This window comes from Salmo trutta, chromosome 40, assembly GCF_901001165.1.
Source record: "Salmo trutta chromosome 40, fSalTru1.1, whole genome shotgun sequence".
Lineage (NCBI taxonomy): Eukaryota > Metazoa > Chordata > Actinopteri > Salmoniformes > Salmonidae > Salmo > Salmo trutta.
This window is the reverse complement of record NC_042996.1, coordinates 10,287,618-10,356,297: the sequence shown is the minus strand read 5'-3', so window position 1 is coordinate 10,356,297 and position 68,680 is coordinate 10,287,618. Positions and strand designations below refer to the sequence as shown.

Genomic DNA, 68,680 nt, shown 5'->3' with positions numbered 1-68,680 from the left:
TGCCCTTTCCGCCACTGCTATTCTGCTGTTCCAAATGTAGAAAACAAATAATCTCAAGGATGACGTGCAACGTTGTGTAGCTGTGATATTTCAATAGAAAAACATTCAGCTCCATTCACAAAGACACCCACACCGTGAATAAACTTTATTTCAGATGCGATTTAATGCTTTGTACAAAGTTTCTTGTCATAGTCTCAGGAACCCTGTCTAAAGAGATGTATCCACTCCCAAGGCTGACAAATTAATTGCTACCCACTGGGCACACACTGGTTGAATCAACCTTGTATCCACTTCATTTCAATGATATTACGTTGAACCAACATGGAATAGACATTGAATTGACGCCTGTGCCCTGTGTGTACTATCTGCAACAGTTGCTGGGTGATTCTCATAAAACCAGCTTTAACTATGTTAGTAGCAAATTGAGTTAGAAAACTACGATGCATCTGCAACAATGAACTACAGTACACTACATGACCAAAAGTATATCGACACATACCTGTCAAACATCTCATTCCAATATCATGGGCATTAATATGGAGTTGGTCCACCTTTGATGCTATAACAGCCTCAACTATTCTGGGAAGTTTTTCCAGTAGATGTTGGAACATTGCTGGTTGGACTTACTTCCATTCAGCTACAAGAACGTTAGTGAGGTCGGGCACTGATGTTGGCTGATTACGCCTGGCTCGCTGTCACCGTTCCAAGTCATCCCAAAGGTGTTCGATGGTGTTGAGGCCAGTGCTCTGTGCACGTCAAGTTCTTCCACAACAATCTCGACAGACCATTTCTGCATGGACCTCGCTTTGTGCACAGGGGCATTTATTTTACATGTTTTTATTTCACCTTTATATAACTAGGCACGTCAGTTAAGAACAAATTCTTATTTACAATGACGACCTACACCGGCCAAACCCAGATGATGCTGGGCCAATTGTGCGCTGCCCTATGGGACTACAAATCACGGCCGGTTGTGATACAGCTTGGATTCAAACCAGGGTGTCTGTAGTGTCACCTAAAACCCTCACAAATTTTTACAGATGCACAATTGAAAGCGTCCTGTTGGGCTGTATCACCGCCTGGTACGGCAACTGCACTGCCCGCAACCGCAAGGCTCTCCAGAGGATGGGAAGGTTTGCCCAACGCATTACCGGGGGCAAACTACCCGCCCTCCAGGACACTTACAGCACCCGATGTCACAGGAAGGCCAAAAAGATCATCAAGGACATCAACCACCTGAGCCACTACCTGTTCAGCCCGCTATCATCCAGAAGGTGAGGTCAGTATAGGTGCATCAAAGCTGGGACCGAGAGACTGAAAAACACTTTTCATCTCAAGGCCATCAGATCGTTAAATAGCCATCACCACTAGCACATTAGAGGCTGCTGCCTATAGGCATAGACTAGGAATTACTGGCCACTTTAGGGAATGGAACGCTAGTCACTTTAATAATGTTTACATATCTGGCATTACTCATCTCATATGTATATACTGTTTTTCTATACTATTCTACTTTATCTTTTCTATACTATTCTACTTAGATTTGTGTGTATTGGGTATTGTCACAACTTCTGCCGAAGTCGATGCCTCTCCTTGTTCGGGCAGTGCTCGGCGGTCGACGTCACCTGTCTTCTAGCCATCATTGATCCATTTTTCATTTTCCATTGGTTTTGTCTTGTCTTCCTACACACCTGGTTCCAATCCCATTCATTACATGTTGTGTATTTAACGCTCTGTTTCCCCTCATGTCCTTGTCAGAGATTGTTTGTTGTTATGCTCGTGATATTCGATTGGTGCGCAACGAGTTTTTGTACCCACGTTTATTTTATTATGTACTTTGGTTTTGGAGGTTTTGTTTTACGTTATTAAACTACTCCATTTATACCAAGTTTGAGTCTCCTGCGCCTGTCTTCCCTGCCACCTACACACATGGCATGACAGGTATATGTTGTGTAATTTGTTAGATATTACTTGTTAGATATTACTGCACCGTCGGAGCTAGAAGCACCAGCATTTCACTACATCTGCTAATCAAGTGTATGTGACCAATACAATTTGATTTGATTTAGTGACACCTCAAGCACTGAGATGCAGTGCCTTAGACTGCTGCGCCACTCGGGGCATGCTGAAACAGGAAAGGGTCTTCCCCAAACTGTTGCTACAAAGTTGGAAGCACAGAATCGTCTAGAATGTCATTGTATGCTGTAGTATTAAGTTCCTTTCACTGGAACTAAGGGGCCTGAACCATGAAAAACAGCTCCAGACCATTATTCCTCCTCCATCAAATTTTACAGTTGGCACTATGCATTCGGGCAGGTAGCATTCTCCTGGCATCAGCCAAACCAAGATTCGTCCTTCGGACTGCTAGATGGTGAAGTGTGATTCATCACTCCAGAGAACGTGTTTCCACTGCTCCAGAGTCCAATGGTGGTGAGCTTTACACCACTCCAGCCATCGCTTTGCATTGCACATGGTGATCTTAGGCTTGTGTGTGGCAGCTTGACCATGAAAACCCATTTCATGAAGACAATCAATTTTTACACTCTACGCGCTTCAGCACTCAGCGGTCCCATTCTGGGAGCTTGTGTGGCCTACCACTTCGTGGCTGAGCCGTTGTTGCTCCTAGATGTTTCTAATTCACGATAGCAACACACTAGTTAAAGATTACATTAAACTCTAATATTTATTACGTAAAAACAGTGTGTCGACATGTTTCTTATTAACGCAAAACTTAAATAAACTTTTATTCACCCATAATGCTTCATCTAGAGAAGTAGTCGTTAGATGAGCACAAGTTAAGTTCTTCAGAATGTGCCGTTAGAATGGGGATCTTATTCTCAAACACCCCCTTTACCTACCACACTTCACCTCATTACCGAAATGACTAGAAAGCTCAAATTGGGAAAATGTCCGAGAACCAACATGGAGGCATGAATGGAATTAGTGATGTGGTCAATGGTGAAGGTGCATAAAGATGTCGGAATGCAGATATGACGTCATTGTTTTACCACTATCCACTGAGTTTTTAAACTACGGCGTGCAACATGGTTCAACGCACCAATATACAATATACTTTCTTTTCATATTGCCGCCGTCCTGGAGCTAGAATTGGGATCATGTATCCTGCGCTAATGACACAAATAAGAGTAAAGTAGAGCAATGTACAATACAGTGAACTTAGCAAACAGGGAATTTGTGGTAAGTGCATGGGGGCCGCCATCTTTATGAACCTTCGCTATTGTTTGCTGACTTATAATGGCTGTCTCCTATTACTTGCATATTAAACTAAGGGCCTCTCATTACCGAAATACAAATTTCTCATTAACACATAATTTTTAGGTCAGTTTTGATAATGAGAACCTTAATTTAGGTAATGATAATAATTTAATTCTAAAGTATAGTCAATGGGTGTGCTGGTAACTTTATTTTACTACAGTAGGACCAGTGCTTACACCTATTGATTAGATTTTTTGTAAAACATCAGTTATTTGACTAAGTAGGGTTTGTCAAGAAATATGGGGTGTATAAACCCCATTTAATTGACTTAAACCCACAATCTGGAGTTTGTGTTTCAGCAAAGACAAACCCTGATTTGGTCAGTGCTTATATTTGTCCTATTTCATAAATTTTAAATGAATTCTTAATGGTTTTTTTTGCATATCCCAACTCTCCCTGAGACACCCTCAGAGAGTGGGGTCACTGTCACAGTTGTCGTAGGAATGAGCGGACCAAAGTGCAGGGTGTGTGTCGTTCCACATTTTATTTATACTGTGAAACTATGCAATACATAAATAAACTGAATGACAAAAAACAACAAACCGTGACGCAGAGGTGAAACACACTACTCAAAATGAATCTCCCACAAACACAGGTGGGACAAACACCAACTTAAATATGACCTCCAATTAGAGACAACGATGACCAGCTGCCTCTAATTGGAGATAATCTCAAACAAAGCCCAACATAGAAACACAAAAACTAGAACAACCCAACATAGAAATACAAATCTAGAACATAACAACATAGAAAAACTAAACTAGAAACCCCCTGTCACGCCCTGACCTACTCTACCATAGAAAATAACAACTTACTATGGTCAGGACGTGACAGTCACAGCTAGGATCAGCTCTGGGATTCAAATTAGCAACCTTTTGGTTACTGGCCCAAAGCTCTAACCGCTAGGCTACCTGCCGCCCATTTGATATCCCCCATTTTAAAATGTGTACCTGTTTTAGCACTTACCTTTACAGTTGTTTCATATCCCAAGACAGTTTTTGGTCCATATCCCACATATTTAGATACTTTATAGGCATATCCTGTTATACCATTTGCCAATAGGATCCCATTCAATCCAGAAATACATCTAAAATATCTTACAACCCCACATATCCACCTCCTAATACACCAATATTACCTGTAAGGACCTTGGAGAAATTACTTTTTCTTTAAAAAAAAATATTCCTACCCTTAAGTCCACTTTTGACTTGCATGCATGTAAAGTCTGAAAGACAAGCACATAATTACAGTAATTCTTATACATAAGGGGTATTTTGGTCAATTGCATTAAGATCAGTGATTTTAGTATTATGCAAGTCATTTGGGATAAACAAATGACACAGTTTAATTATGTATTGGGTTACTGAATCTCTAATAGAGCTCAGTACAGTTTTTCAATGGATTGCCAAACTACAACACTCACTACCGAAACATTCATTGTTATCTCCAAAAGCTGCTTATCATTAAAGTAATGGACCAATATTTAGAAAATATTAGGAAAAATACAATTAAATTCTTTAGCAATTATGGCTTAATCTGATGCCTTTTGTTCTTTATCCAAATATGTGTAGATAAAAATGACATGTATACACAAATAATTATGACAAAACAAGATTCAGAAAAGGTTATGTGTTGCGGTAATGAGAGAAATTACTAAATACATTTTAACAATTTTATTAGAAATATATTTGTTTTCAGTGTTATGTTTAACTCAGGTTTTTCAGTAGGGGAGCAATGCTTGTGTATAATTTTTTGGGACATTGAAAACTGTTGTGGTAATGAGAATTTTTGCATTGGTCGTTGTGGAAATTATGGTAATATCTGATCAATAAACATATCAATAATTATGAAATAGATAAATATAGCTTCTAATCTTAGTAATTTTTATGATGTATTTCTTTTTTGTCAAATGTTTTTTTTCAAGTGCCAGTTTCATGAGAATCACCCTCCTGCATGAGGTTGCGCAATCAAAGCCACCATTTCATGCCTCAAGGCGCTCCCTGACATTAAACATGAAGGACAGTGGAGGAATTGAACTCAACGAACTGGAATCACACATGGTGGCACTGGCAGAGCACAGACACATACTGTGTACACAGTGTACACACACACACACGCATACACACATGCACAACATAACACAAATCCAGTTGCCAATACATCTTATTCTTCTCAACGGAAACACCTAATTACTTCCGCTCAATGTCTTCGACAAAGCGAGCCCAGATGGAATCAATGAAAGTGTTGTTGTTCGTTCCAGGCTTTATTTAGAGGGCCCGTCAGTACCACAACATCCACATTCTTGATCTCGGAGCCGGGGGTTGGGTTCGAAAATGCTCTGCAAGACATGCTCTCTCTCCTTGGGCGCTAGATAGCAGGTACTAGCCTACCTGCAGCTGCTCACAAAGCGGCGGAAGGAGATTAACGCCACGGCACGCTCTAATTAAGCAATAAGGCATGAGGGGGTTTGTGGTATGTTGGCAATATACCACAAACCACGAGGTGCCTTATTGATATTATAAACTGGTTACCAACGCAAATCAAACAGTAAAAATAAATGTTTTGTCATACCCGTGGTATAGGGTCTGATATACCACAGCTTTCAGACAATCAGCATTCAGGGCTCAAACCACCCAGTTTATAATTTTTGTTTAATTATAGTCCTGGAGCACCTGGAAGGAGTTCCATCAGTCAAGCCTGATATTGACCACTGGGGTAACCATGGTGACAGCTCAATGAATTGTGAGTGTCTGCACTAGAGGCACACTGGGGGGCGGGGGGGGGTGGACATACACACGCACATGGACAGAGACAAACGCATGAGCGCACACACATGCCTGCACACACAGAACAAGATGCACACACTAATATAGACAGCAGAAGTTCTCATTGATTATAAGCAAATAAACTGACTAATTCAATTCAATCATGTTGACAGACTATCCATTGTCCGTCCATTGTCAGAAATGCAGTAATTTTATGTTTGAGCGTAATATTTGTTTGAACACCAGCGGTGATACAGATGTAGGATCTTCATTTTTGTTGTCAGAGCAAAATTATCCTACTGCAACAGGATTTGAACATTTAGTCCATAATGTTGCTGATTTGTAGTTACGCTATTAGCTGGACAAAAGTAGACTATGTGAAAAGTGCACTGATGTTAATAACTATGTGTTAGTGTGGGTTTTCAGTGAATTTATGTAAATCACAAAGCTCATCTGCATTTCCTGCGGCGCAGTGATCAAATTAAGATACTACATCTGTAGTATTACAACACCCAAGGCTGAAATAGCTGGAAACAGCATTGTTAGAACACACCATATAATACAGCATCCATTCTATAAAGCTGTGACCAAATGACATAAATTACAGTAAGAGCTTTCTCAGTTGTCTGGCCCTGTCCCTGTGGGTGTGATCGGATGAGCAGCCAGGACACGGCAATTGATTGGAAGGCCTCAAGCAGAATACATTACTGCAGCAGAAACCTTTTTGTCTGGCTGAGCACTGGCTAGGGGAAGGGAAGGCAGTCTGCATCAGGGCAGAGTGTGCTGTAATAGGCCAATTCAGATTTCAACCTTTAAAGCCTTGTAATCTGACATTATTGCCACAGTGGAGGTGTTCACATGAAGAGCTCCCATAAAGAGCCCTAACAAACAGCTAGGCCTGCATATAGCTATTTACAGTATAATTACACATGAATATCTCTAAATATGGGTCTGGGCCTGAAGATCAAAGCCCAATAAACCACATAGTAGACATATTCCTCTCACGTGAACTCATGACCCTCGCTCTTCATGTCAAAAAGGTGCCATGAGGCTAGATCAATCATTGGATGATTGACAGCAAAGGCTCTCATGCAGTATGTACTGTATCACCTATCATATCTTGCTTTACCTACCCACAGGGCCATATAAATGATAATGATTCACTTTGTCCAGCTTGCTTACAGTGATCAAAATGAAAGTTACACAGTCAGGGAGCATCGCAAATTCCAGAAGCGATGAATAGAAGACAATTCACAGCAAATTTTGGCAGCACTTAAAATATATACATTTTAAGTGTGGCCCTCCATACCTCGGTGAAGACCTAATGCGGCCCGCGGGGTCAATTTGTTGGACACCCCTGCTTTAAGCTATTCATACTTGTTGAACTACAATATTAAAATTAATATTGTTGAACAACAATATTAAAATTAACATTTACATTTACATTTAAGTCATTTAGCAGACGCTCTTATCCAGAGCGACTTACAAATTGATGCATTCACCTTATGATATCCAGTGGAACAACCACTTTACAATAGTGCATCTAAATCTTTTAAGGGGGGGGGGGGGTTAGAAGGATTACTTTATCCTATCCTAGGTATTCCTTAAAGAGGTGGGGTTTCAGGTGTCTCCGGAAGGTGGTGATTGACTCCGCTGTCCTGGCGTCGTGAGGGAGCTTGTTCCACCAATACATTTCAATTGCCATAGACTTGAATGTTTTTTGTTGTTGTCTTTTTTACAAATTCCGGACACTACTCCTCTTGAAACGTTTGAGCTATCAACACCAAACCAATGTTGAAATGTGCAGACTGGCTCAACTTTTATTGATTTTATTAAGATTTGTTATACAATTGATACTTTTTGAACTAAACTCAGCAAAAAAAAATACGTCCTCTCACTGTCAACTGCGTTTATTTTCAGCAAACTTAACATGTGTAAGTATTTGTATGAACATAGCAAGATTCAACAACTGAGACATAAACTGAACAAGTTCCACAGACATGTGACTAACAGAAATTGAATAATGTGTCCCTGAACAAAGGGGGGGGGGGTCAAAATCAAAAGTAACAGTCAGTATCTGGTGTGGCCACCAGCTGCATTAAGTACAGCAGTGCATCTCCTCCTCATGGACTGCACCAGATTTGCCAGTTCTTGCTGTGAGATGTTACCCCACTCTTCCACCAAGGCACCTGCAAGTTCCCGGACATTTCTGGGGGGAATGGCCCTAGCCCTCACCCTCCGATCCAACAGGTCCCAGACGTGCTCAATGAGATTGAGATCCGGGCTCTTCTCTGGTCATGGCAGAACACTGACATAACCTGTCTTGCAGGAAATTCACGCACAGAATAAGCAGTATGGCTAGTGGCATCGGCATGCTGGAGGGTCATGTCAGGATGAGCCTGCAGGAAGGATACCACATGAGGGAGGAGGATGTCTTCCTTGTAACGCACAGCTTTGAGATTGCCTGCAATGACAACAAGCTCAGTCCAATGATGCTGTGACACACTGCCCCAGACCATGACGGACCCTCCACTTCCAAATCAATCCCACTCCAGAGTACAGGCCTTGGTGTAAAGATCATTTCTTCAAAGATAAATGCAAATCCGACCATCACCCCTGGTGAGACAAAACCGCGACTCGTCAGTGAAGAGCACTTTTTGCCAGTCCTGTCTGGTCCAGCGACGGTGGGTTTGTGCCCATAGGCGACGTTGTTGCCGGTGATGTCTGGTGAGGACCTGACTTACAAAAGGCCTACAAGCCCTCAGTCCAGCCTCTCTCAACCTATTGCGGACAGTCTGAGCACTGATAGAGGGATTGTGCGTTCCTGGTGTAACTCAGGCAGTTGTTGTTGCCATCCTGTACCTGTCCCGCAGGTGTGATGTTCGGATGTTCTGATCCTGTGCAGGTGTTGTTACACGTGGTCTGCCACTGCGAGGACAATCAGCTGTCCGTCCTGTCTCCCTGTAGCACTGTCTTCGGCATCTCACAGTACAGACATTGCAATTTATTGCCCTGGCCACATCGTCCTCATGCCTCCTTGCAGCATGCCTAAGGCACGTTCATGCAGATGAGCAGGGACCCTGGGCATCGGTGTTTTTCAGAGTCAGTAGAAAGGCCTCTTCAGTGTCCTAAGTTTTCATAACTGTGACCTTAATTGCCTACCGTCTGTAAGCTGTTAGTGTCTTAACGACCATTCCACAGATGCATGTTCATTAATTGTTTATGGGTCATTGAACAAGCATGGGTAACAGTGTTTAAACCCTTTACAATGAAGATCTGTGAAGTTATTTGGATTTTTACGAATTACCTTTGAAAGACAGGGTCCTGAAAAAGGGACGTTTCTTTATTTTCTGAGTTTATAACCATTTTACATTTGTATAAATTATCATGGGTTTGAATGAGAACACTTGGAATACAGTGATAGCTATTCAAAATGGTCCTGCTCCTTCGCCAATTAAGACCAACTTTAATATGTTCAAGCTAATCTAACTTCAAATTCTCTAAAACCTTTATAAGCTATAAACCATTATATTTGCATAAATTATCATAAAACATAATGGACTCAATGCCAATGAAACAGACATCAGTGTGCTTCTAACAGTATAGCTTCCTCTATTGTCCCTATCCCCGTATCGGGCTCGAACCAGTGATCCTCTGCTAGCAAACACATGTGACTGCCCTCCTTGACAACGTACCAACCGTTGATCTATGGAAAAATATTTTATTTGATTGCTCCATCTGTGTCATTTCAAGCTACCTGTAGAGTGAGCTTGTGGTAGGTTCTTAACTCCATTACACTCTTCGTCCACTGTCCCTATCCCCATACCATGCTCAAACCAGTGATCCTCTGCTCGCAAACACAAGTGAATTGACCTCCCTACTTGATAACGTACCAATCGTTTGAGCTAACGAAAAACATCCATCGCCGATATTTCAAGCTAGCTGTGGAGTGAGTTTACGGTCCGTTCGTAACTTTACACCAACCATAACAACGTATGTCTGTAGCTGAAAGTGTTAAAGAGCTGTAGCATTTAAAATATCTACCACTTAAACAAATGTTTATCCTTATAAATTATAACAATTTAAATTAGCATAAAATAATCCACCAACAGTAATAGTAACTCTTGAACTGTTCAAGAGCTAAAGACACCTAACCAACTTATGTTCAGGTGTCACGATTACCAGGATCAGTAGAGAGGCAGAGTCAGGTGCAGGAGACAGAGGTCCGAGTGATAGTGGGTTTTAATAGAAAATCCGGGAACAACACAAGAAGCCGAAAGGCACAGGGCGCACATAAATTCAACTAGGGAAAACACGTTCCCAAAACAAAAGACCCACGGGCGCAGCCCGGTAAATATATATAACAACGAGCGCAGCACTCACTAACAACTGTCCAGAGTTGACATAAAACAATCCCGCACGAAATCCTGAACTGAAAAGACACACTAAATAACCTAACTAATGACAGACAAGAAACAGGTGCGGATCAGACAGATAAAACCAAAAGACACAGAAACATAGATCGGTGGCAGCTAGTAGGCCGGCGACGACGACCGCCGAGCGCCGCCCGACCGAGGAGGGGCGCCACCTTCTGTGGATACTGTGACATCAGGCTATGCTATCCTATTAAGCAATCAATCAATCTTTCCATCTATCTATACTATACACAGTGACTGTGATGGCGCCGACAGAGATGGTCGCCTCGCTTCGCGTTCTTAGGAAACTATACGGTATTTAGTTTTTTTATGTATTATTTCTTACACTGATACTCCAGGAAATCTTAAGTCTTATTACATACAGCCTGGAGGAACTATTGGATATAAGAGCAACGTCAACTTACCAACATTACGACCAGGAATACGACTTTCCCGAAGCAGATCCTCTGTTTGGACCACCACCCAGGACAACGGATCAAATCCCAGTTGGCGACCCAAAACAATGGTGCCGCAGAAGGGGCAGACGGAGCGGTCTTCTGATCAGGCTCCATAGACGGAGCGGTCTTCTGATCAGGCACATCGCTCACCGCTCCCGAATATACATGTACTACTCGCCAATGTCCAGTCTCTTGACAACAAGTTAGACGAAATTCGAGCAAGGGTTGCCTTCCAGAGAGACATCAGAGATTGTAACATTCTATGTTTCACGGAAACATGGCTCACTCGGGATACGTTATCAGAATCGGTACAGCAACCCGGTTTCTTCATGCATTGCGCCGACAGAAACAAACAGCTCCAGTAAGAAGAAGGGCGGGGATGTATTAACAAATCGTGGTCGTGTTCATAACAACATACAGGAACTCAAGTCCTCTTGTTCACTTGACCTAGAATTCCTTGATCATTTCTACTCTAACTTCCGCGACACATACAAAGCCCTCCCTCGCCCTCCTTTCGGCAAATCTGACCACGACTCCATGTTGTTGCTCCCAGCCTAGAGACAGAAACTAAAACAGGAAACGCCCATGCTCAGGTTTGTTCAACGCTGCTCCGACCAATCTGATTCCATGCTTCAAGATTGCTTTGATCACATGGACTGGGATATGTTCCGGATAGCCTCAGACAACAATATTGACGTATACGCTGATTTGGTGAGCGAAAACCACTGCTTTTAATTATGGCAAGGCGACCAGAAACATGACCGAATACAAACAGTGTAGCTATTCCCTCCGCAAGGCAATCAAACAAGCTAAGCGTCAGTATAGAGACAGTAGAGTCAATGGCTCAGACACGAAAAGTGTGCGGCAGGGTCTACAGTCAATCACGGATTACAAAAAGAAAACTAGCCCCGTCGCGGACACTCCCAGACAAACTAAACAACGTCTTTGCTCGCTTTGGAGGACAATATAGTGCCACTGACACGACCCGCTACCAAAACCTGCGGGCTCTCCTTCACCGCAACCAACGTGAGTAAAACATTTAAACGTGTTAACCCTCGCAAGGCTGTCGGCCCAGACGGCATCCCTAGCAGCGTCCTCAGAGCATGCGCAGACTAGCTGGCTGGTGTGTTTATGGACATATTCAATCAATCCCTATCCCAGTCTGCTGTTCCCACATGCTTCAAGAGGGCCACCATTGTTCCTGTTCCCAAGAAAGCTAAGGTAACTGAGCTAAATGACTATCGCCCCGTAGCACTCACTTCCATCATCATGAAGTGCTTTGATAGACCAGTCAATGATCATATCACCTCCACCCTAGACCCACTCCAATTTGCTCACCGCCCCAATAGGTCCACAGACGACGCAATCGCAATCACACTGCACACTGCCATAACCCATCTGGACAAGAGGAATACCTTTGTAAGAATGCTGATCATCGATTACAGGTCAGCATTTAACACCATAGTACCCTCCAAACCCCGCCCTGTGCAACTGGGCCCTGGACTTTCTGACTGGCCACCCCCAGGTGGTGAGGGTAGGAAACAACATCTCCACCCCGCTGATCCTCAACACTGGGGCCCCACAAGGGTGCGTTCTCAGCCCTCTCCTGTACTCCCTGTTCACCCATGACTCCGTGGCCATGCACACCTCCAACTCAATCATCAAGTTTGCAGACGACACTACAGTGGTAGGCTTGATTACCAACAACGATGAGACGGCCGACAGGGAGGAAGTGAGTGCCCTCGGAGTGTGGTGTCAGGAAAATAACCTCACACTCAATGTCAACAAAACAAAGGAGATGATCGTGGACTTCAGGAAACAGCAGAGTGAGCACCCTCCTTTCCACATTGACGGGACAGTTGTGGAGAAGGTGGAAAGTTTTAAGTTCCTCGGCGTACACATCACGGACAAACTGAAATGGTCCACCCACACAGACAGCGTGTTGAAGAAGGCGCAACAGCGCCTCTTCAACCTCAGGAGGCTGAAGAAATTTGGCTTGTCACCAAAAACACTCACAAACTTTTACAGATGCACAATCGAGAGCATCCTGCCGGGCTGTATCACCGCCTGGTACGGCAACTGCTCCGCCCAGAACCGTAAGGCTCTCCAGAGGGTAGTGAGGTCTGCACAACGCATCACCGGGGGCAAACTACCTTCCCTCCAGGACACCTACAGCACCCGATGTCACAGGAAGGCCAAAAAGATCATCAAGGACAACAACCACCCGAGCCACTGCCTGTTCACCCCGCTATCATCCAGAAGGCGAGGTCAGTACAGGTGCATCAAAGCTGGGACCGAGAGACTGAAAAACAGCTTCTATCTCAAGGCCATCAGACTGTTAAACAGCCATCACTAACATTGAGTTTCTGCTGCCAACATACTGACTCAAATCTCTAGCCACTTTAATAATAAAAAATTGGATGTAATAAATGTATCTCTAGTCACTTTAAACAATGCCACTTTAAATAATGTTTACATACCCTGCATTACTCATCTCATATGTATATACTATACTCTATACCATCTACTGCATCTTGCCTATGCCGTTCGGCAATCGCTCATCAATATATTCATATGTATATATTCTTATTAATTCCTTTACACTTGTGTGTGTAAGGTAGTTGTTGTGAAATTGTTAGATTACTTGTTAGATATTACTGCACGGTCGGAACTAGAAGCACAAGCATTTCGCTACACTCGCATTAACATCTGCTAACCATGTGTATGTGACCAATAAGATTTGATTTTTCAACTATAACTATTTACAATTATTCTATGGCTATGGCGTCAACAGATATGGCAGCTCTGCTTCTAGCTCTTAAGCAACTTTGCAGTATTTTGTTTTTTTTCTTACATTATTAGCCCAGAAATGTTTTTGTGTTATTCTTAATTCCATTCTTTTACTTTTAGATTTGTGTGTATTGTTGTGAATCGTTTTTAGATACTACTGCACTGTTAAATACTACTGCACTGTTGGAGCAAGGAACACAAGCATTTCACTACACCCGCAATAACATCTCCTAAATATGTGATTGTGACCAATAAAATTTGATTTGATTTAAATATAAATAAAGACAGTTTAGTTGTTTACGCTAAGCTTTGTTGTTCTGGCATCTTATCCCCTTCTGAAAATAACAGGCAGACTGCAGACTTTGCACAGTTGCATATGTTAAGTGATTCAGAAATGTTATTCTGTACCAGACACAAAAAAAAGAAATTCTCAAGTAAATCCTGTGACATTTATTTAAGATACCCTTTAAAGAATTAGCGTTTCAGATGTTCGGAAGCTGGGCAGGTACTCTTAGCTGTCCTGACATTAGGGGAAAGCGTGTTCCACCATTGGGGTGCCAGGAGAGAGAAGAGCTTTGGCTGGGCTGGGCTGAGCTGGAGCTGCCCTCTCATAGCGATGGGAGGGCCAAGAGACCAGAGGTGGCACAACGGATTGCTCGGGTTGGAATGTTGGGTTTGACCATAGGGAGGGGCAGTTCCCCTTGCTTCTTTGTAAGGTTAAGGTCTTTAAGATGATGTGAGCTTCAAATGGAAGCCAGTGGACTGTGCGGAGGAGCAGTGTGACATGGGATAACTTGGTATTGTTGAACACCAGGCGTGCTGCAGCGTTCTACATAGATTACAGGGGTTTGATGGCACAAGCGGGGAGCCCAGCCAACAGAGACTAGCAGTAGCCTAGACGGAACATGACAAGTGCCTGGATTAGTACCTGCGCCGCTTCCTGTGTGAGGAAAGGTCGTACTCTACGAATGTTGTAGAGCATAAACCTGCAACAGCGAGTCACTGCTTTGATGTTTGCAGAGAATGGCAGTGTGTTGTTCAGGGTCACGCCAAGGTTCTTTGACCTCTGGGAGGGAACACCAAGGAGTTGTCAACCATGATGGAGAGGTCTTGGAGCGGGCAGGCCATTTCCGGGAGTAAGATCAGCTCTGTCTTGTAAACGGGGGGACTAACTCCCTATTCTTAGCTAGTTTTGACACAGTGTATCTCATCTGTCTGAACTGTCTTCTCCAGAATAAACTCAATTCGAACCCTGTGTAAAAACTAGTTATAAAAGAATGAACCAGCTGAGGCTGTCCGCTAAGGCTTGGATAAAGGAATATAGGATAATTATTCTCCGGCGTGCATTTCAGATTTGAATGGAACGACTAATGAAGATGTAACCAAAAGATTTTGAATACATACGTCACTCTTGCTTGATAGATGACAAGATAAACACAACAGTGTGACCAGTGATATACTTATGGCCTCACATACATTGGCATTCGGTATCCAATTCTGACCAGTGGAATGGCCTCCATGCAGATGCCTGTGACTGCTCAGGTTCCAGTGTTAATGTGAATAAATAGCTGTGACTGCAAAGAGCGGCCTCAGGTTTCCATTATGACTTCACCTGAGGGGTTGTGCATGGCAGCCGGGTGGACATAATTGTTCTGAACAGCCCAGTGTGGCGCTCTCAGTTGTGATCAGCTCATCCACACAGAGACTAAGTGTGTGTCCATCGCTGAGAGAGAGAGAGAAAGAGAGAGAGAGAGAGAGAGAGAGAATGCAAATAGTCTGGGTAGCCATTTGACTAGATGTTCAGGAGTCTTATAGCTTGGGGGTAGAAGCTGTTTAGAAGCCTCTTGGACCTAGACTTGGTGCTCCGGTACCGCTTGTCATGCGGTAGCAGAGAGAACAGTCTATGACTAGGGTGGCTGGAGTCATGGGAACAAAGTATAAATTATTCAAAGTCCAGTAGTTCATGTAATTATTTTTAATCAATCACTCAAGTTGAAATGACGAGACTTGCCAGTGAAGGAGGACTCAACTAGTTGATTACATTTAATTGACAATGTGAACAGAAGTCTCAGTCAAAGCAACGTCCATTGACAATGCAAAACCAGATAGGACTGTTCTTATGCATACCAGATTAGCAAGATTTCACTTCTGCAACACCTGAATAATCTTACTTACAGTATCATTGCATTGCATTGCAAATACTGTAAGTGTACAATAATACATATCTACTTTTTCACATGAACAAATAACCTTTTCGGTCAGAACCATGTTCTCTTTGCAATGACCGAGAAGGTCTGCTTCATCAGTGGTGATAAGTATCAGTATTAAAGGCAATGAGCTGGGCTCAGTGAGTTGTCTGACTGCTGTGGACGTGGGAGCAGACCTGGCAGTTAACCTTTCAATGGCCTAATTACTGTAAATCACTGCCAAGGCCATTACATAACCCTATATTAAATAGGACTGTTGCTGAGATGAGAGGGAACATTAGGCAGGCTGTGTTACCTGGGGTGCAAGTGTTCCTTTCTTATAATGAGATGTGTCACAACAGCCAAAGTATGAAGACTTGCTTTTATACTGTAGGGAGTTTAGGGAGTTTAGGGTGTGTGGGGGTATGCAAGGGTGTGTGTGTGTGTGAGTGTGTGTGTTTGCGTGTGTGCGTGCATTCGTGCGACACGAGCCTACCAGATGAGCTAAACTACTTCTTTGATCGCTTCGAGGTAAATAACACTGAAACATGCATGAGAGCACCAGCTGTTCCGGAAGACTGTGTGACCCCGCTCTCCGCAGCCGATGTGAGTAAGACCTCTCAACAGGTTAACATTCACAAGGCCACAGGGCAAGACGGATTACCAGGACATGTACTGCGAGCATACGCTGACCAACTGGCAAGTGTCTGTAATAGCAACATGTTTTAAGCAGACCACCATAGTCCCTGTGCGCAAGAACACTAAGGTACTTGCCTAAATGACTACTGACCCGTAGCACTCACATCTGTAGCCATGAAGTGCTTTGAAAGGCTGGTCATGGCTCACATCAACACCATTATCCCAGAAACTTTAGACCCACTCCAATTTGCATGCCACCCTAACAGATCCACAGATGATGCAATCTCTATTGCACTCCACACTGCCCTTTCCCACCTGGACAAAAAAGAACACCTATGTGAGAATGCTATTCATTGACTACAGCTCAGCGTTCAACACCGTAGTGCCCTCAAAGCTCATCAATAAGCTAGGGACCCTGGGACTAAACACCTCCCTCTGCAACTGGATCCTGGACTTTCTGACGGGCCGCCCCCAGGTGGTAAGGGTAGGTAACAACACATCCGCGTAACTGATCCTCAACACGGGGGCCCCTCAGAGGTGCATGCTCAGGCCCCTCCTGTACTCCCTGTTCACTCTTGACTGCACGGCCAGGCACGACTCGAACACCATCATTAAGTTTGCCGATGACACAACAGTGGTAGGCCTGATCACCGCCAACGATGAGACAGCCTATAGGGATGAGGTCAGAGACCTGGCCGCGTGGTGCCAGGACAACAACCTCTCCCTCAAAGTGATCAAGACAAAGGAGATGATTGTGGACTATGGGAAAAAGAGGACCGAGCATGCCCCCATTCTCATTGACGGGGCTACAGTGGAGCAGGCTGAGAGCTTCAAGTTCCTTGGTGTCCACATCACCAACAAACTAACATGGTCCAAGCACATCAAGATAGTCATGAAGAGGGCACAACAAAACCTATTCCCCCTCAGGAGACTGAAAAGATTTGGCATGGGTCCTCAGATGCTCAAAACGTTCTACAGCTGCACCATCGAGAGCATCCTGACTGATTGCATCCCTGCCTTGTATGGCAACTGCTCGGCCTCTGACCACAAGGCACTACAGAGAGTAGTGTGTTCGGCCCAGTACATCACTGGGGCCAAGCTTCCTGCCATCCAGGACCTCTATACCAGGTGGTGTCAGAGGAAGGCCTGAAAATTGTCAAAGACTCCAGCCACCCTAGTCACAGACTGTTCTCTCTGCTACCGCACGGCAAGTGGTACCAGAGCACCAAGTCTAGGTCCAAGAGGCTTCTAAACAGCTTCTACCCCCAAGCCATAAGACTCCTGAACATCTATCAAATGGCCACCCAGACTATATGCATTGCCCCCCCCCCCTTTACACACTTCTGCTACTCTCTGTTGTTATCATCTATGCATAGTCACTTTAATAACTCTACCTGCATGTACATATTACCTCAACTAACCGGTGTCCCCGCACATTGACTCTGTACCGGTACCCCCTGTATATAGTCTCACTATTGTTATTTTACTGCCGCTCTTTAATTACTTGTTACTTTTATTTCTTATTCTTATTTTTTTTCAACTGCATTGTTGGTCAGGGGCTCATAAGTAAGCATTTCACTGTAATGGTCTACACCTGTTGTATTCGGCACATGTGATTAATACAATTTGCTTTGATTTGATTTGATGTTGTGCACGTGTGTGTTTGTACTTTGGAATCATGGGTTGGAGAGGATTTCAGATGAATCTATATCAGTCATTAACACAACCGTTGATTAACAACCCATGCTAGGAGCGATGGCTCTGTTGTGTCATCTGTCACCTAGTATGTCACCAAATCTCTAAACAATCTACCATCTTCATCAGGGAAGGCGGTGACTTCAATAAAGAGTGAATTACAAAGAACACGAATAAGACAGAAATAGACACGGAAAAGAACTGAGGTTGAATGACATGTACACACAAGGAACACAGGGAACATTTGAAGTACAGTAAGGCTTGACATTAAATAATGACAGAGGACAAAGTCTATTAGGATCATTGCCTTTCAACAACAGAACAGTGTTATTGGTCTTCGGAAGTCTGCTGGGTATCTGATAGCAGAAGCAATAGGTTTGTGACCCGGCGTCCCCTCATATCTCAGTAACACAGGCGTCCTGGAGAAAACTCATTTGTCCAGCTAAATGTCAGAAGACGTCAATGTTTTGTCAAAACCAAATAGTCCTTTACCAAGGGGAATTCGATTTTTATAGAGCTCTAATCACAATGATTGTAGCTTGTTGAAGCATACCTCTGTGGCTAGCCTATCCTGTTGATTTCATACTTCAGCTGAAGCCAATATTTGTGTAGAAGGTGTATAATATGCTCCTAATCAACTACTTCAACATGTTTGTCTCACGATAACAGTGCCCTACGCCAGCAAACACAGCAGTTCACTGAAACAGAAGCTGAGTCCAGAAGTGTTTACTTCTAAAAATTACCTTAATACAGCAGGTTAATTCTCTCCGGTGAGCAAATATTGAAAAATAATCCTCAGCACATTGTTCAGGATATTAAATATGCAAAAAGGCCCTCACTGAAATGTCAACAAATCCCAGATATAATGGTTTCTAGTGTTTAGAGAAAATATACTTTTTCTCTCCAAATGAATGGTTTTGCTGTGCAATTCCAGAAGAGAGCAATTTTGGCTTCTCTCTGCGAGACTCTCTCCATGTTCCTCAAATTGGCCCTTTTAAGAGTGCGCTGCCAATGGAGCTAAGCACAATTATACTGTTTAGCAAACAAATTGATCTAACCTCACTGCTGAACTTAACAATGTGGCAACGGCCGGGGGCCATAACGAGACAAATTGAAAACGGCTGAAAATGAGAACATTCATTATACTCCACCAGTGCCAGCCCGGCACAACTTCTTTCTATAGTCTTTAGGGTACAGTGTCTAAAACTCCTCACGCCTCTCAGGAAGCTGGCGAACACCATGTTCTGGAATGGCTCTATACAACCATTTCTAAAAGCGACAGTCTGTTTGGTATTCATGCCTGTTCGTTCTTACATAAGCCCGAGCTCTTCCTGAAATGTGTGTTGCACCAGATTTCTGATTTTGTCATTGTCTCTCAAATAATCAATTACAGCTGTCATTTGACTGGCACACTGGCGGTGGTTCTGTTTCAGTGTTAAACACAGAGAGCTGGAGGCCTCCTGGTCATGAATGATAATGATTAAATCATTCCTCACCCTCAGCCTCAGTTAATGTCAACGGATGCAATTCCACGGCATCAATTCAAGGCCCAGAGGGAGGCTGGCTTTCATTCCACGGCATCAATTCAAGGCCCAGAGGGAGGCTGGCTTTCATTCCACGGCATCAATTCAAGACCCAGAGGGAGGCTGGCTTTCATTCCACGGCATCAATTCAAGGCCCAGAGGGAGGCTGGCTTTCATTCCACGGCATCAATTCAAGACCCAGAGGGAGGCTGGCTTTCATTCCACGGCATCAATTCAAGGCCCAGAGGGAGGCTGGCTTTCATTCCACGGCATCAATTCAAGACCCAGAGAGAGGCTGGCTTTCATTCCACGGCATCAATTCAAGACCCAGAGGGAGGCTGGCTTTCATTCCACGGCATCAATTCAAGACCCAGAGAGAGGCTGGCTTTCATTCCACGGCATCAATTCAAGACCAAGAGGGAGGCTGGCTTTCACTACTAAGGTTTAGTGTTAAAGTTAGACTCTTTCTCATGACAATTACTCTTGGTTTATACAGAAATTACACACCACTCCTTTACTAATGCATTTTAGCCACCAGCCACCATAAAATCTCAGATTATTGATTTATGACTCTAAGGGCAGTTTTCCTGCCTCATTCTAAGTACCAATTTCATCCTTTTTCAATCTCTGTTGGTCTAGCTGGCTCTGCCCCAAAATCCCCAAAGGATATTGTAGATGTTTTTCAATGCAAACCATAAGCCTCTTGGGTTTTTTTCCATCAACAACCTTAGTACCCACTGGGGACAAACTGGTTGAAGCAATGTTGTTTCAATGTAATTTTTCAACATATTGTGACGATGAATCTGTTTGAAAAACACATTTGGTTTTGCAAAAAGTCATCAACCAGTTCTGTTTTCATACCATTTCAACCAGTGTTGCAGACATTGGAATTATGCTAAAACTTCAACTTAAAAACAATTACTAACAGGTTGTTACATCAATCAAATTGCTTTGACAATTCCACTTAGAATAGTTGAAAATCTCATGTAGAATCTATGTGGAAATTACAACACAATTCATGTCATGTGGTGTTGTAAATACAATGAACATGCAACATCTGTAACGGTCGTCGTAGTGAATGAACCAAGGCGCAGCGGGTTGAGTGCTCATCTTAACTTTTATTGTGAACACGACTAATAAACAAAACAATAAACGAACAAACAGTTTTGTATGCTCACACAGCAGTACAAAGAACAACCTCCCACAATTCCCATGACAAACACATTCCTAATTATAGGACCTTCAATCAGAAGCAACGATAGACAGCTGCCTCCAATTGAAGGCCCCAATTCCAATTACCTAAACACAGATCTAAACACCCTAGAACAGACATAGACATATACAAACATAGAACAATGACCAAAACCCCGGAATACATAAATCAAACACCCCTCTACATACACACACACCCTGAACCATATAAAACAAATACCCCCTGCCACGTCCTGACCAAACTATAATAACAAATAACCCCTTTACTGGTCAGGACCTGACAACATCAGATCCTCATCACATTTTCATCATATTTGAGAAATTTCTGAATTTTCTCACTGTGAAATCATTGTCTGTTTTCCATCCTATATTCAATATTCACTGAGTATACAAAACATCTTTCCATGACATAGACTGACCAGGTGAATCAAAGTGAAAGCTATAATCCCTTATTTATGTCACTTGTTTAAACCACTTCAATCAATCAAATGTATTTATAAAGCCCTTTTTACATCAGCAGATGTCACAAAGTGCTATACAGAAACCCAGCCTAAAACCCCAAACAGCAAGCAATAGCACATTTTTACATTTTTCTTTTAGTCATTTACATTTTACATTTTAGTCATTTAGCAGACACGCTTATCCAGAGCAACTTACAGTAGTGAATGCATACATTTCATACAATTTCATACATATCATACTTTTTTGTTTATTCTGTGCTGGCCCCCCGTGGTAATTGAACCCACAACCCTGGTGTTGCAAACACCATGCTCTACCAACTGAGCTACAGGGAAGGCATTTAGCAGACGTTCTTATCCAGAGCGACTTACAGTAATGAATGCATACATTTCATACATTTTTGTTTTCCGCTAGAAAGGCAGGAACCTAGGAAGGTTCCCGCTAGAAAGGCAGGAACCTAGGAAGAAACCTAGAGAGGAACCAGGCTCTGAGGAGTGGAAAGTCCTCTTCTGGCTGTGCCGGTTGGAGATTATAAGAGTACATGGCCATTTTAATCAGTGTAGATGAAGGGGAGGAGACAGGTTAGAGAAGGATTTTTAGGCCTTGAGACAATTGAGACATGGATTGTGTATCTGAGCCATTCAGAGGGAGAATGGGCAAGACAAAATATTTAAGTGACTTTGAACGGGGTATGGTAGTAGGTACCAGGCGCATCAGTTTGTGTCAAGAACTGCAACGCTGCTGGGTATTTCACACTCAACAGTTTACTATGTTCATCAAGAACGGCAAACCACCCAAAGGACATTCAGCCAACTCAACACATTGGTGGGAAGCATTGGAGTCAACATGGGCCAGCATCCCTGTGGAACGCTTTCGACACCTTGTAGAGTCCATGCCCCGACGAATTGAGGCTGTTCTGAGGGCAAAAGGGTGGTGTGCAACTCAATATTAGGACGGTGTTCATAATGTTTGGTATACTCAGTGTACATAGGGCTACATTACATTACAATTGATCTATTCAGCAAACTCTCTCATTCATACAGCTAGTGCGTTCATCTTAAGATAGCCAGGCGAGACAACCCCATATCACAGTCGTATCCCAACCACGTATCACATACATAATACAATGCAGAAAATGTCTGTGTCTCTTCACAGTCCCCGTCATGCCGTAAGGTGTTCTTTTATCTGGTTTTTATCTGGTTTTATTGCTAGTTTGAGTTACCTGAGGTGGCAGAGTTCCATTCAGTCGTGACTCTATTTAATACTGTGTGTTTCTCAGCCTCTGTTCTGGACCTGGGGACTGTGAACAGATCTACATCTCCATTGATAGATGCTGGAGTTTTGTATTTCAGGGTTTCCATTAGATTATATGCATATGGTGTGCTTGGGTGTCAGAGGCTCTGATCTCCTTTTGAGGCTTATTGACAAAACAATTTGTCCGACAATCTCGGTCACTGGCAGACCTTGACCGATGGAAGGCCACTGAGTACAGACGTTTTTTGCTCTACACGGGTCCCATAGTATTGAAGGATGGCGTTTCCTAAAAGGTCTATCACCACTTTATGTCCCTCAGTGTAGCCATGTCAATTTTCCTAGATTCAGACGACAGGAGGAGGCATTACCTTGATAATGCCAAACAGTTGCTGATGCACTTTGTTGACATGAGCAAGTGTGTCTATGGTGATACATTTACAGTACATTATACAATGTGCATGGTCTCACTCACTTGGCAGATGTTGCATTTCACAACTTCTCACTCAGTGACCTTAATTGGTTTGAGAACCATTTGCTGTGGCTTAAACGTGCCACCAAAAGCCCACATAATCCATTGGTACAAGTGATGAGGCGACTGTCTGAATCAAGCGAAGTGAAACATTCTGCCAAGAACATCCAACCATACATCAAGAATAACATATGAGATGGTTGCTTCCTCCTCCAGGACAAATATGCATTTGGCAAAGAAATAAGAGACCATGGAAACCTTGTCTGTGATGTCATTGACCATACTCAAACTGACAACTTCTTCCATGTGCCTCCAAAGACTCCAACATTGCAAGTATCTCAAATATCCGCAAATGCAAGATCAATTATTTATCCCCAGGACCTTATCAGCAAGGCTGTGTCTGCCCCATCATAGGCAATACACAGTGATCTCTCTGTTGCACAGATTTGCCAAGGAAGATCACATCTATTGGAATAGTTGGGTTTGCAATTAGGCCTTATATTATATTGCCTGTCTATTTCCCCAGGTTCTAATCTCAGAGGATGTGGGCCAGAGCAGTGTGGATGGAGAATGAGAAGGAAGGTGTTATTCCAGAGTGCTGGATCAAAGACAAAACTGTGTGGTGGCCCATAAATCAATAGGACAAAGCAATAAAGGATTGGTCCAGACCCTCATTTCATACTTCTGAGGATAAAACTGACATCCAATGCATTATACTTGAAAATGCAATAAGTCAAAAGTACAAAAAGTAAAAAATGACTTAAGTTGTTCAAACCTTCCCCCCACATTTCAGAATCAAAACAGCAATGTAAAGTCATCGAAATCCCTGAAGCCAGTGAAGTGTAATAACTGGTATGGTTAAACACGCGTTGACAGTTTGTGTACATTCAATTTACTTGGCGTGGTTTTAAGTCTGTATATTCACATGAGGAATGTAATCTCCCACCTCCAGCCACTACTGCTAAGTTATGTAAGTATGGTAGCCTGCAATGCTGATTACTAATCAACCCCTTGTCCCTAAACCCTAGCCACTGAACAACCACCTTGCCTTTTGATTGACTGGGAGGACCTTGTACCGTATTACTTTAACTGATCCCTTCAAATCGAGTGTGTGGCTAGTGGGAAGGTAGCCTCAACCCAGATGGAATCACTCCATGTTTCACCATTGTTAGTGTAGTGAACCAAACGTCTGGATTTCCAGGCTAGGGGGTAGGAGCTTGGCATGTTAACTTTGGCATGATGCAAAATGTTGGTTTAAAGTTTGGTAATATGTTTAGGTAGTCTTCTTCCACTTCAATAAAACGTACACCTGCATGTTTATTTTCAGGCAAAGGTCTTCCCAAGCCCCCACAAAAATATACCCCGACGCACCAGAAAAACTCTGCCACTGCTGCCAAGAAGCAAAAGGCTAAAACGCAGCACAAGCCACCAAGTAATAATGGTGACCCTTCACAACATAACCAACTCCTTATTCTTGATCATTGTATTTGAAAAAGATATTCTAATTGTAAAAACTATTGGCATTATGTTGTCCAATCTTTTACTGCAGAGAATCATCTTGGTCTCTCACATGGATTAATACTGGAGAATGAGGGCTCGGTCGCCTTCTTAATTGAGGGATCCCCTAACCAAATCGCTGTAAAGGATCAGACCTTTTTCCTGTGACAGACGCAAGTATGAAACTCTCCATTTATCATTTTGGTTTAAAGTTTGGTTGAAATTAGATTGTGTTGAGGTTGCCTTTTATGTTGCCTTACAAATGTGTGTAATTTTTTTGCTCCTACCTAAGCCCCCACTAAAATCTGTTCTGAAGAACCAGAAAACCAATGCCATTAAAGCCTTGCTTACACTGTAGCCCTGAATGCTCAAATCAGTTTTGTTTTCCAAATCCGTTCTGGAATACTGACTGTCCAAACTGTAAGTTACAAGTGACCACATAGGATGTGTGTGTTCAGACAGCAGTCATTTGCTGACATGGCTAAGCTAGTTGTCATAGTAACGATGGGTGTGTGCACAGTGGTGTAGGGTGATTGGTGGTACTCTTGCTTCCTATCACTTAGAAGTTAAAGAATGTAGCAAGCTAAGGTGACAATAATGCTGTCCATGGGCGTTTCATACTGTAAGAAGACTTTTAAAGCCTCAAAGGATAAGATGTGACAGTTTGACATGTGCTTGTCAAACTGTCAACAGACTAGACTAGCTAGCAAGCAACAATATATGAAGGTGGTTTGAAATGTGGCTTGAAATAGCTAGTTCTATGTGCTTTTCGGCTGCAGGAAAAATAACGGATTCAAATAAGATATGCAAAAAATTTGGATTTGAGTCACTTCAAACTGCCAATGTGAACAAGGCTTAAGAAGCAAAGGGCTACAATAACCTAATAATTTGCCTAATAACAGATATTTTTTTATGGTTCGGCCACCATTTTGCATCACCTGCAGTTGAAGGCATTACCTTTGATCGAATTGCATTTAAATGGGAAAAAACATTCATTGCTACAGAATGTAGTAATTTTATGTCAAAACGCATATCAAATGAGATTTTGTTTTACTACAATGTAAAAACAATTTAAACTGAGCCATGTTGGTTTAAAAAGCTGACTCTTCCAAATGAAAATTGGTGGTGAGGGGAAATGGCAAACTAAAACACCACTCAAGCCACCAAGTGTGGGGATGGGGAAATGGCAAACTAAAACACCACTCAAGCCACCAAGTGTGGGGATGGGGAAATGGCAAACTAAAATGCAAGCCACCAAGTGTGGGGATGGGGAAATGGCAAACTAAAACGCAAGCCACCAAGTGTGGGGATGGGGAAATGGCAAACTAAAACGCAAGCCACCAAGTGTGGGGATGGGGAAATGGCAAACTAAAACGCAAGCCACCAAGTGTGGGGATGGGGAAATGGCAAACTAAAACGCAAGCCACCAAGTGTGGGGATGGGGAAATGGCAAACTAAAACGCAAGCCACCAAGTGTGGGGATGGGGAAATGGCAAACTAAAACGCAAGCCACCAAGTGTGGGGATGGGGAAATGGCAAACTAAAACGCAAGCCACCAAGTGTGGGGATGGGGAAATGGCAAACTAAAACGCAAGCCACCAAGTGTGGGGATGGGGAAATGGCAAACTAAAACGCAAGCCACCAAGTGTGGGGATGGGGAAATGGCAAACTAAAACGCAAGCCACCAAGTGTGGGGATGGGGAAATGGCAAACTAAAACGCAAGCCACCAAGTGTGGGGATGGGGAAATGGCAAACTAAAACGCAAGCCACCAAGTGTGGGGATGGGGAAATGGCAAACTAAAACGCAAGCCACCAAGTGTGGGGATGGGGAAATGGCAAACTAAAACGCAAGCCACCAAGTGTGGGGATGGGGAAATGGCAAACTAAAACGCAAGCCACCAAGTGTGGGGATGGGGAAATGGCAAACTAAAACGCAAGCCACCAAGTGTGGGGATGGGGAAATGGCAAACTAAAACGCAAGCCACCAAGTGTGGGGATGGGGAAATGGCAAACTAAAACGCAAGCCACCAAGTGTGGGGATGGGGAAATGGCAAACTAAAACGCAAGCCACCAAGTGTGGGGATGGGGAAATGGCAAACTAAAACGCAAGCCACCAAGTGTGGGGATGGGGAAATGGCAAACTAAAACGCAAGCCACCAAGTGTGGGGATGGGGAAATGGCAAACTAAAACACAAGCCACCAAGTGTGGGGATGGGGAAATGGCAAACTAAAACACAAGCCACCAAGTGTGGGGATGGGGAAATGGCAAACTAAAACTCAAGCCACCAAGTGTGGGGATGGGGAAATGGCAAACTAAAACGCAAGCCACCAAGTGTGGGGATGGGGAAATGGCAAACTAAAACGCAAGCCACCAAGTGTGGGGATGGGGAAATGGCAAACTAAAACGCAAGCCACCAAGTGTGGGGATGGGGAGATGGCAAACTAAAACACAAGCCACCAAGTGTGGGGATGGGGAAATGGCAAACTAAAACACAAGCCACCAAGTGTGGGGATGGGGAGATGGCAAACTAAAACACAAGCCACCAAGTGTGGGGATGGGGAAATGGCAAACTAAAACACAAGCCACCAAGTGTGGGGATGGGGAAATGGCAAACTAAAACACAATCCACCAAGCGATTATAGTGAGGACCCTTCACAACCCTTAAGTCAACCCCTTATTCTCATTATTGATTGATGTATTTGGGAAATGTATTCTAATTGTACCAAGAATTGCCATATTGTACAATATTTTACTGCAGAGAATCTTGAGCCTTCATGCTCCAGGTTTAGGTAATGTGGGAGACCGGGGTCTCCTTCTGCCTCTTCAGATGAGAGATCCCCCTCACCAAAGCACTGCAAAGGCTCAGACCCCTTTCCTATCCTGGAAGCAAGTATGACTCATTTATTTTTAAGCAATTGTTTTATGATATTGAAATGAGGCTGTTATATTTGGAAGTGAACAAATGTACAACTACTTTGTTTCAGAATTTCACAAAAAGAGTCCTACATCTCCTTTGTGTGATCTGTGACATTTTTAAAGGACAGCGGCCAAGTCTGGTTGAGAAATTCAACTTCAATCTGAACGAGACGGAGAAAGATATACTAAAGATGGAAGAGCAGCTAACGGACAACGATTTTCAAAAATGCATGGTGAGAAATGAAATCTTTAATTGGCATGAGTTGATTGATATTATATTGTCATGTAGTACTGGATGGAAAAATCCTATCCATTTGTAATACATTAGTGTCCTTTTGTAAAATTACAGATATCTTATGTCTCAAAGCTGAGGGGTAAAGACATCCCAGACTGGGTGAAGAGAACAATGCATTGGTAAACTATTACGATATTTGTTTCACTTTTAAAATAAGTTGTGGTGTGTATATATGTAAAGTACATATTTTTTCTTCCATACAGAACACTGACAAACGGCCTTGTGTTCTATGCAGAACCCTGACAAACGGCCTTGTGTTCTATACAGAACCCTGACAAATGGCCTCATGTCAACAATGACTATGAAAGGTAACAAATGGAAGAAGGCCTTTGAGGACTCCAACATTTGCAGTGTCATTATAGGTACAGTGGAGTACAAATCATGACCTTTTACATGACATTTGAATACCTTCTCAAGCTAATACTTGTTTTCCCCCTTTACAGCATGTATGAGTCTTGGCGAATCAAAGGCTACAGAGGCAGATATGTTACAGGTGATGTCAACCTGCCTGAAATATGCACCTGACCGCAAGGGGGCCAGTGGGAGGGCCAATGAGAGTTCTTAAGAAGTTAAAGCATCAAAGCCTGTTCTGACAGTGCATTTTTTTGGTTTATTGTATATTTGATTTTGGTTTCCAGAAGCCTGTGCCAGAAATTCATTTTTTGGCTTATATATTTTTAAGAAATCGGCTATTACATTTATTTTGTGGTGCAATAATTTTTCATTTAAACCATTCTTGACTTTTTTTTTGCATTTGTTTTTACATGGACAAAGGTTTACACAATGCTGTTCAAAGCTACAGCTCTAACTGTGTTACACAGAATGACAATAGCCTACAGTAATATAGACCCTAAATCTGGAAGATACATTTTGCACCGTGAGTAGAATTGTATTATACATGTCAGGGTACGCTTCAAGAGTGTGCAACATCAGAAAGGTCCTAGACCTAGCTTGTTTTCCTATTCTTAGTTCAGGCTCTTGTCCTAATTTTATGTAAAGAACCCTACATCACAAAATAGTAACTGCGTCTAAACAGCTCATCGACACACTTCATGCATTAGTGATAAGGTCAAAATCAGTGTTTAGGTCAAATGAGATCACAATGTGTTCTCAACGTTGCTCCAATATTTAAATGGAGTTGATTTATTAGTCAAGTATAGTTTTCAAACTCTAAAGTACCTAAATTTAAAAAAAAAAGTTGGCTGTCTTTTTGAGTGGGTGAATAAAGGTTGAAATCTCATTGATCAATGTCTCAACCAAATATTACCCAAATGTCCACATTTGAAATGACTGCTCATTCAGAAAAAAAGACAGCATAAATGTTTCAAAACATCTTCACCATCAAAATAAACAACTTTAAAGTGGCCCTCCAGTCTCCTTTTCACCTCATTTAAGACCTGATTTACTTAACAAAAGTAACATCGCAATAGGTGGTCCAGGTATGTCATGACAGCACAAGTGAGGGGGTGGGCCTTTCCTCTTTTGTCCTCTATAGTTACTCAATCAAGGGGGGAGGCCGATGACATCACGGATTCCCATCAGACCAGAACCCTGAATGCCCTGCCCCGCCTCCTTGAAGTTTGCAGTTGTCTGAAAAACAACATTTTAGCTGAAAACATTTTTTTTAAATTACCCTTTAGTGTGTGTACTTTACTGTATTTATACTTGGGATAAAACTTTTCAACAGTAATAGTTAAAAAAATCACTGGAGGACATCTTTAAAGAATATAGCTGTTAGATATCTATGCCTGTAGAATATAAATGTGACTGTAGAATGTGGCTAGTGGATGGATGCAGCTATCAGTGGGACAGACCATACAGAGAAAGACATAAGAAAGAGACGGATAAACTAAATAGTCTCACAAACCGAAATCAGTGTTGTCATTACACAACCCTTTGGGCACAATCAAGGACATGTTCAGAGAATGTTCCAGTTAAAATCTGTCAGAGAGTGGTACCCTGTCTACCCACTTAGTTGGCAAACCAGTGATAAATATGACTGCTAGTAAAAATATATTACATTACACTATTAGTATTCATGCCCTTAGTGCCTGACAGTTGCCTTATCACCCATATTTAAATATTTTCCACTTTGTCTATCAAGACCGCTAGAGACTGTGTGTGTGTGTGTGTGTGTGTGTGTGTGTGTGTGTGTGTGTGTGTGTGTGTGTGTGTGTGTGTGTGTGTGTGTGTGTGTGTGTGTGTGTGTGTGTGTGTGTGTGTGTGTGTGTGTGTGTGTGTGTGTGTGAGAAAGAGAGATAAATGAACAATGTGGGGGCCAGTTCTGCCCATACACCATAGCTCTCAATAGTTTCAGCAAACACGGATAGAGGAAGTTAATTTTTCCCAAGGAGGCTGCTCATTATTAATGTCCACATGGTCCTGTGTGGCTCAGTTGGTAGAGCATGGTGTTTGCAACGCCAGGGTTGTGGGTTCGATTCCCAAGGGGGACCAGTACGGAGGAAAAAAATGTATGAAATGTATGCATTCACTACTGTAAGTCGCTCTGGCTAAGAGCGTCTGCTAAATGACTAAAATGTAAAATGTCCTGTTGTCTAGGAGACTGTCTGCCGTTGCCTGAGTGGCACCTTACCTCCTCCTGGTCATGAGCTCTCATTGTGTTGCTTTATGGATTCTTGGCAAAGGATCCTACTTTAGCAACTGCATAAATTCATTTTTAAGTGAAAACCGCCCCACCGCCCCCAAAAGATAATAATATTCATGAAAAAAACTACCTTTTCATGGCTCTGTGGCTGTGAAACTGATTGCATTGTTGCATATGTAATTCACATATTTAAAATGTTGAACTGTACTGGTACTGGCATATTGGATTTCAATTTGTTGTCCCTGTGACTATTTTGTTGATACTGTTCTTACTTTTCCCTTTCAATATCTGTGGGCTCTTTTGGTAATTCAGCTGGCTAATTAAGATTCTGGTATTAGGTTGATATTAACATGACAATGTGTTTCTGAAATGAAGATTTGTCCTTTCAAAAAAAGAATAGTATAATGTAGGTTGAGGAACCTAATGTTTGTCATTCAACCAAGGTTTATCATTTAAAATAGTATTTGTAGATGTCATTATAGTAAACCTTAGGCACAGGAATAATATTTGGGAGACTATTCAGGCTTCTGATTGAAATTGTGGGCATTCACAGAAGTAATGTCAAGCTTCACTGTTATTAGTCTAAATCTAATGAGGTCAAATAAGCTATTTGTCAGCGCAATAGCGTGCAGTTCCAACACTAAGGTCTTGCTTAACCGGTGCTTCATTCCTATTGGACAGTGGCTTGTTGACGCTAAGTGCTGAAGAATCTTTTGTTCAAACACAAGAAGCGCGCTGGAAGTCAGTCCCGGCATTGCGCAGTGGATATGGATGTGGACGCCTCGTGCGCTCTGATCTTTGGCGCGGAGAGGCTGCACTCAGCGGCGCGCAAGGTGGCCAAATGAATCACCGCCCTCCCGGCTCCTCCAGCGTGCAATGGCTTAACAGGAGAGACATGAGTGTCCGAACGGAGGACATCAGCTTGTGCCAAAAGGCCCTTCAGATCGTTACGGAGCTCTGTCTAGCGGGGCATGTAGATGGGGAGAAATGCTCGGCTATATTTCCCTTGGAGAGCAACATACCAGGTAAAGGGAGCGCAGGTAAATAGGTCAAAAGCAACGTTTTCTTCCTCTCCCTCTCCTTAAAGCTTGCATCCCTATATTTTGTCATGATTTGGTTTCTCTGGCGTCAACCTGCTGCACAAGGTTGTGTGAGAATGATGAGTTGAAACATTAAAATGCGTTGTAAGTTAAACTTCAGCTGACTCAACTTTTCCCTTGAAGCGCTGCGATATAATCATATAAGATGCGCGACTAAGTATAGGACTAGCGTAACTTGTAGGGGGAAAACATGTTTAAAATGTTAAATAATCATGGAGAGTTTGTGCTGTGTCCTCATGTCGCTTTGAGCCACGCTCAACAGGTGAAACATCTGTGTCTGCGAAGGGAAAAGACTGCACCTGTTGCAGCATCAGTGTACGCTCGTTGTTCCATGTCATTGTGCTTGGTTCTGGCGTGTGCAATCTGATGGTGTGATAGTCTGATTGTGTGAGACCGATAGCTTGTTGGAAGAGGAGACGTGTCCTCAGTGATCTTCCATTCATTCACTCCACCATGCGCCAACTGACCGGCATGTCTGAGATGAGTCATACTGTTGGCTACCAGTTCATGTTCTAAACATAGATTCCCTTCTGTCAAATAAACCCATTTATTTGCTTTATAATGTCTCTCTCATTGATTTGGTGAAAGTTATATTGTAGCCTACTCATTAGTGCCTTTTTTAATTTTATGGTAAGGCTTGGATAAGATGTTGAAACAGTTCTACATTCTAAATATATTTTGTTTTGGTAGTTTCATAACAGCATGCCATTATTCCCTCTTGGTTGATGTGAGTTGCATAAGACTGTAGCAGCGTTGTTTCTGGTGCAATAATGTCTCTGATTTTGAGTAAAGCCTAACAGATGGAAATTAAATTGGTCGGTCAGTCTGCTAGATTGCATTTATTGCAGTAGATTTTTGCTCTTCTAAACTAAATGGAGTTAAATCCTTGATAATTACAACGCAGTTACACAATGTATTATATTACTTGATGAAGTGATAACTGCCTCGGCCTACCTGCTTGTGTAATTTCCATAACTACATTTACGTTTGCAAACAAACTTAAATGAATTGTAAATCTCAGCAGTCTAGCATACCTGTTAAAGTTATTAGCCTGAAAAATAAATAGATGTTTTTAGTGCCACTTCATATAAAGTGGGACTGATTGTTGCCTATAGATCTGGGATCTTGTTTTCATGTAGGCTATGGCTTTGAGATGGTGCACCACAAAGCATTAAGTGTCCTTGTGAGAGTGAATGAGCAACAGGAGAGAGAATAACATAGAGACAGAACACAGCTAAGAACATGACATCATGCAGTGCAATATCAGTGAGAAAGAACATATCTCCTGCACATTGCAATCCACACACAGGCGTATACTGTCCAGCTTTATTTATAAGAAACCATACAATTGTGTAGCATGCACACAATGGAATGCATAATGCATTTTGTAATAGCCTGTGGTAAATCTTGGTTTGTGCATAAAGCCTTGAACCATTATATATAGTTGCAGAGGAAGGGTATTGTGGTTTCCGAAAGTTGAATTGTCAACTTGATCAAATATGGCCATGAAGAGGTATTTCTCTGTCCTGTCCATGTGAATGTCTTGGAATGAAGCTGTATGACTTTCTAACTTCCTCTGATCTTTACCAAACGAGGGCATTTGCAGCCTCCTCTTTTACAGCTTGCTTTCTCTCTTCTCTTTTTTTTCTCTTGCATGTTTGTCTATCACGCTCCGTCCATCGCTTGCCCGTCCTCTCTCTCCCTCTGTCTCTCTTTCTATCTGTCACTGTCGATCTCTGTGGTCGCTCGTAGACATCTCTATCAGTCTCCTTGCTGTGGTCGTGGGTTTCTGTGGACTCGCCCTGTTGGTAGTCTCTCTCTTTGTCTTTTGGAAGCTGTGCTGGCCCATCTGGAGGAGCAAGGCCCTATCGTCCCACGTCGACAATGGCCCCCGGGTCGGGCTCCCCGAGGCACCTCCGCCGCCCCCCCAGCCCGTCACACCCCTCCAAAAGGTGGCACCAATGGAGGAGGAGAAGAAGCCTGTGCCAGTGGTGAAGGTGAACGGGCGTTGCAGCTCCGTGAAGCTGCTAGAAGCGGCCATGAAGATCAGCCAGACATCCCCGGACATCCCTGCCGAGGTGCAGACGGCTCTCAGGGAGAGGCTGGGCCAGCAGGCCAAGATTCAGAGGCAGACCACCGACCCCACCTCGTCCTCCAGGTAACATTACTGGACCTCTCCCAGAGTAGTGTCCCTGTCACTTTCCTGTCTCTAGGTCTCAACATTCTGTTGGTATACATTTTTGGTGGCACTGGTTCCAAGGATTTCTGTGTTATGTTATGTCATATGCATGCACAGAGCTGTGCACACATATAGCAAAGGCAGTGGAGGCTGCTCAGGAGAGGATGGCTCATACTAATGGCTGGAACTGAGCAAATTGAATGGCATCAAACACATGGTTTCCATGTGTTTGATGTATTTGATACCATTCCACTTAACCCGCTCCAGCCATTACCACGAGCCCGTCCTCCCCAATTAAGGTGCCACCAACCTCCTGTGAGTGAAGGTTATGTACATGATGCTTTCAAACAAGTGACATCAAGTGGCAAATGATGACACTCGAACCGTACACATCAAGTATAGCCATGACAAATGTCAAAAAGACAGTTCAGGAGAATTTGTGATTAATGACCTTAAACTGGACGCTCAGTAGATGACCTGAAGGAACATCTCCCATGGTGCTTGTCAACGGGGCGACAGCACGCCCCCTTGCTCCTCACACACACACACACACAAACCCTGTAATCACCCCAGGCCACGTCTTGTGTTGGGCGGGCGTGAGTCACGCTGCCATGGCAACAGCGGTAAGCGACCCCGGTAATGAAACAATCAGCTGCTCTTCTCTTTGTTTTCGGGGACTGTGTTTAAACGAGCGCGTCTGTAATTAGCGCCGCCGCAGGTTGAGAACTGACATGCTGCGAGGCGCTCGTCCTACTGAGACCCACTGAGCAGCTGCACTCCATCTCCTGCAGGAAGCCATTATTGACACTTGCTTTAGTTTGTCATTAGGAACGTTGATGCAATTTATCGAGCCTGGCGCTTTTCATGAATTACACACTGACGAAGGGGGCAGAAAGGGCTAATTAAATAGTGTCTCATCACTTTTTGAGTTGAATCTCCCCCAGATGCTCTTGCAAGCTTTTCATCTAGGGGAAAAAAGAACACAAGGAAAGATTCAAAGAAGGAGAGGACTTGTTGTATATGATTGAAAAGTATGATCAGTAAGGTTGATGGCAGGTCTATCATCATGTTACTGTTTATCTCTTGAAAGTATGTTTCCCAGTGCTCTCAGAGTAAGACACTTAAAAACCTTTTACTGCAGTGGGCTAAATCAGGGACACAGATAGTGTTTTTTGGTAGTCTTATACAAATCTAACTTGAAACAAAAGTATACACCTCACACACATGGTTATGGACTTAAAAAAGAAGACACCATGTCAGATATAGAGTTGAGATGTATTCAATGTTGAGTTTGAATCCTAATATTACACTTAATATACATCATAGAAGACTGAAACATAACAAAACTGTTTGACATAGAAACACCAGATTTTCAGCTGTTTAAAAAAAAAGTTTATTAATTAGAAATGTATGAAAAACATGAATAACATTCCACCCATAAAGGCCACTTGTCACACCCTGACCATAGAGAGCCTTTCTATTTGTCTATTTGGTCAGATCAGGGTGTGATTTGGGTGGGCAATCTAGTTTACTTATTTCTTTGTTTGGCCGGGTATGGTCCCCAATCAGAGGTAGCTGTCAATCGTTGTCTCTGATTGGGGATCATACTTAGGCAGCCCTTTTCCCACCTGTGATTGTGGTATCTTGTTTTTGCGTAGCTGCCGGTGAGCAGCCCAGAACGTCACGTTTCCTTCTGTATTGTTTTTTGGTTTCACTTCATTAAAGGATGTGGAATTCCATGCACGCTGCGCCTTGGCTTATTTACGATAGGGAGTTTGAAGACAGCGACCGTGACACCACTAGGTCATTTGACTGCAGGAAAGGGCTACGAATATCTAAATATACATGTATCAGTCCGGCTGAATCTGAAGCACGAACCTATAATTTTCAATACAAATCATCACAACACAAGTAAGGACTACATCTATAGTACACCCAAGTAATTAGGAATAATTTGATGATTTATACACTGCATGAATGCATACATTTTAGGAGACGTGGACAACGTATTAATGCGAGACGAGGTGGGAGGAGACGCTTGGTGTCACTCTGGCCTTCAGGGCAAAACTATGAGGCTTTGCAACCATGTGACTTGAAGAGCGGGTGATTACCATGGAGAAGAGCAACAGATACATTCTGTTAACATCGATCCTCTCCGACAGCTACATCAGTATTCACTGCTCATGCATTGTGCAGACACATTCTAAACAAAGGCAATGTCCAAGGGCAAGGGCAAAGTCAGAGAGAGAGAGAGAGAGTCTTGTTCAGAATGTGCTGGTCTACTCTAATTGTGATTTTCAGACATTCCTCCACCAATCTCTGATGAAATGCTACAGAGCAGTATATATCAATACGTCACATCATCATATGTTACATCCATGCACAGCGCCAGGTGGTATGAGACTGGGGATTGGTCATGCTTTTTTATTACTGTACAACTTACCTCCCTACGAGAGATGACGATTTTGACATTTTCATTGGTTCCTTTTTTTACCGGCGGAAACAGATCTCTGACACATGCGAGAAGTGCCATATTTTTGGGGGCTCCTGAGTGGTACAGCGGTCTAAGGCACTGCATCTCAGTGCTAGAGGCGTCACTACAGACCCTGGTTCAATTCCAGGCTGTATCACAACTGGCCATGATTGGGAATCGCATAGGGTGTCGTTATGGTTTGGCTGGTATAGGCCTTGATTGTAAATAAGAACTGGTTTTTAACTGACTTGCCGAGTTAAATAAAAAAACATTTAGCAAATGCTCTTATCCAGAACAACTTAAAGTAGTGAATGTACACATTCTTGTACTTTTCCTCATACTAGCCCCCATGGAAATCAAACCCACAGCCCTGGCATTGCAAGTGCCATGCTCTACCAATTGAGCACAGAGGTTCAATGTGAGCATTGAGACTGATGGCCCATCCCTGATCTGTTAAGATTGAGAAAGTGGAGGACAGAAAATTGGTCTTATGGAAGAAAATAATGAATGGGGCTCTGGAGAAGAAGCGTATGTATGGAGAGGTAGAGAAAGAGAGAATGTCTTTACTGGAGTTGGGATGGCAGGCCTGCTAAAACTGATTCTGGGTCAGGGCTGACACAACAGGTAGGAATATGTGGATGAAATCCGCCAGCCTCCTCCATTATCACCTCTTCCAGTGTATACTATTCATCCTCTTGGATGCTGTTCGCTGAATGTAGGAATCATGGGAGGTTGTAAATTGATGTCCCTTGTCTGAAATAGTAGGACTCCCAAAGTATCCTTCACAAAGAACATTGTGTCTCATTATGTCCCAGAAAATTTGCTAGAACATGCAAGGCACCTCTTCATATGAGGTTTGAATATAATGTGATTTTTTTTTCATATTTACATTTACATTTTAGTCATTTAGCTGACGCTCTTATCCAGAGCGACTTACAGAAGTGAATGCATACATTTCATACATGGCCCCCCGTGGGAATCAAACCCACAACCCTGGCATTGCAAACACCATGCGTTGCAAACACCATGCAAACACCATGCTCTACCAACAGATTTGTATAATTTGTACCAATACTAACCGTGTCGGATTAATGTGATCTTCTTATTGGCGTCAGTAGGGGGGGCAGGGGTTATCAGTTGCTAGGTGACAACCAGGAGAAGTACAGAACAGTGGTTTGCTCAAAGTATATAAGTCATTATCAGTACATGGAACTGGGCTCAAGGTATCCCAGGTATTGTTATTTCCAAAAGAAGTCCTGTGAAAAACAACTCACTCAGTCACGTAGCTTCTGAGCTTCGTAAGAGTTCAATCATAAAGTAACTCCATCACTTTAAACCCAAAGCCAGTAACATCTTTCTCGTTAATGCTGAGAGAATGGATTAACAACATTAAAGTGTTAGAAAAAATCACAACAAACATTTTCCTACCAACAGTAATACTAGAACTACAAGAAGAAGCAAGGAATTGTAAAAACACTTATGAAGAATAGTAAACTAGTTTCATCAACAAGAAAAAAGAATGGAAGCCACCCCTGTCAAACAGATCAAAATGTTGTCAATCTTTAGTACATTTCACCTATAGCTGCCGTTTCCATTACACGTCTCAATGTTTTGTTGTTGTTGCGACATTGCTTTTGTCTAATAACCCTGGGTCAATGGAAACCTGCGTATTGAAAGGTACCAGGAACCGTAGATGACTGATCTCCTTTTTCAACAGGCACAATTCATTCCGCCGCCATCTGCCTCGCCAGATGAACGTGACAAGTGTGGACTTCAGCATGGACACGCTCCCCATCCGCCAGTCGTCCACCGTAAGCATCGGCCGCATCAAGCCCGAGCTCTACAAGCAGAAGTCTGTGGACTCCGAGGACGGGACCCAGGAGCTGGTGGAGACGTGCGGTAAGCTGAGCTTCTCCCTGCTCTACGACTACGAGGAACAGGCGCTGGTGGTCACGATCCTTAAGGCCCTGGAACTGCCGGCCAAGGACTTCACTGGCACCTCCGACCCTTACGTCAAGATCTACCTGCTGCCAGAGAGACAGAAGAAGTTCCAGACGCGTGTCCACCGCAAGACGCTCAACCCCACGTTCGACGAGGCCTTCTGCTTCCCCGTGGAGTACGACCAGCTGTGCAACCGCAAACTGCACTTCAGTGTCTACGACTTTGACCGCTTCACCAGCCATGACATGATCGGCGAGGTGGTGGTGGACAACCTCTTTGAGCTCTCCGACCTCTCGAGGGAAGCAGTGGTGTGGAAGGACATTCACGCCGCGACCACGGTGAGTGGGCTGGGCCTCAGTTAGCTGAGATAGGTGTTGTACATGGAGGATATCAGTATGTGTGGAGATCAGTGATCTCAACAACTGATCGCTCTGTAAGTCGTAACTGTAAGTCACTCTGGATAAGAGCCTCCGCTAAATGACTCAAAATGTCAATGATGGTGGAGTAGATGTCAGGGTGGAGCTGTGGTCAGTCTGCCGTAGTTAACATTTGCATCGTTTCTGATGGGGTCGTGCACTGCACATGATCTGACTTATTTAAGGAAACACTTGACATTTTCAAGTCTCTGTGAATTATTTGATTGGAAGAGGTTTTAAGTCCTGGGATCATCAGCACTGTATTACATGACTGGTAAATTGCATGTGTTGTATAACCTCATTGCCAGGAGCAGTGAATTTAGAATCCATGCACCCACACAACACCTCCGAAAACTGAAGTACACACTGTAGACTTAAATATAGCCATGGGCACAATTCTCCTTTGTTCCTCACCTTTATCCCTTCACTGACATACTTGGGTATGATAGTGCAGTTTTATCTGAGCCCACACACTTCTTACGCCTCGGTAGCTTTATCACAGTTTGTTTACTCAACAGCTTCTGTTTATGAACATTATTGTGTGTTTGGGTGGTATTTATTGTGTCTGATGGTCATGGAGATGGATTAATGGTTAATTAATCAGTTGATCTCTGAACGGTATACAGTGGAAATCTGAACAAGAGTGGATCAACTTGAAAGAAAGTGCACTGTGGATTTCAGATGAATCATCAAGAGCACAATTGAGCCCTAACCTCTACAGGTACTATTTGACTCTGGTCAACAAAGTAACACCAGTTTTTTTCACATTATACAGGCAGGTTTAGGTGGGTTTAAAGAAGACTGGGTTTTAAGCCATTGGAGGGGGACTGGCTGGACATTAATGCAATTATCCCATGTCAACAGCCATGGTGTTTACCTCAATGTGTTGTTTGTCTCCAGGAAGTTTTTAAGTGTTACATAATGTTTACTGTGTGCTGCGAGGAAATTACACTTTCAAAAGCTTGAGCATCCATACAGACATCAAGTTTACTGCTACTTTGACTGTGGTTGATAGTGTTGAATATAAGAGCTACAATTGAGCTGGGCTATTGAATATAATGTGAGACTTCTTTCAAGATTGCCTACAACATAGAAGAAAAATTTAGCAATTATTGTAAATATTCAAAGATCTATTTTCTCCCTATGTTGTTGTTGATGGTTAGACATATATTTTGTCTGGTGTTTGGTTGTTATTTATGTCTATCTTGGGATCATTTTATCTCACCTTCCTGCGTTGATTTAGTTTATGTCTCTGGGCAATTACATTGCCTGAACTGCCAACCAACAGAGGGGAATGATGTTAAGGATGTTTGAATGGATAATGACTCATAGCAAATGCAGTTTGCCAAACATTTTATTTTGACAGTGTTTCATTCCACCTTTTTTAATTTACATTAATGAGAGTCCTTTTAAAAGTGTCTTCCTTTATGCAATGTATTTGGAGATGATCATTTACGGTGACTTTACTCGTCACTATCTGACAACAATAAATTGATCATGTCGTGCTCTGGTGTACCAAAGTAGTGTGTACTTTGTGTTATCTCCTTGCTTGAATTTACAAAAGAATTTGTATGCAACTACCGTAATTTCTGGACTATTAAGCGCACCTGAATATAAGCACTGAATTTAAAAAAAATACATTATTTTGAACATAAATAAGCCACACATGTCTATAAGCCGCAGGTGCCTACCGGTACATTGAAACAAATTAACTTTACACAGGCTTTAACGAAACACGGCTTGTAACAAAAATAAATAGGCTTTAACGAAACACAGCTTGTAACAAAAAATAAAACATTTGCAGTAAACAGTAGCCTACCAAGAAAGTCATTGCTCCAGACCAAGCTACCGTGCAGAAGCTCTATTTCCTTTTCCAACAGCCAGATCAATCGCCTTCAACTTGAAAGCTGCATCATATGCATTTCTCCGTGTCTTTGCCATGATGAGGGTGACAAAATGACTACCGTAATCAGAATGATGGGAAGTTTGAGAGCGCTCGATTTAATCTAAACAGTAAACAAAAAAGTTGTTTGACCTTAACCCGTTTGGCAATTTCATTGGTCTAATGAAAGCTTCATGCCGCCAAAAAACTGAGCACGTCACAGAATGTGTTTATTTTTTTCTTTATTTTTTGAAAGCGGGAAAAATCCATATATTAGCGTCATTGTTTAAGTTTAAGTTCAAAGCGTGGGAAAAAAGTAGCGGCTTATAGTCCGGAAATTACGGTACATATGAACAGAAAAAACACAGGAAATTCAGAGGTTAGCCTAATTCGAAAAACCCTCTGTGTATTTACACTTCAAGCAATTTTCAATTTAATGTGGAAGCAAAATTGCAGAAGTAATTTGTCACAACAAATGACATTAATATGCCCTAGCCATGCCTCACATTCAGCTGAAGATTATTATGTATTGTATTTCAAAACCTATTTCCCTGGGCTAGATTGATGACTTTTTATGCATGTGACCTTTTGTGTCAATTGCATGGGTAGAAACCAGGCAGGGAAATGGGAGGGATGTCAATGCCTAAAACAACCTGTGACCTGCCTATGAGGAGGGTGACCCCGACACCCTATGAGGGTCACGGTTTGATGAGACGTTGAGGTTTTTACCGCCTTGCAGCTGTTTGTGTGGGTGTCCGTGCTGAGACTGACAGTAGGGGACACAAAGGCAGTTGGAGCCCACAGTGGTTTGGTGGGTGGGGGTGGTGCTTTGGAACACACCGTGGATGGCGGTCTGGGGGGGTATTGACACTGTTTTGATGTGCAGAACTAGGGCTGGGAAGGCATCCTCTGTTTCACGTTACATTGTTATTGTGAAACTCCTGCATGTCAATACATTGATGACACTGGAAGACTGCATGTATCTCAAGTAAGGATTCTGTCCATGGAGAGCAACTCTTATGCAACCCTTATTCTAAGTGTATTTTTATATGGTGACATTCTGCGAGAACACACAGATCTATTTCTAACTACAGTCATAGCACCTTTTTTTCTATCTACCTAAAATATTTATTTGGCTGTCCCCATAGAAGAACCCTTTGAAGAACCATTTTTGTACCAGGTAGAACCCTTTTTGTTCCAGGTAGAACCCTATTGGGTTATATGTAGAACCCTTTCCCCGGAGAGTTTTACATGAAACCCAAAAGAGTTTTACCGAGAACCAAAAAGGGTTTCGACCAGAAACCAATAAGGGTTCTAGTATGGGGCCAGCCAAAGAACCCTTTTGGAACCCTTTTTTTCTAAGAGTGTATGTAAACACACTATACAAACATCAGTGCTCTAGTGAGATGCCTCCCAGTCAGTCCTCTGTGTTCTCTGGTTGGCCAATCATATGTTATCTCTGGAGTGCCACCTTAGGGGACTTTTTATTGACTCCGATTAGGTATCAATACAAGCACACCACGTCAGTACATCAAGTAATGTTCTTCTCTTTCAAGTCAGTCCATCTGATGCTGTTTGCTCAGACTACAGTAGTGCTCCAGTCTAAACTGATCCATAAACACATTGTATTGAGGTGATTGCTCACGACACTAGAACCAAAAAAGACCATGACTTTGGGGATTTTCACGAAATGTAATCCATAGAATTGGTCCTTTGTTGTATCCTAAAGCATAAATGAGAAATAAGTAATTGAAGTTGGAACATTTGTGACATCTTGACCTTACCAAGGCCTCCTTTAGGACTCCATAGAGTTTAATCTGTTGGCGCTACAAAGCTGAAATTGGTGTCATATGAAGCTTTACAACTTTCTCTGTAATATGAATGGTATTTTGATTTAACAATAATAATAATTTACATTTATGAATATTGAAAAATACAAACATGAATATTGCAAATATAAAAAAATATATATATTTGGCAAATGTTTCTATATATATATGTATATATATATATATATATATATATATATATATATACATATATATATATGTATATATATATATATATATGCGCTCTACGGATATATCAAAGTTCCAGAGTGGGATCTGTGTTAGTTTTAAAGTTATGGTCAATTTTATACAGAGACATTGTCATAGAGGCAATGTAACCAGGGCTCTAAATAAAAAATATTGGTCCTTGCATCTTAAAAAGATAGGAGCACCACATTAAAATTTAGAGTAGCAGAAAATATGATTTAAAAATTGATTGAGTCACAGCCTTTAATGAGCCTTTTTGAATTCCAACTACTTTTGAAGCACATATTGTACCCTACAAACTAATCTGTAACTATGGAAATACATCTCTTTATGATCAAGGCTAAAATGTTGATACAAATACAAGTCATTTGTAGAATATTAGTTTTCTACATTGTGTAAAAAGCACGTTTTCCTATGGAGATGCTCTTTAATGTCAGTGACTTTCACTGATGACTTGTATATCTGTCATTCATTTATTGCTATGATCATTGATCTCCTGAAGAAGCTAACCCTTTTCCATTCTTTCTGTGGCCCCAAATGTTTGGATATATTGGTAAAGTTACCAGGTTGTTAGCTAATAGCTAATGAGGTAACATGACTGAACACGATGTTAACGGCCTGTGAGTAGTTTAAGAACGGCCCACAACATGGGACGCGTTCATCTGCCCAGGTGTTGCCAACGCATGCCAGATCATTCAATGCCTGGATAGCTATTTTACGTATCAGTTTACCACATCATTATGTTATAGTAATCTGGTGCCCGACTGCACATTCGACAACGTGACACGCAACCATTGGTTGATGCATGCAACGTCTGAGCATCGTTTAAAATGCGGCCCGTCTATGGAGCTGCATCGCCGATGAGCAATAGAAGGAACAAAATGTAGCATCGGTAATACGGGTCACAACTTTTAAACGGTTTGGGCTAGAGACAAGCAGTTTTCTCTGGAGTAATGGTGCAATCAACACGGTCACACAGCTCTAGGACACTCGGAAGCAGCGAAGCCTAATCATTACAGCAATTATTATCTGGCAGATTATTTTCTAGGAGCACCCAAATTAGAAGTGGTAGCGCTTTAAAACCTTGAATGTGACCAATCACAATCCTCCTTTTACTTGCATCTTTGCACATCCTGCGAATCACTAGCAGAGGGCGACCATTTTGAATACACATTCCCTCTGTTGGTAATGCTTACAGATTGGATTTGTTCTAGTTTCGTGATGAAAATGTTCTCCCTCAGTTTTGAGGACACCTCTGGGTGTTCATACTTTGTTTAAAGCAACTTGCGCTAATTGCTTTCCTAAAAGAGTTATTCTACAGCAACAGTGCCCTTTCCTTGATGCAGTGTTCTCCTTGTCTTTCTCCAGGAGAGTGTGGATCTAGGGGAGATCATGTACTCTCTATGCTACCTGCCCACAGCAGGACGGATGACCCTGACCGTCATCAAGTGCCGGAACCTCAAAGCCATGGACATCACTGGCTCCTCAGGTAACAACAACAATACAAAACTGACAGCCATTTAGGCTGGGCCTTAAAACATGATGGTTCTCTGAATAACAATGAGGGACAACTGTAAATGATGGTGAAAGATAAAGTATAAAAAATAAAGTCAAAATAAAACGTAATAAAAAGTACGTTTGAATGACACTGAGGGGCAGAGTTTTTACAGCTAATGCCGGTTTGCCTGAGGCTGATGCTGTGCAGGTGTTTGTACACATGCATATACACACACTCTCATTCAAATACACACATACACGGGGATACACATATGTAAACAGACAAGCACTCAAACATATACAGTTGGCCTTGCTGTTATGATTTTAGTTGTCCTTGATGTCCTTTTTCTGCATTGTTGTTTTCTTTTGTGTTTTTCTTTTTTCTCATGAGTTCGTTTTCTTGGTTGTTGGTGCATTGGGGGGGTTCTTGGGGGTGGGGAATGGAATTAACTGTATTTTTTATTATTTATTATTATTATTTTTTCTGTGGAGGGGTCTCGGATGGTTGAGGGACAGTTATGGGGAACTATGGGGGGGGATCTTGGAGGATTCACGTCCCCGTTTTTTTTCCGCTGTGGGAGATCTGTCGACGTGCCCTTGAGCAGGGCGTTGACCCTGGTTGCCTCTGTGTGTCGCTCTGAATCGGAGTCTGTTGGATGACTGGTATGATGAAGTTGTTGAGTGGCTTCACTGCAAGTATATTGTATGTTTTGGATATTCAATAAAAAAAAATTAAATTACAACAAACCAAAAAATATAGAATAAACTGTTAAGCTCTAAAAGAGCAAGCAAAGAATCAAAAGGCATAGTTACGTCAGGCAACATGCTGTGCCTTAGATAAGAGTAGTCTGGGAGATACTTCTTTCATGTGTTTTCACTGTTTGTGGTGAAGTCGTAATAGAAGATACATTTGACTTACCGTGTCAAAAAAAGATCCCTGGATTTAGCCAAACTGAATAATTGAATGTTGCCATCAGTAGCTGTGCGTGGGTAAAATCACTGAGCAAGCCAAGCCAGTAAAAAAGCCATATTACAACCTATGTTGTGATAATTGCGTTGTTTGCTCTATAACCCATTTGTTCATACGCCACCATGATATATAATAAGGCCCTGACAACAAAAAGACAACAGTCACACAGTGGCGGAATAAATTCAGCTACACATACATTCGTTTCATCATAAAACGGGAGAACAACATCTGTCCGGTGAAGTCCACACAGCAAATATTTAATGTAACAAACAATTATATCACCTGCAGCATGATCAAGCAATTACATTTTTTTTGACAATTATGAACAACTACTGATTTAGAACCACAGAGTTACCCACAAGTCAGCACAAAGACAACAGGAGCCCTGCTTCTGCTATTCCGGCACCATTTCAACTTAAACATTTAAACATCATCCAATCAACAAGGCTATATATGCTTAGTTTAATATACTGAAAACAAACTTAAAGATCTCAAAAACACTTTAGTCCAATCAATGTTGCTAAATATCATGTGGCAGTCCATGGTATTGATTTGTGTGTGTGTGTGTGTGTGTGTGTGTGTGTGTGTGTGTGTGTGTGTGTGTGTGTGTGTGTGTGTGTGTGTGTGTGTGTGTGTGTGTGTGTGTGTGTGTGTGTGTGTGTGTGTGTGTGTGTGCGCGCAAGTTAAACAAAACATTTTGACTCACCCTACTTGTAGACTAGTTGAACGCCAATTAGGGTTGAATGGCAGGAACCCGGTGACTGAGATTTACCGCCCAAGGATGGAACGTTTATTCTCAGGATGGAACATTTGTAAAATACAGAGAAAATATGCAACCCTAACTCCAATGTCATCCTCCTCTCTTTCATGTTGGCAAATTGGTCAATGGCTCTGTCATACAATACACTTGATATTTTTGTTGTCATAGGCTACCTAGCTAAAATGCCTGCTAGCCTAACTTCCTAGCATTGGCAACAATGAACCAGCTAAGTTAGCTAGCTAGTTAACCTGAGCCTACTAGGCTACATATTGAACTTCAATCGTCTCAGGCCAGTGGCACAACATATTCATTTATAGTTAGATCAGAATCGCCTTCATAATCATTGGCCTGTACAGAGTCCAAATCCCCATCTCGATCCATGATTTAGGAAAGAGACGATTTAGCAAGCTAGCTACTGCAGGATATCAACACAAGCAGACCAGAAACAGACAAGTTTTTCTGAAAATAACGTTTTGCTTAGGAAGTGATTTGATTGGTCTGAAGCCAAATCCAAACTGGCCTCCCTTGGGGGGTGTTTTTCTGCACCAGGACAACCCACAGTTGAGCTCAATGTTATCAAGGGAGGCCAAATGCTTGCTGGCATCAATCAAATGCTACGGCGGCAACATGTTATAGTCTTTTGGTCCAGACAGCATCAGATACATGGGCTACACATACTGAGACAGAGGGACGCTGTTTTCCTATCTCTGATGATTTCTCCAGTGAGATTCAACAACCTGCGAATTGATGGAAAATGATGAAACAGAGAGAGACGAAAGATAAATGATTGATATATTTAAACATTTTATTGGTCAAATATTTTGGGAAGCCTGGCTTCCCATGGGCATCCATTAATTATTTGACCATGCTGGTAATTTATGAACATTTGAACATCTTGGCCATGTTCTGTTATAATCTCCACCCGGCACAGCCAGAAGAGGATTGGCCACCCCTCATAGCCTGGTTCCTCTCTAGGTTTCTTCCTAGGTTTTGGCCTTTCTAGGGAGTTTTTCCTAGCCACCGTGCTTCTACACCTGCATTACTTGCTGTTTGGGGTTTTAGGCTGGGTTTCTGTACAGCACTTTGAGATATCAGCTGATGTAAGAAGGGCTATATAAATAAATTTGATTTGAATACACGCCACTGGTTGCCATTACCTGCAATCTACATGACTGACTTCATGGAGATGCTATTTGTGGCACACAGATCCCTATGTAAAGGTTTCCCTGCTCTGTGACGGACGGAGGCTGAAGAAGCGGAAAACCACCACCAAGAAAAGCACACTGAACCCGGTGTACAATGAGGCCATCATCTTTGACATCCCCCCAGAGAACGTGGAACAGGTCAGCCTGTCCATCATGGTGATGGACTATGATCGGTGAGTGACACCACACTAAATACAACACCCACAATTCAACACATATAGTGGTCATAAGCATGCTTGTACAGTACACACGTACACTGAGTATATAAAACATTAAGAACACCTGCTCTTTCCATCACATAGACTAACCAGGTGAATCCAGGTGAAAGCTATGATCTCTTATTATCTCTTATGTCACTTGTTAAATCCACTTCAATCAGTGTAGATGAAGGGGAGGAGACAGGTTAAAGAAGGATTGTTAAGGCTTGAGACAATTGAGACATGGATGTGTGCCATTTAGAAGGTGAAACATTTAAGTGCATTTGAACAGGGTATGGTAGTAGGTTCCTGGCACACCGGTTTGTGTTAACTGCAATGCTGCTGGGTTTTTCACACTCAACAGTTTCCTGTGTGTATCAAGAATGGTCCACCACCCAAAGGACATCCAGCCAACTTGACACAACTGTGAGACTTATTGGAGTCAACATGGGCCAGCATCCCTGTGGAATGCTTTTGACACCTTGTAGAGACCATGCCCCAACAAATTGAGGCTGTTCTGAGTGCAAAAGAGAGGGGGGGTGCAACTCAATGTTAAGGTGTTCTTCATGTTTGGTATACTCAGTGTATATAGTCAACGAACAAGTACTTTTTTTTATAATTTACATCAAAGGAGGAAGATGGAATGAGTAATGTTCTAACTTTGAGGTGAACTTGAACTCAGGTGAACTTCATCAACAGAACTTTTCACTCAAATCCTGCAAGCGCCACTGTACAATATAATCATGACCACTTACCAGAATGCTCAGGAGCCACATAATTCACTGTAATTACCAAACCTAGGATCAGAAATATTTCATCAAACTAGCACTCAGCTTTTAGGTGTCATATATATTTCGTGCACTCAAGATATTGCATGTTTGTGTGAGTGTGTGTGTGTGTTTGCATAATGCCCACAGGGTGGGCCACAACGAGGTGATAGGTGTGTGTCGGACGGGGCCAGATGCTGAAGGCCTGGGGAGGTACCACTGGAACGAGATGCTGGCCTACCCACGCAAGCCAATTACTCACTGGCATGCCCTGGGAGAGGTAGAGGACTGTTCGTTTTTTTCCCTCAAAGTAAGAGGAGGTACAAGTCAATTGCAGGACTTTCCAGAGCTCCCACAATGCTTTGCTGCATCACTCAGGTTTTCTGAGAAAGCAGATAAAGCCAGAGGTCTTGCAGCCAATCATAGAGCTTGGGGAAATAACCCTGTCAATTTCAACAGAGATGTGTAATAGTGCAGCATGACAAAGATGCAAGGATGTTGTCTGTACTAGAACAAAGACCAATTTGATTCTAGAAACGTAAGGGCTAGTTTGAACTAGAAGCATTTAAAGTCATTGGAGAGTTGGTGCCCTGATATCCACCCAGGATGGTTGGATGGGGGCACTAGCTCGATATTTACGGTGTGTTCCCATAACTGGGAACCACATATTATAGTGGTGGGCCATCCCTTTTCCTTGCTCTTCAGGAGTAGTAGAGAATGTGAGTTTTAATAGCACAATCTATAAACGATCTATGAACACAAGACGATATCCTTGAAAAAATGCATGAAACATTCCAATCTTTATTATCCGGAGATATCATTATTGACTGACAAGTAGTTGAATTAAGAAGTATCAAATGCATAGGGGAAAGACTTCACCTTGTGGTTGTGCATTCAACAAAGAGCCAGGTCATTCTATTTAGCTTGAACAAAGAAACAATAATTTAGAGGAGGGCCTATAACATGGCCCTCCTCTAAATCGTGAATACCTGAAGGATAAAAATATATTGTTAATGCTTTCTTGAATCCGGGTACTTTAGAAAATTGATATTTAAACACAAAGCAATAGCATCTTTGGAGACCTAGCCAACTCTTGTTGAATGAACTCTTGTTAATTGTCTGTTTTGTCCACAGTGGCCAGGAAGAGCGACAAGCTTTGAGAGCCAGGGGTCTTGTCCTTCCCCCAAACCTCCACAAACTCCATAGGAAACACGAATGGAACCATATGACCTGATAGCAGATTAACAAGATGTGTACAGCTCTAGTAACCACAATTCTGTCAGTTAAAGACAGAAATGTCCAGTGCCAAGGTTCGATTCATTCAGATGACAGCATTATAGGTTGAGTTTAATCGTATAGGCCTATTGCATTAATCATCATCAATCAGGACTCTACATTACAGAGTTATGACACAAACAACATTGGCAATGAATTTGTCTTGCAGGAAGGGTTAGCCTACTTTTCAGTTAAAGGCCCAGTGCAGTCAAAATTAGATTTTTGTCCTGTGTTTTGTATCACTGTACAACAGCTGATGAAACTAACACTGTAAAAGTGTGATCAAAATTCCTGAGAGTTGCTGGTTGAAAATACAATACATTTGGTTAGAACCAATGACAAAGAGTTCCAAACCTCTCTGCCAATAACAGATAGTTTTCAGTTTTCCCCTCCCCACTCAGACCACTCCCAGACAGTCCTCACAAAATTATTGCTTGAGAAATAGTATTTATCTAAAAAGCCATTTTAATCAATTTTAATGGAAATCTATTACAGTAAGGTACTTATTTGTTACCCAGAAATGATTTGATATTGATATAAAAATGACTGCATTGGGCCTTTAAAAACATTCTACAATATGGCCTGATTTTGAAATGCGGTTATGGACCACACATGAGAATGCCTTGTTTGTGGAATCACGACATTTTACATTTAATGTGAATTTACAAATTTCCAAAGTTTGTGTCTTGAATAGTGTTATCCATGATGAATTCTCTAATTTGTTTCATTGCTTCAGTAACCTTTATCACATTTACTGTATTATATTGCTTGACTGGAGTGGAAAATTCATCTTGGTTTGTACTATGGCATTAATCAACCAATGGTGTACTCCTCAGAGTAAACCGTTGAATTATCAGAATTCTGTTTTCTGTCCTGTGCAAGCTATACAGTATAGAGCTGTGAAAATAATTGATTTTACCTCAAGAATATTATTTCCATTGTACATTGTGAGAGGCACTTGGGTCCGAAAGGCATCATATCAGATAATAGCTTTGCAAAATGGAGATTTCATCCTCCTCACATTCCAATGGCATTGTATTTGCTTCCTGAATAGCAAGTTATTACCACAATACTACCAGTGGGCATTAAGAGAACTAAACGTTGAACTAAACCTTGTAACATACTTCAACACTTTTTGGTTGATACATTTGCCCAAGGCATTCTGCTCCTCTCACAGTTATTTGGTGAGTTTTCAAATCACCATTTTCATTTGGGATGATGTGATACTAAAGGGCTAGGCTTGATTCTAAGACCACATATCAACATAGACATACAGTAGACAAGCCAGTCAGCTGTGCCCTGGGCGTAGCCACAGGGAACACAGATAACCTATCAACTCAAAGGGCTGGGTGAATGTCCAATCCTAGAGCATACAGTAATTTGCCAGTGGCACATCACTAATGAATGCCAATTGATCCCATTTATTGAAAGAACATGGTGCATATCTCGCCATTTAACAAGTGGGTTGCAGATGCACTTATCATAGGGTCAACAAGAGTGCAATATGTGGTAAGAGCAGCAGTATTCTCTCGTGGACAGACTACGTAACATAAATGGTACCATAAATCTGTTCGGGGCTATGGGATGTGTCGACTAACAAGCAGAGTAGTTTAGGTACTTGGGTTTTTCATCACTGGTCATTTGGATGTATCAGGATTGGGCAAAGATGGTGAGAGTTTCCGTTTACGAGGGTGTAGACTTCGCAAGTCGCGTTAGAAATTGTAATAACACGTCTCCCCCAAGAACTTAATCTGGATTAACTGAGATTAGAGCAACAGTAGCCACACAATGTAGCATAGTGTTTTTAACTCTCTTGTGAGAGATGGAAGTGAGACAAGCATTGATGCAACAAACTGTTGAAAAGTACAGTGCCTTCAGAATGTATTCACACCCCTTGATTTGTTTCTACATTTTGTTGTGTTACAAAGTAGAATTAAGATGGATTTAATGGTCATTTTTTGTCAACGATCTAAACAAAATACTCTGTCAAAGTAGAAGAAAAATGATAAGGTTTGTAAAAAAAGAAAAAAAAGCTAATATCTTGATTAGATAAGTATTTAACCACCTAAATCAATACATGTTAGAATCACCTTTGGCAGCAATTTACAGCTGTGAGTCTTTCTGGGTAAGTCTCTATGGGCCCGATTCCGACTTAGAAAATTATGTCTTTCTTACACACAGCTTTCCTATGCACATCTCAGTAGTTAGTATTCAGACTTACCTTATGAAGGTGCGTAATCGGCTTTGCAGGCATGGTTCCCTTGCGCATGCTGAATACATTTAATTTGACCGCTGAAAACCCTCCTACTTGCTGGCCAACAGATTTTTGCGAAGAGTTTTCATTCAAGCCTGTATCTTTGTATTGATTGGGTGTAAATTTGCAAGAATGTCTAATGTTTTCACTCAGGCTGTAACACACCAAAATGTGGAATTAGTCAAAGGGTATAAATACTTTCTGAAGGCACTGTATAAACAAAAAGTTTTCTTATTTATTGATACACATTTTAATTGCAAAAATGTTCCCACAGCTGCTACATTAAAGATTAGGAGCATTTAAATCTCACTCAACGTAATTTGCTTCCTTCAGAACTCAATACACTCAGAAAAGCATGTCTGACCTCAAGTCACTTCTTAAGAACATTTCAGTGTCCAAGGACATTTTTCTCTGAGACTTTGCCCAACATTTTATCTGTTACTGGAATGGATAGAGATCTTTATAAGATTGCTGAAATGCATTCTACTAATTAATCCAGAAAAGTAAAACCATGCAAATGAGCTCAAACTCATTTGTGATGGGTTTGAAGCAAGGTAATTTATTTTTTAAAGCTAATGGCTTTCCTTTTTTCTTAAAAATATCATCTTTGATGTGTATTTCACATGTGCCAAATATGATTTCAAATAGCAAAAAAAAAATAGATTATTAAAATTGTCTCTGACAAATTAATATGGATATTTAGAAGAGTAATTTGTTCTAGTTGTGGAGACAAAAAAAAGTGTTTCCTTTGTTCCGTAACAAACTTCCATCAAACTTCCACTATAAGGTTCTATCTGCAAAAAGATGATTCTGAGAATTGGTTTTAAAGTTCTGAACCCTTATTGGTTTGAATGGTATCAGCAATTTTGATCTTGAATTCTTTTGAACTTAACAACATGAATTGGGGTATTTCGAGTACTGTATAGGAATTGAACAGAACAAGGCTATGTCAATAACTACATTTTTACTAAAATGCAGATAGAACCTTATAGTCCGAAGCTCTCGATTTGTTTAATTTGAGTACATTTTTCTTTACAAGCAGTCCATTGTAAATGCATATGGCTTAGCCCCAGATTCCAATTGTAATTGTGTCTTCTGCAATCACTTTATGTAAAGCCTTATGATATAAAGCCTTATGATATTGAGTTTAGTACTCAATCTGAAAACATTACTAGAATGAATTTCAGTTGCACATGTGAGTAATAATATGAAATAGTGACGGGCATATCTGAGTCTTTTGAGTGAGCCGAAACTCTTGGCTCCATTCACATTGAAGAATGTTAATTTGGCTCCTAAATGGCTCTTCATTCAGTAGTGCTTTAAAATGTATGAAAAATATGTTTACAAATCTAATGTAAAGGCTAGAAAGTTGCATACTGTTTTCTCAGATTGTGAAATGTGAGTAAAAAAATAATAATTTCTAACAAAATTAAATTGAGAATTGAGCGTGGACCAGAATAAGGCTTTGTCCTCACAACCTATTTGTTACTGCAGATAATCATAGTTTACAGCTCATAAAGCAGCAGTAGCAGTATACAATCAGGGAGGCAAATTAATGGCTCTTTCACAAATACGATTTAGGTTCCTGACGTTCACCAAAAAGAGACGCTAGTTTGCGAACGACCTATCTCTAATATAAACATAGAAAATACTAAGGCTGTGTACTGTTAACTTTATGTTGCACATTAAAATAATAATGCTTCTGTTCCCAGGCTGGCCCCAATATAAAAACCATAAGTATTTGTACTTGTAGCATGCGAGTCAATATATTCAAGTAGTATAAGAATATCAAAGATTAAAGTTTCATGAATATATTATATAATATAGTATTTTATATTGCTAATATTTTACGTTTACATTTGTACATAGACCTCACAATGCGAATACTTGTATATATCTAAAGTTTACTTCTAAGAAAATTTGTTGTTGAAAACTTGTTAAAATTAAAATGTTACTGTGTATTTATATGGATCGTTTGGTGATCATTTGTACAGCTCAAGCTTGTGTTTTTGGGTGACTTTATACACATTCCGTATCAATTGTGGAATGATTTGTCATATTGTAAGCATATCTAAGGCAACCCACTACTTTTTCGGGACACTCCATGCTTAGGAATTTAGCGCATTTTAGCTGAGATTGTGTGCATAATGCTAACATCAATAGTATATTAAACAACAACAGCAATTGCAACTATTTGTCATGAAATGTACAGTTTGTGATAACTTTTGTAACAATTTGCAGTAAACATTTGAAATATAATTTTACTTTACTGTTTCATATGTATTTTAAATAAATAAACAAAGAACATATCATAATCTTATGAATTACTGCTGTCAGACATTTTCCGTGCTGAAAAATGTGTGGGTGTATTTGATTGACTGTGTGGTGGATGCATGAATCACTCAGTAGCCTCCTTTAGGAAATTACTCAGCCAAGCACAAAATTTCCCATAAGTATAGTGAGACTGCCCTTACAGAAAACACAACTTGGTGAAAGAACTACCTAACAATGGATACGTACTGTAGTGACCTTAACCAAACACTTGGCGACCTCATATAGATTCGGACAGCTTGGTGTAATGGTTAAGGTGTTGGCTTGACAGTCGCTGAACCCGGGTTAGAGTCCCGGTCGGGGCTACCCCCCCCCCCCGAATTAACTTTAGCCCTTAAATTTAACTCTGGACCTCAAAGTCAGTTCCACTGCTTGTTTTCATTGTTCCCCTTTCATTGGCATATCAGGTGGGGCAATTCATTATCAGGTAGAACAGAAAAGCAGCAGCTTCCGGACCTCGTAGGGTGAGTTTCATACCCCTGTGCTACAGTATGAAAGATAAGTGAATTTTTTTTGTGCCTGTTTAAGAATAATGACTTCAATTCCCCTATAATACATGTCTCCGTTATGTAACCGTGCAGAGTGGATATCTCTGCAGCTCTGTCGGTGTGTCCCAATAATATCTTCCGCCACTAATCCAATATTTTTAGGTTTGTGGGAAGTAGTGAACAAGTGCACACTTCAGGAAAAAGGAGGTCATTGGGACGCACAATGAGGTATGATATTGTGAAAAGGTCCCAGCACTACACACAACCTCTGAATGGTAGACAGTAAATGTTCAACATATATTCCCTAGTCACAACATATCCGGTTTATGCAACCCATAGTATGTGCGCTGGATACCGAATTTAGTGCCAGATAAAAATTGGCAACCAGCACTGCACTGATAAGCGCATATACTCAGCAGCTTCACACTCTAAATGACCTGCAGGCTAACCAATGTCCTCTAACAATGTGTCAGTACGATGTGTAAAGTAATGTACAAAAACATTTAAGAGTTGAACAGATTGTCAGGGACAGAGAACTTTTGTCTGGTGGTGTTTACTTTGGAATTTTTGCAGTGTCCCTTCTTGCAACGGCGGCAGATGTCCTCGTTTCAGTAATTGATGGTGTGGTCTGTGTGTGGCAGACAGTGCTGTTGTGCTCACCATGGGTAAGAGGTTGATTTCAGCCCTCCTTTATGGAGCCGCTTCAGTAATGGGCCTCTCGGTGCTCACACATGTCATTTGCCCCCCTTGGATATTCAAATATTGAAGATGGAGGGACGAGTGAAGGAGCCATGGCGCAATTACAGGTGTGATGATGGGAGATGGAGTCCAAGATTGGCTGGGGTGAGGTGGGTGGAGGTCAGGCTCCGTTAAACACCTCTCATATTTAAGGGCTCATTAGGTTTGCTCTGTGATGAGGGGTATGTCGTGAATCATTGTCTTTTGTACACGCACTGTACCTTACCTATCTTTTTGTCTGTCTCTATGGAAGCCTGTCTTTCCGTCTGTCACCAGATTTGATGGCTTCAATGACAATAACTGTTTCATTTCATTGCTACAACACGCTTATTGTTGTACGCAACAGGTTCAATTTTGACACCAAGTTCCAGTAAGGATGAGAATATCGTAACATTCACATGTTCAGCACCTCAGTCTCTGTCTTCAGACAGAAGAGCACACTGCCAGCTCAAAGGACAGGGAGCTCTGAATGTGTCTCAGATGCTTCCGCCCCTCGGCTCCCCTCGACTAAAAAAAAGAAACCTCAAAGTGCGACAAAGCAAGTTGGGTATTTAAGTGCACTTTGATCTGGATGGCGGAGCTGCCGTTCCCTTTATCACTAGGTGAATATAAAAGAGCCATCTGGAAGGGCGGTGTCTGAGACAACCAGGAAATAAATAAAGACCTGTCTGTATGGAGGTACATCGGACACATGCAAGGGATGCAGGGATACACACCTGGACACGTCTAGAGCAGCAGAGTAAGAGACAAACGAGAGCAGGAAATAAGGATCTGGTCACACAGTGAACCTTTTACTGCAGTGGGCTAAATGAGGGTCACACATAATGTGGTAGTCTTAAACAAATCTAACTTGAAACAAAAGTATACACCTCACACACATGGTTATGGACTTTAAAAAAAGAAGACACCTGTACCATGTCAGATATAGAGTTCAGATATATTCAATGTTGAGTTTGCATCCCAATATTACACTTTATATACATCACAGAAGACTGAAATTTAACAAAACTGTTTGACATAGAAACACCTGCTTTAATTTTTTTTATATATATATAATCTTTATTAATGATGGAATTTAGAAAAATATTAATAATATTCCACCCATGAGGCCAAAGATGCCACTTTTGGTCACTGACTGCAGGAAAGGGCTACACACATTCACTTATCAAGGAAACTGTTTATGTGTAACAAAATACAGATAGCTTACAATACAATTTCACATTAACTCTACTTTTATGAGCTGGAAAATATATACTCTGAATCTGAAATGTAAAAATGAATTAAACTTTTAAACAAACAGAGGCACAGACAAATCCCCGCATCAACATCTCTAATTGTTCAGTTGGAAAGGGAGCCCATGCTATTCACAGCTCTGTTGATCTGTCAGTAGTTCAGTTTCTTTTTGCCTCTTTCATTTGAGATAAGGGTGTAATCAGCCTTGAGAAGAGAACATTGCAAGGCACTGCGCATTGGAATGATTTCACGCTAACAATGCAGAGACTCAAATCAAAGTGACGTGGCTTCCGAAATGGAATTTCCCCATGTTAAAAACGTGAATTTTCCATTCTTTTGACACTTTTTTTCACTCCACTTGAAATGAGTACCATTGTCGGTTCAGCGGAGATTGTTGTTCTGATGGATAATTTGCCATGTTTTAGGATTGATAACATTTAGTGCAATCCACACACGAGGGAGAGGATGAAAAATAGAAAAAGACAAATGGATTCCATTATAGAGCTAGTTTTGAACGTAATTATGCAGCATTTTTGAATGTAGATATACAGCACAATTTCTATGTGCTATATATCTATGATTAACTTGGATCTTTTTGGCACTTCACCTCCGACAACATTACCTCCTACTACCTTAGTGTAGTGGAGGGTAAACGCAGCTTACCCACTTTCTTTTGTGGGACCTTTTGTGGAAAAATGTATTGGAAGTATAGGTAGCGTTACTTTTTTCACTGCAACTGGTGAAACAGCTAGAGACTACTCAAGACAAGAATAGCCTGTTTTCCAGCCTCTATAAAAGTCAGATGCATCTCACCCCAGGACTCAGCCATCCTTGACAAATGAGAACAAATAAATGTGTGTTGTTTGTCTCCTCAGTCCTATTTTGAGGGATGTTTACATCAAGTTCCCATAGCGTTTGTAAGAAAAATGCATTATCAGAGATATGGAGACAAATGTTTACAGAAATGTCACGGGCGTCGTAGGAATTAGACCAAAATGCAGTGGGAGTCTGTATACTCATCTTTTTTATTGGCAGAAAGAAGGAAAACCAAAACAAAAGTACACAAAAACAACGACGACAAACAGTCCTGTAAGGCATACAGCTATACACGAAACAACTACCCACAAAACCTATAAAAAAAAAACACCCCTACTAAATAGGACCTCAATTAGAGGCAACGAGGAACAGCTGCCTCCAATTGAAGGTCAAAACAATAAACTAGACATAGAAATAGAAAAAATAGAAAATAGAACATAGAAATACAAAAACATAGAACACAACCCAAAAACCCCGACAACACAAAACAAACACACCCCTGCCACGTCCTGACCAAACTACAATAACAAATAACCCCTTATACTGGTCAGGACGTGACAGGAAATCGTCTTTGAGACTACCCTTTTCTTATTTCTAAGGGGTGAACAAACATCAGATGTACAGTATCTGCCAAATAATCCCAACAAATTACAGTGCAGTACCAGATGCTCATTAGCCCTAGTCAACAGTATAGGCTTTCCCATTCAAACAAGTCAAAAATACAATGACTTTGTGTCACTCTGTGAGTCATACCTAATGAGAGTGTAACTTCCTTTTGATTCACCCCAGAACTTCCAGCCTCGAGCTCATAATTGTGGCAGTAGTCCGTCAGTCACACATTGCGGTGGCACCACCAATGAAAGGCACCTTGTTGCAGGACTCTTGGACTGTGGGGCGGGCCCCGGCCAGTACGATGACCTGTCACATTAATGCAGCGCTGTCACTCAGGCCGAGTGCAGAGATTCCTTTTATTCTCCCATGGCCCCTTGCTCCTAAAGTGGTGTCTGACACACGCCACAATGTAAGCATTTCGCCGCGCTCTGACAAGACGATAATAAGAATTACTCGCCCCCTCCCCTGGACTGGAAGGCATTATGTGTTCTTCCAAGTTTAGAGGGTATAATTGATGATAATTACAGTGCATAGAACCAAACAGCTTCAAAGGGATGTTGCAGTGTGCACAACTATGCCAGAAAAAATTTAACAAATGAACAGAAATAGAGAAAATGTTGGATTTGAATTATTCTTCTCTGCTGATATTTGTTTTATATCAAATGTGTGTTTATAGCTACAGTATTACATTTACATTTTAGTCATTTAGCAGACGCTCTTATCCAGATCGAATTACAGTTAGTGCATTCATCTTAAGATAGCTAAGTGGGACAACCACATATCTCAGTCACGGTAAGCACATTTTTTCTCAATAAAGTAACTATCCGTAAAGTCAGTGCTAGTAGTGGGGAAAAAGTGAGGGATTATTTATGATACTCTTTGAAGAGGTAGGGTTTCAGATGTTTCGGCCTGTGAGCAGAAGGGAAGGGCCGAGACAGCCAGGTGGAAAGGGGACAGTGCGAGTCATAGGATGTGTAAAGGGAGGAAAGTAGGGACAAAGAAGCAGAATGAGGAGACAGGAGGGAGAAGGATTTAGCAGAAGGGAGAGATGATAGAATAGAAGAGGAGAGAGTAGTGGGAGAGAGAGAGATCGAAGACTGCGATGGCACATGACCATCTGGGCAGGGGCTGAGTGGGTGGGGTTGGAGGAGAGAGAGTAGTGATCATTAATAGTGAACTGGAGGGGGGTTGCAATGAGATTAGTAGGTGAACAGCCTCTAGTAAAGATGAGGTCAAGGATATTGCCTGCCTTGTGAGTGGGAGAGGTCTGGGAAAGGGTGAGGTCAAAAGAGGCAAGGAGGAGAAAGAGGTTGAAAGAAATGAATGGAAGGTAGACGCTGGGAGATTGAAGTGACCCAGTGCGATGAGCGGTGAGCCATTGTCAGGAAATGAGCTTATCAAGTTGTCAAGCTCATTGAGGAACTCTCCAAGGGCACCTGTTGGGTGATAGATGACAACAGTGTTACACTTGAGTGGACAAGTGATAGTGACAGCATGGAATGCAAATGAGAACATGGACAGGTGAGTGAGGGATAGAGAGAAGAGGTAATCTCCACCCAGGACAAATGAGTAACCCTGTGCCAGCACCGCGCACGACGACCGACGCTCTCCGACTATGAGAGAACACGTAGTCAAATGAAAAGAGAGCAGCTAGGTGATCCATGTCTCCGTCCAGGAGTAAAAAAGTCTAGGGACTGAAGGGCAGCATTGGCTGAGATGAACTCTGCGTTCTTGACTGCAGATCGGCAGTTCCAAACATTGCAAGAGACCAGCGATTCCACATGGGTTGTGCTCGCAGGGTACACTAAATTAGAAGGGTTGCAGCCAAGGGGTGGGGAGCATGTGGAAAGCCTACAGGAAGAGGAGTGAACAGGTATTGAAAACACACACATAGTTGACAAAGCTACAAAAGAGCTACATTTGATCATCTGAACCATGTATTACATCGCTTGAAAGGAAGAAAAGCTGCAGTAATTTAACTTCCCACTAGTGCCTAAAATGCACTAGCTGTTAGTCTAAAGTAAAATATAGTTTTGTATGGGTCTTTATATTTTGTATGCCTCAGTTTAATGTGAATAGCATAAACAAACATAAAACATATAGGTTATGTCAATGTGTAAATCACGACAAACTACAATCTCCCTTGATCAGTCTGACCAGACACAGTATTGAAGCTTCCTTACTCTTTCTCATCTCTTTCTGATGAGGATAATATGTACACTGGGCAGAGATGTTTTGATCTCTCAGTAAGTGTACCAGAGAGCTCAACTTCCTTTTGATCCACAACAAAACAGGCTAAAAAGGGGGGTGGTTCCATTAGTCTCCTTGGTAATGAAAGCTACCAAGTAGCAGTGTTCTCTGGAGTGAGGTCCTTTACTTTACTAAAACCCCTGTTAGCATTTTGATGTATATATAGTCAGCATTGGCTAATAGCTCCACATAGGCCTATTGATGCAACATGTCATTAAAGCTTTGTCATTTCCTGAACGTCTGATAGTTCCTGACATTCACTCAGCAGGGCTGCTGTTAGAAGAGGACTTGGAGGAGAGACGACTGGCCTAACGACAACAAACCACCTGCTACATCAGCTACAATTTAGGGGAAATTGCTGAGAATGAACTCATTGTGCCCTCAGATTGTTAATATTAACGAGGTAGGTGCCGGGGGAAAAGGAGGGTTTTATCTAAATGATAAAGATACAATAGGGACGTGGCACGCTATGACACCTGATGCTGTTCTCTCTAATAGGATGAGAAACAATCCAACAAGCGGCCGTCTGTTTCCGATCTGGTGATTTCAATAAATGATTTCATAAAATATAACTCCAAATGCATCCATAGATAAACATTGCTGTTTGAATACAGTAAATCTGTGTTATGTCAAAACAGAGATTAGAATGCAATGCACACCAATTCACCAATGTCCAGGACCTATTACTGATCTCACCTGTCTCACTCTTACTGACAGTTGTGGCTGCTTCGCGTGACATATTGTTGTCTCTACCTTCTTGCCCTTTGTGCCGTTGTCTGTGCCCAATAATGTTTGTACCATGTTGTGTTTCTACCATGTTGTTGTCATGTGTTGCTGCCATGATATATTGTTGTCTTAGGTCTCTATGTAGTGTTGTCTCTCTTGTCGTTATGTGTGTTTTGTCCTATATTTTTTATTTAATTTTTTTGTATTTTTAATCCCAGCCCCTGTCCCCACAGGAGCCCTTTTTCCTTTCGGTAGGCAGTCATTGTAAAAAATAATTTGTTCTTAACTGACTTGCCTAGTTAAAAAAAAGGTATTATATAAGATAACTATTATATATTACTGTATATAAGAGGCAAAAGCTAGTAATGACTCTTCAACAATACAAAGCTCTCTATATTGTGCCAAAAAAAATCATTGTTCTGGATGTACTCTGTGGAGGACGGCTGTTTGATTGACCAGTGAAACGGGAGTACAAAGGGTGAAAGGTGAACTGATAAATGACATTGGAGCAGTGACAGACACATGGCAGCCTGCCCTCTTTTCTCAATTAGAAGAACCATTGTCAAAAAACAGAGAACTCTACAGTGACATTATTATAAATGTGCCTTTTCTAACTTGTTTTATTATTGGAAGACATGGACATGACTTTATTTTTGTCCCCCACGATGAGGAGGGGAGGGGACTGTGTATCTGTCTGCGTCTTTCAGTTTTTGTTATGTGCATGTATATGATGATTGCTCTGTGTTACTGTTGGTTTGGTCTGTATGGAAAATGTTCAATAAAATGTTTGAAAGAAAGGACGATTACAGGTAAAAGGGTAAAAGGTTTGATGATGGTTGATGCCAGACTGTTATATAAAGCCATCCCATTAAAACCCAACCAGCGTTTTATAGACGGCACTTGGGAATGGCAATGCTCAATGATCCGAGTTACGACCATCTTATATAACATGGTGTTTTGCACGGTAGTCATGACAACACAAAAGTAACAGAAGCAGGTGTTTTGTTTCATTGCTGTTATTGCACTAATTTTTATTATTGCAATAATGTCATAATTCTGTATCTTGACATGTACCTTGAAGGCGGCTTAGTATTTTCCCTGACTGATTCCCTACTTTATTATTATCCCAGGTTTCAGTGCAATATGAATGATCTAGCCCACAAGGGTAGATATGCAGTGCCTTCAGAAAGTATTCACGCCCCTCGACTTTTTCAACACTTTTTAATGTTACAGCCTGAATTTAAAATGGATTAAATTGAGATTTGTTTTTGTCACTGGCCTACACACAATACCCATAACATCAAAGTGTTTTAAGGCATTTTTACAAATTAATAAAAAATGGTTCGGGAGTAAAAATGTACTTAACATTTCACATAATAAGTTGTATGGACTTATCTGTAAGGTCCCTCAGTCGAGCAGTGAATTTCAAACAAAGATTCAACCACAAAGACCAGGGAGGTTTTCCAATACCTCGCAAAGAAGGGCACCTATTGGTAGATAGATCAACATAAAAAAGCAGACATTGAATATCCTTTTGAGCATGGTGAAGTTATTCATTACACTTTGGATGGTGTATCAATACACCCAGTCACTACAAAGATACAGGCATCCTTCCTAACTCAATTGCCAGAGAGGAATGAAACCGCTCAGGGATTTCACAATGAGGCCAATGACACCTTTAAAACAGTTACAGAGTTTAATGGCTGTGATAGGAGAAAACTGAAGACGTATCAAAAACATTGTAGTTAATCCACAATACTAACCTAACTGACAGAGTGAAAAGAAGGAAGACTGTACAGAATAAAATATTCCAAAACATGCATCCTGTTTGCAACAAGGCACTAAAGTTATACTGCAATTCACTTTTTGTCCTGAATACAAAGTGTTGTATTGGATTTGCCCCAAACATAACACATTACACATTACTGAATACCACTCTCCTTATTTTCAAGCACAGTGGTGGCTGCATCATGTTATGGGTATGCTTGTATCGTTAAGGACTGGGGAGTTTTTCAGGGTAAAAAAGAAATGGAATTGACGTAAGCACAGGCAAAATCCTAGAGAAAAACCTGGTTCAGTCTGCTTTCCACCAGACACTGGGAGATTAATTAACCTTTCTGCAGGACAATAACCTAAAGCACAAGGTCAAATCTACACTGGAGTTGCTTCCCAAGAAGACAGTGAATGTTCCCAAGTGGTGGAGTTACAGTTTTGATTTAAATCTACTCTAAAATCTATGGCAAGACCTGAAAATGGTTGTCTAGCAATGATCAAACAACCAATTTGAAAGATCTTGAAGAATTTTAAAAAGAATAATGGGCAAATGTTGCACAATCCAGGTGTGGAAAGAGAAAGACTTAAAGACCCAGAAAGACTCACAGTTTTAATCGCTGCCAAAGGTGATTCTACAAATACTCGGGGGTGTGAATACTTATGTAAATGAGCAATTTCTCTATTTCATTTAAAAAATATATGTAATAACTTTATCATTATGGGGTTTTGTGTGTAGATGGGTGAAAACAAATATAGCTATTTAATCCATTTTAAATAACACCAAAATGTGGAATAAGTCGAGGTGTATGAATACTTTCTGAAGGCAGTGTATATATAATATTCAGACTGGCAGACCCAGGCTCATCAGTAGGAGAGACAAACACACTGCTGTTATCTGCTGAGAGATTCCCCCTGATTGCAGCCCATCTAGAATACACCGTATTGATTTCCTATTAACTCTATTCTCATATCCGTGGAAAGAGACTGCTAGGCCTGATGATAAGGTGGTGAAAGGTAGTGGTTAAGGAGGCGGACCGAAGTTATTAACTTCTTATTTCGCCTGTATTCATTACATTATCTTGTTTTTGGACAGTAATTGCTTCAATTTTGTATTTGTAATAAGCTTTGACAAAGATTTTATTGTACTTTTTGTATTTCTGAATTTACACTTCAATATACATATATCATCCAGTGGATGAAAGCAACCAGAAACAAACTGAACAGAGGGGGCCTATGGAGCTGTCAGTGTCAACCACGGCTGTTGAAACCATTTTCTTCCACCAGCTACCGCAATCACAGGGAGGAAAGAAGAAAGGCTGTGACGCTAACGTATTGATATAAGTGGCCCAAAATAGACGTTTTACCCCGCGGACAACAGCACACTGAAATCAACTTTCATTATACTTCCCACCGCACTGATTTGCTTTGACACGAGCATCCAGTCCCATGAATAACCACGACATGTTAATTCATGTTTACTCCAGCGATGGGGATTCTGAACTACACGTCTTCAGAATGAGAGCTGCTCAAGTCTCAGCAGGGTGCCATGTATGGGCATTTGGAGACAGCAACAGAAACTGGCAGAACATTTTATAGTTGATTATGCACTGAACGCGGTTGTTATTAATTAACGTATTCTCCTGTGTTGTGTACATTGGGGATAGGGTCTGGGATCAAATGGCATCCTGTGGTTAACAGGGCCCCCATTAGAGAACCCAAACTATTTACTAGAAACAATTAAGAACATTTTATATAGAAAAACAAATCTCTTCCTCCAATTTATCAAGCTAGCTGCAGTATAGGTCATAGCGTGCTACTATCCTAACTCCTAATTCAACTCTTGTTCTCTCTAAACAGTGTTTGGCCGTGACGCACACAGGCTTCTCTCTAGAGACCTCATCAGCCAAGGGAAAGACACGACGCCACCTGGCTGGTGTTCTGTGTACCCGTGTGCCTGAGCTATCCTGTTCCCCTGTCTCACAGTCACTGCTTCACTAAAGCCTGTCTGAAAATGTGTCTGAGAATAGTAATTAAGGGACGTGGGAGGCCTTTTCTCTTTCTGTCGTTTAAATAGGAAACCTGAGCCTTCACGGCCATCACTGCATTATAACCGGTCCAACAGGTGCGGGTTGGTGGTACACTCCTGTCACCGGTAAGTAATAATAACAGGACGGAGCTGGGATCAGAGCCCTCCACTTGTTGGGTTGATTTACATGCCGTGCAGAGATGGCGAGGCGGCGTGAATCACCGGGAGAGACAGTGAGAGGACACGGTGGGAGGACATGAACGTGACTCTTAATGCAGCTGTTCATCAAGCCCATCGACTCACAGAGAGTTACAGCTCACCTCCCGGCACCTCACTTATCCACAAATGTCCGCAGCAACAGCTGTGCCGGGAAAATGTCTCAGCATCCCGAAAACACCACAAGCACGCAGAAGAACTCACGCTGGCAATACTAGGACACGAAAGATACCAATGTATCCACACACTACTTACTGGGCTTAGCTAACAATGAATAGTAGATGGATAGCAATTATTCACTAATGGAAAACTATTTCTAAATGCAACTTTATCAAATCAAAATCAAATCAAATTTATTTATATAGCCCTTCGTATATAAGCTGAAATCTCAAAGTGCTGTACAGAAACCCAGCCTAAAACCCCAAACAGCAAGCAATGCATGTGAAAGAGGCACGGTGGCTAGGAAAAACTCCCTAGGAAAAACTCCCTAGAAAGGCCAAAAACCTAGGAAGAAACCTAGAGAGGAACCAGGCTATGAGGGGTGGCCAGTCCTCTTCTGGCTGTGCCGGGTGGATATTATAACAGAACATGGTCAAGATGTTAAAATGTTCATAAATGACCAGCATGGTCAAATAATAATAATCATTGTAGTTGTCGAGGGTGCAACAAGCACGTCCGGTGAACAGGTCAGGGTTCCGTGGCCGCAGGCAGAACAGTTGAAACTGGAGCAGCAGCATGGCCAGGTGGACTGGGGACAGCAAGGAGTCATCATGCCAGGTAGTCCCGAGGCATGGTCCTAGGGCTCAGGTCCTCCGAGAGAAAGAGAGAAAGAGAGAATTAGAGAGAGCATATTTAAATTCACACAGGACACCGGATAAGACAAGAGAATACTCCAGATGAAACAGACTGACCCTAGCCCCCCGGCACATAAACTACTGCAGCATAAATACTGGAGGCTGAGACAGGAGGGATCAGAAGACACTGTGGCCCCATCCGATGATACCCCCAGACAGGGCCAAACAGGCAGGATATAACCCCACCCACTTTGCCAAAGCACAGCCCCCACACCACTAGAGGGATGTCTACAACCACCAACTTACCGTCCGAAGACAAGGCCGAGTATAGCCCACAAAATCTCCGCCATGGCACAACCCAAGGGGGGGCGCCAACCCAGACAGGAAGACCACGTCAGTGACTCAACCCACTCAAGTGACGCACCCCTCCCATGGACGGCATGGAAGAACACCAGTAAGTCAGTGACTCAGCCCCTGTAATAGGGTTAGAGGCATAGAATCCCAGTGGAAAGAGGGGAACCGGCAAGGCAGAGACAGCAAGGGCGGTTCGTTGCTCCAGCCTTTCCGTTCACCTTCACACCCCTGGGCCAGACTACACTTAATCATAGGACCTACTGAAGAGATAAGTCTTCAGTAAAGACTTAAAGGTTGAGACTGAGTCTGCGTCTCTCACATGGGTAGGCAGACCATTCCATAAAAATGGAGCTCTATAGGAGAAAGCCCTACCTCCAGCCGTTTGCTTAGAAATTCTAGGGACAATTAGGAGGCCTGCGTCTTGTGACCGTAGCGTACGTGTAGGTATGTACGGCAGGACCAAATCGGAAAGATAGGTAGGAGCAAGCCCATGTAATGCTTTGTAGGTTAGCAGTAAAACCTTGAAATCAGCCCTTGCCTTAACAGGAAGCCAGTGTAGGGAGGCTAGCACTGGAGTAATATGATAAAAAAATTTGGTTCTAGTCAGGATTCTAGCAGCCGTATTTAGCACTAACTGAAGTTTGTTTAGTGCTTTATCCGGGTAGCCGGAAAGTAGAGCATTGCAGTAGTCCAGCCTAGAAGTAACAAAAGCATGGATTAATTTTTCTGCGTCATTTTTGGACAGAAAGTTTCTGATTTTTGCAATGTTACGTAGATGGAAAAAAGCTGTCCTTGAAACAGTCTTGATATGTTCTTCAAAAGAGAGATCAGGGTCCAGAGTAACATCCTTATCATGATGCATAACACCCACAAGCCGTACCCTGCATACCACAAGATATAGATATTTAAAAAATTATTTCTACTACAGGTTGCTATTCCTGAGCAAATCCCCTTGGGTCCTCTTCACCCCAGTGTTCTAACCGCTTCCCTACATAGGGGTCCATTCATTGACGAGGCAGCCAGGTCAGTGGGCTGTGTTAGCCCTGACTTGTTCGGCTAACACCTGCGCTAGCCTAGCAGACAGCTGATGTCAGACAGCCGGTATTGTAGAGGAGCTGTGTTTTCTATGAATGAGCTGCCAGACTCCCACTCCTCTAAAGTGATGAGTCATCCATTAGCCCTGTGTCCTACAGTTTGTCAGTGGGCTCAGCTGACGGTCCGCTGTTAGTTATAATGGAATGGGTTTATATTTAGTGAACCCCCACATGCCAGTGCGCACACACACACAAACCAGAGGAGCTGGTGGGAGGAGCTACAGGATGAGAATAGTAATGGCTGGAATGGAATCAATAGAATGGTAACAAACACGTGTTTGACTCCGTTCCTGTCACGTGCTCCCTCTCCGGCCTCTAGGTCACCAGGCTGCTCGTTATGGTGCACACCTGTCACCATCGTTACACGCACCTGCGCGTCATCACTCACCTGGATTCCATCACTTCTTTGAATACCTGCCCAAAATATGTCACTCCCTTTGGTTCCTTCCCCAGGCGTCATTGTTTCTGTTTCCTGTCTGTGTGTTGTTCGTGTGTCTTGTTTTGTATTATGTTTCATTTATTTATTAAAACACTCACTCCCTGAACTTGCTTCCCGACTCTCAGCGCACATCGTTACAGTTCCATTGATTCCATTCATTATAATGAGCCCATCCTCCTATAGCTCCTCCCACCAGCCTCCTCTGCCACATACACATCTACGAAAGTAGAAACAATGCAATAACGCAACAATGCAACACCACAACGTGCACTACATCCTCTGAGGTTTTAGGGCTCTGCCTTAATGAATGAGCTTAATCAAAAAATGCTGTATTCAGAATCTCTGGAACAGAATGTACTGCGCATCTGTTTAGTTTGCCACTTAAGTACCCCTCATTTGTGCACTTAAACTGAGACTCACGGAGCTCTAAGTACTGTGTTAAAGCAGTTAGAGATTTCGCATAAAGTTCACAGGGACTACCCATCATAGATTGGGTACACACACGAGATCACCCCTATCATCATGCACATTATAAAGCCTCACTGTCTGCTTGATTGAATGATAGCAGTACATAATTTCCCCCACCTGCAATACAAAGCCAGCTAACACGCCACTTGAATGTCCTCTGAAAGGCCTATGATGGGGTGGGGAGGTGGTCCTAATGGTATGCATGCTGGAGGAGTGACACAGGCTATTCAAATGGCCAGAGGGATCAGGGCCTGTAAACTCAGTGGAGACTGGGGAGGAGTGGAGATGAATGTCACTGTCGGAGGGGCTATCTTCTTCATACCGCTGGCTGGTAGCAGGTCCCACCTCAATTTGGAGCTGGGTAGAGATAAGCCCTAATGACACTGTCTCCCGGGCAGACTAATTTATCCACAGGCTGGAGAGAAGCAGCTCTGATATCTTTCCTCTGGCGCACGCTGTTTGTGTCACTGCAGTATCTCTGTCTGTGTGTGTATAATGTACAATCAACCTTACATCCAGATAACAAACCAACCCCATATATCTACCTCACAAGTCTCCTAATTAGTGACAATAATCTAGCAAATACAATTAGCCAGATGAGATTTTTACTTCAGTGCTTCCTCGTGGTTCTCCTAATAGCAACTAGTGGGCTCAAATCAAGCCTAGATTCCATACACAGAGGAATTCAAATCAACCTAATGATTACTTCAAACACAGGTTATTTGATTTGGGTTCAACTCGAGAAAATGTGTGTCTTTCCAAATCCACTGTAAAGAGTGGCTCCTTAATGGATTCAGCCCCCTGTTCAGTGGTGGTTGGGTCTCCATAGAGATGAAAAGACAGACTTATAAACGGCAAATGATAGAGGGCATCGCTCAGACACATGCTGTGATCACAAGATGTTTGAAGTTTCT

The 68,680-nt window shown here is 42.0% G+C and overlaps 1 protein-coding gene across 4 annotated transcripts; it reads left to right on the top strand.

The window, feature by feature from the left end:
- Window positions 1-31,139: 31,139 nt before the first annotated feature.
- Window positions 31,140-49,519, top strand: LOC115180304 (synaptotagmin-10). 4 transcript variants are annotated; one of them, XM_029742288.1, is made up of 7 exons: window positions 31,140-31,496; window positions 33,309-33,714; window positions 37,926-38,487; window positions 43,852-43,972; window positions 46,917-47,088; window positions 48,030-48,189; window positions 49,014-49,519. In XM_029742288.1, the coding sequence occupies exons 1-7, from the start codon at window positions 31,298-31,300 to the stop codon at window positions 49,083-49,085; spliced, it is 1,692 nt and encodes a 563-aa protein (XP_029598148.1). In that variant the 5' UTR covers window positions 31,140-31,297; the 3' UTR covers window positions 49,086-49,519. The 4 variants fall into 4 exon arrangements, with proteins under 4 accessions (XP_029598148.1, XP_029598145.1, XP_029598146.1 ...); XM_029742285.1 differs by having other exon boundaries at window positions 31,210-31,481; XM_029742286.1 differs by having other exon boundaries at window positions 31,210-31,496; window positions 48,030-48,159.
- Window positions 49,520-68,680: the final 19,161 nt, after the last annotated feature.

Coding starts and splice junctions, on each gene's coding strand:
- LOC115180304 (XM_029742288.1), top strand. CDS start 31,298: ATGAATCACCGCCCTCCCGGCTCCTCCAGCGTGCAATGGCTTAACAGG. Junction 43,973..46,916: donor GGACATCACTGGCTCCTCAG/GTAACAACAACA, acceptor TGTGGCACACAG/ATCCCTATGTAAAGGTTTCC. Junction 47,089..48,029: donor ATGGTGATGGACTATGATCG/GTGAGTGACACC, acceptor TAATGCCCACAG/GGTGGGCCACAACGAGGTGA.